The sequence below is a fragment of the Suncus etruscus genome, chromosome X, assembly GCF_024139225.1.
Source record: "Suncus etruscus isolate mSunEtr1 chromosome X, mSunEtr1.pri.cur, whole genome shotgun sequence".
NCBI classification, from domain to species: Eukaryota; Metazoa; Chordata; class Mammalia; order Eulipotyphla; family Soricidae; genus Suncus; species Suncus etruscus.
Genome location: NC_064868.1, coordinates 59,623,585 through 59,695,673, shown reverse-complemented (window position 1 = coordinate 59,695,673; position 72,089 = coordinate 59,623,585). Strand labels below are relative to the sequence as shown.

Sequence of the window (72,089 nt, the reverse complement as noted above, 5' to 3'; positions counted from 1 at the left end):
GGCCAGAGCGGTGGCTCAAGTGGTAAGACATCTGCCTTGCCTGCACTAGCCTAGGATGCATCATGGTTCGATCCCCTAGCATCCCATTTGGTCCCCCAAGCCAGAAGCTATTTCTGAGCACAGAGCCAGGAGTAACCCCTGAGCATCACCGGGTATGTGCTCCCCCCAAAAATTTGTTTTTTAAATTCCATAGCTTTCTTTCTTCTTTTCAAACTGTCTTTGGCATAATTCCTTAGTACTTCACTCACCTTCTAAGCATCCACTCACCTTTCAGATTCTAACCTAAACCCAGCTTTCCTATAAACCCAATTCTATAGTTATTTTTGCTAACATTAACATATGACTATCACTGGAATGTTTCTCATGGGCTGAGAAGAAAGTAAACCAGACTTTTCAGGGCCTCTTTACCTGCCTATTCAAAGTAAAGTTAGATCTCCCTGCTCCTTAATTCTGCACTGATTTGACCTTTCAATTTCCAAAGTATGTTTAGAAAGGCTGATCCTTTTCCCTGGAACCCTGGCTGTACTAGAAATTTCCTGTCAGCATTAGGTCATAATCATAGCAAGCCTCTATACCCCCAAAACATTATAAATTTATTGTAGACAGAAGTTTGTAAAAAGCATACTTGTGTCAGTTGCAGGTAATCTATGAGCCAGTGGGAAAGGATTTCCAGTGAGAGAAAGACAACCTCCAAAACTCCAATGCATAGATCAACCTCCAGCCAATCCACCAGGCGAAGCCGATCACCATTTTCTACCACACGTCGGAGATGGGATGACAACACAAGCTTGGGATGCAGCTTAAACGCTGGTGATGAGGACTATTCCAGGTACCTGCCAAGAGAGTACCATGCTTCAGGTAGCAGAAGAGGAATGGCTTATGGACATGTTGACTATTTGGGGGCAGATGGCTGTTTGGGGGCAGAGGCAGGGCCTGAGCGTGTACCAGTGAGAGGGAAAACTGGCATGTTTAAAGATGAAATGCTATATGATCAAGATAAAGGTATGAGGTCTTTGCCTAGTGTAAACACACCGTTTTCTGGTTTTAACCATGATATGGGAGAAGAAATTGATAAACTAGATCCATATCCTGGGTCAAGATGCTCTATTAGCAGGGCTGAGTTTCTACAACAGAATAGAATGGGGTCTCAGGCCCATACTGAAAGCAAGATGACCACAAATAGCAGCTACATCGAGACTGAGAGACAGGTACATAATGTATCCTTGTACCCCAACAGGGCTCCTGTGAGTATTTGTGGTGGTGGGGAAAAACCCCTTCTGAGTTCAGAAGAACCAGTAGTGAGACCCAAAGTCAGAAGTCTAGCCAGTTCAAATTGCATAAAGACAAAAGTATTTTTTGATACTGATGATGATGATGATATGACACAAATTACTTCTACGTGGGCCAGCATTGATGGCTTAGCAAGAAGCAGAGGAGAAAGTTCAGCTAGCTACTCTGGGGTTAAATACCGTGAAGACAAGATAGGTGGCAGGAATGAGCAAGCTAAACCAGAAAAAGTGCCAAGACAGCGTCGATCTATGGCTGACCCTGATTTCTGGACGCACAGTGATAACTACTATAGATTCTTTGAGGATGATGATGACGACGATGACTCTGACAGTGACAAAGAGTGGATTGAAGCTCTACGTCAGAAATATCGACGTCGGGGGCACACACTATCCTCCAGTTGTGAAAGCTGGGAGAATCTGCCAATTAGAGAAGAACGTGAACCCGAGCAAGCCAGAGTGAATACTAGTGCTGGGATCACCTCCGGTGGCACTGCTGCTTCTGAAAACAACATCAACAGTGAACTTGCAGATGTTCAAAGACCCATTCAGGAAGAGGAGCAGGCAGGGGAAGGTGAAGTCCCTTGGCTTCAATTCAATGCACATGAAAGCAATAGTGAGCGTGAAAATGATTCTGGCCATGAGCTTTTACAATCTGGAGTATTCATGCTCGATGGAAATAATAACCTTGAAGATGACTCCAGTGTCAGTGAAGACCTTGACGTAGATTGGAGCCTCTTCGATGGATTTGCAGATGGACTTGGGGTGGCTGAAGCCATTTCATACGTGGATCCTCAGTTCCTTACATATATGGCTCTTGAAGAACGCCTGGCCCAGGCTATGGAAACAGCACTTGCTCACTTGGAATCTCTGGCAGTGGATGTAGAGGTAGCCAATCCACCAGCAAGCATGGAGAGCATTAACACTCTCCCTGAAATTCTACTCACTGAAGATCACAGCACAGTGGGGCAGGAAATGTGCTGTCCAATATGTTGCAGTGAATATGTGAAGGGAGAGGTGGCAACGGAACTCCCCTGCCACCACTATTTTCATAAGGCATGTGTTTCTATATGGCTTCAGAAGTCAGGCACTTGTCCTGTTTGCCGCTGCATGTTTCCTCCCTCACTGTGAGAGCAAGGCTCTTTACTTTGATCTGATGATTTTTCCCACCTGAACAATCCACCATACTGCAGGAGCCCTTTAAAAATTAACAATTAAAATCAAACCAGCTAATTGATTAATACACACTATTGAGTCCATGAATTTATTTTCTCATGTTAAAGGAGCTGTGTGTATACAACTGTACTTTTAAATAATCATATGATCTTTTAGAGGTTAGACAGGGGGAGTTAAATTTCCTAAATACTACTTGAAACTTCAAAAAAAGAATACATTTTCTAACATGAAAAATTGAAATACATTTAGTTGTTTTCTTTAGTGGAATAAATTGCTGTTAACTGTAAAGTTGAATTTATATGTTAGAACTATGTCCAAATGGAATCATTCTGTTGCATGTTATGGGTTAATGTTCCTGTAATGGTCATGCCGTAAATGCTTATTAAAGATCTGATTTTACATTATGTAGTGGAATTGTTTGACTTTGTCTAAAGTGATACAACTAAGAGGTTTTATTATTGATCCTATGCATGTGCATCAAAAATAGGCACTTTGGTGTTCCCAATAGTAGAAAAAGTTTAGTTTTGATGGATATCCTGATTCAGTGACAAAAACTGAATTGCAATCATTTGAAAAGTAGAAATAAATTATGATTTTTAATCTACTGTAAGAAGGATGAAGAAACCTGTCACACTATGAGATGGAAAGGTACAGTAAGAAATTATGGTCAAAGAAAGTACAATTATAGAAATAAATCGAAACTGAGTGTCAAACTGAAGATATTAAAACTATTATGTGGAAAAAAGGAAAATATAAACTCAGAAGAAATGCTTTAAAACATAAATATGCATTATTATGTTCCTTAAAACAGTAATGCAACTGGGTTAAACAATGTATGCTAGACCTGTGCTTCAAAAAAAAAAAGATATATACTTCTTATATAGAGTGACCAGTTTTAATGCTTGGTCCTATTAGTCTCAGACCTTTTCCCTCTCCAACCAGTGAACTCTCAGGCACAGGTGAGGTTTTTCATTTGTCTTTACAGAAGAAATCACTGCTCAGATTGGCATGTTTAGTTCTTATTTGTTTTTGGCTTGTGTGTATATTTGTGTGTATATAATATAAATATATTAATGTGTTTATAATATAAAATACCCGTTTCTTATATAAAGGTTATAGCTAATAGAAAATATTTTATAGATATTATATTACATATATAGTATACTACATATTTAAAGCTTGCAGCTAATATATTAGCTTACAACTAATATAAATACTGGTTCCTTACATAGAATTGACAGAATGTACTTACTGTGTTGTAACATGAGTTATAACAATGTTCTTGAGATGTAGCTATTTACATGCAGTTTCACCTTGTTACTGCATTTTAATTGCTTAATATTAATATTTAATTTTGCAAGTTACCTTAACATACCCATTTTCAGTTGTGTAGCAGTTAACATGCTTACAAGATATCTCTTTGGAAATACAAAAAGTTTTTCTGAGGGTAAGTATATGGAGATGGAGTGTCTGGAAAATATCAGGGTAGAGCCTCTGTACACTTATTAGATACTGCCAAACTGATTTTCAAAGTAATCATTCTAATTTATGGTCTTAACAGAAGTTTATTGAGAGCTATTTTCCCACAGCTCTACAAACTGGATATTATTAATGTTCAAATTTATTGGCAGAGTTGTGTAAATTTACATAGCAATTAAATGTATTGCCCCCATAAGAAAGCAATAGATTATATTTTAGATAAAATCTAGTTTGAATGAGGAAGAAAAAAATGGGGCATATTATATTAGTATGATTTAGTTGATTGAAGACTTTCTGGAGAGGAGTTTGGGTAGGAGCTTTCTAGGAGTGACGTGAACTCAACTTTTGCTCAATTTAGATACTTGAGTCATGTAAATTAAAAATACTGTACAACAGTTGAAAACTATATACTGATACTAAAATATCTCTAAGATATAATGTTAAGTTTGAAAGAAAGCATTGTAGATAAAAAGCATTGTACCATGTACAGTCTTTAATGTAAGGTAAAAACTTATGAAAACAATCATGTGCAAAAAATGTTTAGAAGACTGCATATCTAACTGATGGCAGTTACATTTGGAGAGAATAAGGAGGTTGGAGGTAGGGACCAACAGGCTTTGCTTTTTTTTTCACATGAAATAATTTGTTTGACTTTTTCAGAGTTTGCAGTGACTCTTCAGGAGTATTAACAAGATAAGTTTTATATCCAGGAGTGGGAGATATAGTATAACAGTTAACACACACACATATCTCTGGTTTGATTCACAGGCACTGCATATTATTCCTGAACACCATTAGGAATGTTCTCTTGTGTACAAAGCCCAGAGTATACACTGAGTACAGCTTGGTATGGCCAAAAAACTGAAGTTAAAAAATCAATTAAAATTATGTTACTATAAGTACGAAAACATGGGTGGAAACTGCTGTCTTTTTCCCTCAACAGGTTAAATTGGTATTTACAGCTCCATTCCCCACATTCTTTGTGATCTTGGCTTTTAGACTCAGAAGTCAGCGATCTTGAAGAGCCCTTTGGGTGGTGCTATAGTCATTGGCTGAATACATTGATTTACTGTGCCCCTGTAGGCACTATATCAGGAAACTTAAGAGCAACTTTGATTCCTGTTCATTTTCTCCCTGCTCTTTTGAATAGAAATCCCTTCTAGTGCTGAAGAAACTGCCTGCTGTAAGAAGATCTTCCTGGTAGTAGGTGTCCTGATTGGGGGTTACCCCCAAGCCCTAAGATCTGACTCCCAGGAACTGAGCATCTCACACGAGTCTCTGACTCAGCTAAAACATAAAACATTCTTGTCCACCTAACCTTATGTCTGGAGGGAAAAAAGTCCTGAAGCTTTTAGGCTTACCTAAGCCACTGCTGAGGTAATGATAATGAAGGCAACAGTGACATTGGTAGTGATACAGGACTATGCTGAGGTACCAGTGTTTCCTGTCCTGTCTTAGCTGTCGCATTTGCTTGTTCCTGCCAATTTGATTTCCCAACCTCCATTACTAATTCTCATGCCCCCTAGCTTGCTAATAAAATCATTCTGTTTAAATTCATTCAGTTGGTTTCTGTTGACTGTAACTAAGAACCCTAAATGAAATAATTGCCAGTACCATTACCTGCATTTTGCTGGTTTTCTTAGTTATATTAAGATATCCCAAATGGCCAAAGGTTAAGTGATTTCTATTTAAAATGTAGTATACCTATTACGTACTTGAAGCCCTTTTTCTAGCACAGCAGGTTTCAAGACCTGAAGTAGCCATATCGAGATTAGATTACAAGACTCTTTAAGGTTTCACCCTCCATACTATATTTATTTCTTGGTTACTGGATTAATTTCCTGTCTCTAGAATAAATTGCCCCACATTTTTATCTTCATTTGTATTATAACTTACTGCCCTTTGCAAAAGAGCATTCTGAGGTGACTCTATCCATTCTCTTTAGGTTTTTTTTGACTCTAAGGTACCATCATCTCTTAGCCATGTAGCTCGCCAAAACTATTACATTGGTAACTGGACCCCTGACTTTAAATGCTTTCTAGACCTGTCAATTACTGTCGGCCTCTAAAAAGTCCTTTTCACATATCAGCTCATGAAAAAAAAATCTACTGTCTCTGCTTCTTCCCTCTCTATGTACTCAAGCTCTCTGATTCCTTGAAACCAGGATATATAGGTGCCTGAGTCATCTCAATACTCTTGGCACTTAGTATATTGTCTGTGTACTCAGTTCAACACTTGGTTAGAGGACAAATTCTCTCAATGTAGGGTCAAGCTGGAATTGTCCATGGAGAACCCAGAAAGAGTCATGGTGAAGGGTGGGAGTGGAACAACTGAGCACCTCCTGCCCCAGATTCTGCAGACCCTTGGTACCCCATCTTTGTATCCTATCTGTCCTATTTTCTTCTATCTGTTCTATCTTCAGTTTTACCAGTGGTTACTGTGTTCCGAGACTGTGGGTCATGAAGTATGTTTATCTTGTAGCTGGAGACCATGTGGGATTTGACCTCAATACATTCCTCTTTTACTGACTGAGTATCTGTTATAGAGCTGAGATTATCTATGCTTATATGCTACCATGAAGCAAGCCAAATTCTTGACCCTCTTTCAGTTTGTCTTTACATTTATATCTGTAGAATGGGATTTTATCAGCATGGTACATTGCTTCAGAATTTGGCTGATTTCTGTAGGACTCTCATCCTGTTTCCTCTCTTTAGACTTCACTGTCCCAACAAGGTAATGACAAAACTAGTAAGTCTTCATGATCCCTTAACTAGTTGTAGAATTTCTTCCATCCCTTTCACATTTGGGATATCACTGGATTTGTCCATCAATCCCACAATACGAATAACAAAGAAATTAAGGTTTCGGAAGGTGGTGGCAGTTCTGAGGAGAGAGAAAGACTCTTGGGGAGGGGACAATAGATAAGTGGGATGGGGTAGGGGAGAAAACAGCGGACAGTCCTCTCCACACTCTTCCAACCCTAGTGTGATGAAGAGTACTCATCACCATACATCAGCATAATGAAAAACAACCCAGAGCAGTTTGGGAGCACTAAAACAGGAGACAATTAACAGGAGGAAGAAAAAAAAAACCAAGATACAGAATCATAAATATCTTCCACAGGTTATCTAGGCAAGGAGTACCTAGGAGATAACATAGAGAGTTAGAAGAATATGGCTTGAGTCAGGCTTGGGATTTTGAGTGAAGAAAAGCAGACATTGGGCACAAAACACATGAGGAAAAATTTGTAAAGTCCTAGGTTAACCAAGTTAAAGTCATTGCTTTAATGACTTTAACAGTTAATGATTAATTAATGGTTAATGCTTGCTTTCATTCATCCAGTATATTTCTTCTCACTTAGTACTTGGACTGGACGCATCATAGACTTGGTTGTTTCAAAAATATTTATTGACTTACCTCTGGCATGTTCAACATGGGCTATTAGGAAACAAATATGACTTAGTTCTTCCTTCAAAGAACAGAGAGCTTAATGATACGAAACAAAATTATACAGAAAGGAATGCAGCCTTCTTTGGAAAGTACTAGGTAAGAGCTTACATGACATAATTTGGGGAGCTAATACCTTGACTATGTGAGGAGCAGGGCTGATCATTGTAGGCACTAGGAAACTGGCCACTCACAAATGTTTTAACAGGCTTTATACAGAACCAGAGGGAGAGTTATCCAAACATGGTAGTTTCATGGTAGGGTAATGTTAACTGGTTTGTTTCAGAGGACCTTTAATTAAATATATTAACATTTAATGCATATACTATTTATGCATTTATATTGTATTTAATATGGTATACTTTCACCCATCAATTCGAGTAGTAGGAATTTCACCTATAAGTGAAAAAGCACTTATATATGTAAAGGCATGTTTTAGACTATTTTTGCAGTTTATTGTAGCAAGAGACTGGAAAACTGGCTATCTAAATTATAATACAGCCATTAGATGCCTCACTAGAGAGCTAATAACAGCAGGAGGCAGAAATACAGCTTAAGTGTATCTAAAACTATGAACTTAAAAAAAATCTAGATCTAAAATAATGGGAAAAGACATGAGATATAGGATCAATATATATAATCTCTGGAAAGATCTGCAAGAAACATGATGATATAAGGGAGAAATTATACAACTTTTTACTGTGTGCCCTTTAATAACTTTAGATTTGTTTGTTTAAGGTTTTTGGCAAAATGTGTATATGAAGAGTGAAAGAAGGAAAGGGGAAGGCTGGGGAGGAGAGAGAAGGACAACAGAGGGAAAGGGAACTGAATGAATGTGAACAAGTGGCAGGTTAGAAGTGTGAAATATTACAGTGTGTAAGAGTGAAAATAGTAGAAAGCAAGAGAGAAATAGGGTTGCTAGTGAGAGCTAGTGCTAGTGAGATTGAAAGAACAAGTTTTAAGACAGGAACTCTTGAAGGTGACTTTTAATGATGTGGAGAGTTGATTGTTAGCTACAATATGGGAAATGTCAGACAGTCAGGACCCATGGCAACCAGAAACTTTGTCCCAAGAGTACCTGGTAAGGAGCAAAGTAGCTACAGTTCTATAGTCCAGCTGGCCTACACATATTGTGGATACAGTTATTTCTCACACAGCAGGTCCTCTACCATGTGGAAAGACGTATGTGAAGAGAAAGAGCTTATCAGAAAATCAGCCATTATTCTCGAAATGCTTTATTACATTATCAGAAAATAAGTCAGTGGTTCTCTCAATGTGATTACAGACAAATTTCATTTTCATTCCATTTGATGGGGGAGGCATTTCTTAAATTGTCTTCAACAAGCAGGTGATGGTGGAGGAATAAAAGAAAATGAGTATGTAATTAGAACCCTGACTCTAGACTTTTAAAGCTGATTCTTGCTTAGATAAATCAGCCCTTTTTACCCTAGTCCTCCTGCAATTGGGTTTTCTGAGAGAGTATAAAACATGGAGTCAGATCTGTGTCTGAATTTTTTCCTACTAATTAACTAGCGAGCAAGGTGATGGTCTCATAATGTTGATTCGTTCATCTATAAAATGGTTCAAAAGATTATCTCCTCTGGTAGTGGGAATGAGCATAATATATGCTATATAAACATAAGGGCACTGTTACTGTTTTTATTAGCATTTTTATGAGTTTTTTTCTGAGCTGGAACAGCAGGAACTGGGAACTCAGAAACTCCTCCTTAAATAAACATCATTCTTGCTCTTTACCTACTTAACAAATCCAACCTGGGATGCATGACCCTGGTCTGGAGAAAGAAATTAGCAGGTCAACAATCAAGATGGGAATCAAGATGGGAGATGTGAATGAAACAAAATGTTTGCATTTTTTCTGTACAATTGCCTCTTCTGGACAAGACCCTTTGATAACCACTGTCTGTGAGAACAGATGGTGGTGGCTGAGTCCATGGTAAAGTATTTGGCTTCCTCTTGAACATGTGGATCCCATCCAGGTCAGCTGAGGAATGCAGTTCGACCTAGATGATGGGAACACTGCCCCTCACCCATCCCTGACCTTAAGCCTGACCAATCTTTATGTCTAGATGAAAGAACTTCTGTGTCATGAAAACCCCACGTGATTACCCACAGCTTCCATGTTGACTCTTCCCTTACAGGCTGGACACTGCAGAAAGCAAAGCCCAAGTCTTGCTCAGAATGCTTCAGATCAAGAGAGTACCCTATATTTCATCTGGGTTTGTGCTAATAAGTCCAGAATTCTATGGGAAAGCCTAGAACATATATATGCATACCTAATGGAACTTTAATTTTAACCTGTTGTTGGTTATGTACATGTGGATTTTGTCTATTGCTTCAGGTGGGCAGTTAGGTCAATGGCTACAGTCTATCACCATAAAATATATATCTAACATTTTTATTATATAATATATATTTTATATAAAACTTTTAATATAAAGTTTGTTCTTTAGCCCACGAGGGTTTTTTTGGTGTCATTTCTAGTTTTGGGTTTTCACTTCTGTATCAGAATACTTCTTGCAACTGCAGTGTCCAAAAGAAAAAAACGTATCTGCCACAAAGGCAGGGTTCGGGGAGGAGAAAGCAGGAGATCAGTTGTGGATGGAAGTGGACACTGGTGAATGAATGGCTTCTGAACCACTGAAACTCAATTAAGAACAACTTTGCAGTTTTGTATCTCATTGTGATTGAATAATTTAAAACTTTTAAAACTTAAATCATTAAAAAACATTATATCCACAAAAACATAAAACAAAAATATATTGTTTGGCTACATATTGGCTCTGTACCTTAAATGTGTCATTTTCCCATTCTGAACCTCATTTTCTTATCTGTTAAATGTGAATGATAAGCTCATGGCACTAATCTTATGAGTACCCAGGGAATGAGTGCAGAGTTAGAATAAAGGAAACACTTTACATGTGGACTTTCTTCCTTATATTTAAGTGCTTCCTTTTCAGGGATACTGCAGAACCTAGAAATGGCCAAATGGTGACTTTCAAGTAAGCTCAGTAGTTTGAGTCCTTTTCACTTCTATCCCAAACTTAACTTTGAGCCATGTTTCTGACTAGGTTGAGTCTGGCAGGGTTCATGTCCTGTTAGGTCCTCAGGTTCCAATTTTCCTCTTGCTTGCCCAGATTCTGTAGCCTTCATCCAGTGGCCAGTACCCACAACCTGAAGACAAATCCTGCTGGGAAGCCAGCCAGCCAATGATTCAACACTTCTGGAAGTATATTGTAGTTTTCATAATATCTTTGCAAGGAATGTGCTTGACTGCTCAAAATTACTTGTTTTCAATTCCTAACTACATTTTATATGCTCTGTGACCTTAGAGAACTGCCTTAACCTCTCCATATCTCCGTTTTCTCACTAGAAAAATTGAGGTAAATAATAGTCCCTTTGCAGTGATCTATTAAAACACTCATCATGATGATTGATGTTTATGAAAAAAAAACATATATCTGTTGACTTCCACACTTAAAAAACGGAGACTCAAAAGGGGAACTGGAAAAACGACCTGCTCAAGAACACACAACGAGAAAATGGTAGAACTGCGACTGATACACTCATTTCTGTTTTAGCTTTGTTTTTATTGTTAGGACACCACAGCTATGTTCAGGTCTTATTCCTGGCTCTGCTCAAGAATTATTCCTGGAAGGTTTTAGAAGGCCATATGGGGTACTGGTGATCAAACCAAGGTTATCAAACCCACGTTGAATGCATGCAAAGCCAGTATACAGTAGTATCTTTCCAGCTCCTCTCTCCAGCTTTTTTGTCTTTTTTTAACCATACCCAGCGATGCTCAGGGGCTACTCATAGCTTTGCTCAGGACGCCTTCTTGGCATTGCTCAGGGGGTCATATGGGATGCTGGAGATTTAACTCAGGTCGAGCACGTGCAAGGCAAGCACCCTATCCACTGTTCTAATGCTCCGGCCCGTCGCTCCAGCTTTTATAAGAGTAATCATTATTCTACTACTTGTGTCTTACCCTTTGTGTTTCTGGATTATATCTCTGGATTTGTAATGATAGACCACTGCTATTTAATCAAGACTTGGATTTCCCCAGATTGACTGCTTGACATGCCTTATAAACCTCCAATGCCATATTCTTGTCTTCTGATTCATTGTTTCTCCATTGAACTCATTATTTCCTCCCTGCCTCAAATTCAAATGCTAAGTAATAAAATGAACAATGCTAATAAATAATGTGCCAGTAGTTTGAGATAGTAATATTTTCAGTCATCACCCCATTCTCTGAGAAAATTGAGGCACCAAGAGATGAACTTTCCCAAGGACACACAGCTATAAGTAGTTAAAGTCAAAATTCAAACCTAGGCAGACTGACTTTTGGGCACTGGTGGTGAGAATGCTGCACTGGTGAATATATCTGAAACCCAACTACAAACATGTTTGTAATCACGGTACTTAAATAAAGATATTAATTTAAAAATAGCATTAACCATTATTAGACTTTGAAGGGAATAATTTCCAAATTGGATCATTCATTCAGTCACATCAAATTGCAGTGAGCCCAGTCATTTCTGACATAAAATCCAAGTAATCACTGGTTGAATAGGTTTTATTTCTAGCTTTCTTTCCATTGGTTAAATAAATAATTGGTGAATGGGAAAGAAAGGAATAAATGAGGAGCTGGAGAGGTAGCGTGGAGGTAGGGCATTTGCTTTGAATACAGAAGGACGGTGGTTTGAATCCCAGCATTCCCAAGCCTGCCAGGAGCGATGTTGTCCTCCCTTCATCCCTGTTCCCAAGCATATATCCCTTATCTCCCTCCTTTATCCCCCGGAATGCTAGTGTAACTAGAAGCATATATGTTAACACTAATGTAAACCTTTTTTTGCAGTTCCAGATATTTTTACTAGTGGTTTCTTAAAGGTTTAGAGTCAACGGAGCACTGTAAAAACAGTGTTAGAGTGGCAGTTATCATTTGCATGGGCCCACCAAAGTATGGGGGACATAGAAAAACCTTGGCCTAAATACAAGGAGACCCTATCCCTGAAGTTTCCTGACATAAGACCAATTCTAGGCTCCAGGCCTAGTTTGTCCAATCCAGATCATTGTCTGTAGTGCCCATACTGTTTTATTTTTCAAACAGTCTCTGTTGTTGGTAACATGTTTCTGTATTGAAGATCTTGGAATCTGTATATACTACATTGAAGTCAGGATGGTGCAGAGCGGCATCTAATTTCAACTCACAATTAAAGGGCAATGCAGAAAGCCCTGTCCAGTACGCAGTTTGTTGTTGCTGTTTAAATCATCTCAGTGTTAAGGGAAGACTCTTTTGAGTAAATCGATGTCAGAGCAGCAGTAGGGTCTTCCCTGGTAGAGGATTGCTTCCAGGTGATGTCATAGACAACTTTGGATATTTCATAGATGGCTTCCCTGGTTCAGGGGTGAATGGAGAATGCCCAAATCTCTGAGGCCTGTGCCAAGTCATCATGTCAATGTTCAGGGTGTAAGGTTCCATTGCACCACAAGATTTGTGTGTTCCTATCTCTATTAGATAAGAACTTATTTGTATATATAGTATTTTCCATTTTAATGTGCCCATGCAAACAATGAGTAATGCCACCTGGCATTATCAGCGCATAAGGGGGCTGCAAGAGCAAGTCCAACAATCCCTGTAAACTAGCTCAAACATAAGCATTAAACTGAGGGACTCTTTCACCAAAATTCCTTATTGAACAGTTCACAAAGAGAAAAATATAAAAAGTAGGGAAAATAAACAATCTAACTTAAGACAGTGGACACAATTGTCACCGTTTAAGAAAACTTGTGTGTTCCCATCTCTATAAGATAAGAACGTGTTTGTATATAATTTCCCATTTTAATGTGCCTATGCAAAGGAAGAACAGTATCACATGGCGAGATTGTTGCCTATGGGGATGCTAGAACAAGTCCAACAATCCAATTGACTTGGTTCTTATATAAATGTTAAATGGAGGGACACTTCTACAAACTTCCTTATTTAACAAATAACAAAGGGAAGGAAAGATAGAGAGGGACTCTTTCACCAAAATACCTTATTGAACAGTTCACAAAGAGGAGAAAAGATAAAAAGTGGGGAAAATAAACAATCTAACTTAAGACAGTGGACTCAATTGTCACTGTTTATGGCAACTAATCAGAAACCTAGTATGGTAGCAACCATAGTTACACAACGAAAGAAGGAAGAGGCCTAGAGGCCGCTGAGAGTAAACAAGTAAGTAAAGAGTTCTGGCCTCTTTCCAGCCTGAGAGTCCATCCTCTCATTTTTATTTTGAAAATATATGGTACCCCCACCTGAACTGGTCTCTTCCCAGCCTGAGAGTCTATCCCCCCATATTTATTTTAAATATATATGGTACCCCGTGAAGTTTTTGAAATGGAGACCAATGAGAAAAAAAATACCAGTGAATGTCACGACATAATGTCCTGATATACACCAGTGCTGTATTGGCCCAACATCCACCCCATGTGTCCCCCCCTTAGTGTCAGGAGAGAAAGGAGGAAAGCCTGAGGACCATGATAGAGTCCACCTGGGCCAGGAACCAGGAAAGGTCTGGAGTAGAGGAGAAATAGGGGAATGGCTTGGGGCCTGCCAAGCCTCCCAGCACCCTCCAAGCTGGGGAGTAGGCCTCCAGAATGGGATGTCCCCTAACCCCATACCTGGGAAGAGCTGGCCTCCAGGATCAAGGCACCAGAAGCCAGCTATCTGCCCGGCCCCTCCCTCTGCTCCTCCCCCCTAGACTAGGGAGGGGGGAAGCCTGGGGACCCCTAATAGAGTCCACCTGGAACTCACAGCAGGCCACCTGAGGTGGCACTCAGGCCAGGCTTAGAGTCCAGGGGAGAAATAGGGGAATGGCTGGGGACCTACCAAGCCTCCCGGCACCCCCCAAGCTGGGGAGTAGGCCTCCGGAATGGGGTGTCTCCTAACCCCATACCTGGGAAGAGCTGGCCTCCAGGATCAAGGCACCGGAAGCCAGCTATCTGCCTGGCCCCTCTCTTTGGTCCTCCCCCCTAGAGTAGGGGTGGAGCCTGGGGACCCCTAATAGAGTCCACCTGGAACCCACAGCAGGCCACCCGAGGTGGCACTCAGGCCAGGCCTAGAAGGATCTGACTTTGATAACTACGACTGAGCAAAATTTCTGAACCATAATGAAAGACTTTTTCCTAGGCTTTTCCTAAGATCTGTGCAAAAACCAAGGCCACTACAGAAGACCGATTACAACAACAGTGATGGAACAGAACTTCTAGAACTGTAAAGGAAGACTCTATCCTAGGCCTTATCCTATGACTTGTGCAAATACCAAGATTGCTAGTTACAGAGGCTTGAATAGAAAGTTTCCTAGCACCATAAAAAGAACTTGGGGTGTGAAAATGAGCATGCATGAAGCCTATAGTTGTTCCCATGACTGTATGCTTCAAGGGCGGAGAAATCTCTATCTCTTAGGCCAAGGGATTTCCCTTTCTAATTTTCCCAAAACTTACTGTGCCTATTCAAAAATTAATAAATTAATAAACAAATAAATAAATAAATAATAAAAAGTTAAAGTAAAAAAGAAGCACAAGGGTTGGAGTGCTAAGGCGTTTGCCTTGCAAGCAGTCAATCCAGGATGGATGGTGCTTTGAATCCCAGCATCTCATTTGGTCCCCTAAGACTTCCAGGATCGATTTCTGAGCACAGAGCCAGGAGAAACCCCTGAGCGCCGCCAGGTGTGACCCAATAACCAAAAAACAAAAAACAAAAAAAAAGCACAAAATCTTGCCACACCAGTCCTCCTTCCTATTTTTTTTTCATTCTCGTGGTTATTATTTATTTGTTGTTTTTCTGTTGCTGTTGTGCTTTTATGTAGTTGCTGGTTTGGGTTTTGGGTTTGTTTATTTTGTTTTTTGCTTTTTCTGTATTGTTTTGTTTTTCTATTTTCTGTTGTTTTTCTTACCTTTCCCTTTCTTTTTTAAAATTAATATTTATAACCTCTAGACGGACTCAACCCAGTTTTTTCTTTTTTTTTTTTTCCAAACAGAGCCACATAACTTGAATCATCTTGTTCTGCCTCATATATTGAGGGGGTAAATTGATGGTACCAGGACCAAACAGTCGTATGAACATTGTATAAAAATAAAAAGGTATGACTTAAACACCAAACCCAACCCAAAGTCATTGATAACAAAATCAATACCCAAACTACAACAAGCTGTACATAGAGGAGACCAGTTACACTAGCAGTCTGGGTGATAAAGGAGGGAGATATAGGATAAATGCTGAGAACAGTGATGGAAGAAGGACAACACTGTTGGTGGTAATACTCCTGATTCATTGTCACTATGTACCTTAACTATTACTGTGAAAACAATACAAACTTAAACAAATCCAAAAAAGTAAATAAAATCATCAATAAGAGTTACCTCACGGCTTTTTCTGAGGAAACTGGGCACCGGAAGGGAGCCCTGTCCTACTCTTCTCTGTCTTTCCTGAACTCTAGAAGCTCTCCTCAGAGCCCTGGGAAGCGAACCCCAAAGAAATTACATTCGGGAGCTACCCAGCGAGCCAGTGAGTGAGTGAGAAATGGCTGCATGTGGGGGTTTCCAGGCAGAGTGCTGATTGCTCTACCTGCAGAGTCTCCACCGGGCTGTGCTTTTTCTGAGGAACTGAGCACCGGAAGGGAGCCCTGTCCTACCCTTCTCTGTCTTGCCTGAACTCTGGAAGCTCTCCTCAGAGCCCTGGGAAGCGAACCCCAAAGAAACTACATTCGGAAGCTACACAGCGAGCCAGTGAGTGAGTGAGAAATGGCTGCATGTGGGGGTTTCCAGGCAGAGTGCTGATTGCTCTACCTGCAGAGTCTCCACCCGGCTGTGCTTCTTCTGAGGAAACTGAGCACCGGAAGGGAGCCCTGTCCTACCCTTCTCTGTCTTTCCTGAACTCTGGAAGCTCTCCTCAGAGCCCTGGGAAGCGAACCCCAAAGAAACTACATTCGGGAGCTACCCAGCGAGCCAGTGAGTGAGTAAGAAATGGCTGGATGTGGGGGTTTCCAGGCAGAGTGCTGATTGCTCTACCTGCAGAGTCTCCACCCGGCTGTGCTTCTTCTGAGGAAACTGAGCACCGGAAGGGAGCCCTGTCCTACCCTTCTCTGTCTTGCCTGAACTCTGGAAGCTCTCCTCAGAGCCCTGGGAAGCGAACCCCAAAGATACTACATTAGGAAGCTACCCAGCGAGCCAGTGACTCTCCTCAGAGTCCTGGGAAGTGAACCCCAAAAATACAGCATTCTGAAGCTACCCAGCGAGCGAGTGAAAACTACGCCTGACCAGTGGGGCCCGACTGTGAAAAACTGTGAGTGCTGCCTGTGTGTGTCTCTCTGCTATCCTGTTGCGTGAACCTCCTGAGAGTGGGCTGAAAAGAGGCTCCAGAAGGCACTTAGCTCCACTTCGCTACGCAGCCGTGCGCTCTTTCTAAAAAAAGAACACCATCACAAGAAGAAAAAAACCACACTAAGAACTGTGCTGGATCACAGAAGCAAGAATTTCTCTCCAGACTGTCTTCTCTGCTGCGTGCTTGGGCCTAAGATTTGATCCTGTGTGAGGCTTCATCCACGGAGGACTCCCCTACCTTGGAGGCAAGTCGGCCCATCCAGAAAGGGCGGAGCCAGAGAAGTGTGTTGCCTGCATCATATAACCAATGAATACCACCACAACACGTAGAAAAACCCACAATACAAGTGTGACAATGGGGAAACAACGCAGGCCAGCATCAGACATAGAGAATGAAGATGACAATTCTGATGACCAGTTAACGACCAACGAACTAATCAATCTCTCAGATAAGGACTTTAGAGTAGCAATATGGAATATACTCAAAGAACTCAAAGAAACCATGAATAGAATAGAACAGAACACTAATAAGAATCAACAAAATATGAAGACAGAAATCACAAAACTCCAAACTGAAATAACATGTCTAATAACAGGCCTGAAAAAAATCAGTAAACGAAGTGAATGACAAAATGGATAAGCTCTGGGACAGGGTATCAGAAGCTGAGAATAGACTTGGTGCTGTGGAAGATGAGATACATAACAATTCCGTACAACAGGAGAGATTGGAAAAAAAAACTTAAAACAAATGAACACACAATGGAAAAATTAGTCAAAGAATGGGAACAGATGAAAATAGAGGTCTATGATAAGATCAACAGAAACAACTTAAGAATCATTGGAGTCCCAGAGACCCAGGAAGAAAATTTCCAGGAAGAATCAACGGTCAAGAACATCATTAAAGAGAAACTCCCAGAGCTAAAGATATATGTGATCAAATCCTGCATGCTCGAAGAGTACCAACCAAAAGAGACCCAAGAAAAACCACCCCAAGACACATCCTAGTCACAATGACAAATCCCACAGATAGAGACAGAATTCTGAAAACAGCAAGATCAAAAGGGGAAATTACATTCAAGGAAGCATCCTTGAGATTTACAGCAGACCTGTCACCAGAAACACTAAATGCCAGAAAGCAGTGGTGGGATATTGTGACAAGACTGAATGAAATGAATGCTTCACCTAGAATACTGTACCCAGCAAAACTCACTTTCTGGTTTGACGGAAGAATACATGGTTTCACAGACAAAAAACAGCTCAGAAACTTACAGACTCAAAACCAGTCTTAAGAGAAAAACTGAAAGACCTAATCTAAGACAAGACTGACCAAAAGACATAACAAATCTCGATATAAAGATGGCATTAAATCCCAGGACAATTCTTTCTCTCAACGTCAATGGACTAAATGCACCAGTTAAGAGACACAGAGTGGCTAAATGGATCAAAAAAACTCAATCCAACCTTCTGCTGCCTACAAGAAACACACCTGAATAGTCAGAACAAACATAGACTCAAAATAAAAGGCTAGAGAAAAGTTATCCAAGCAAACAACACCCATAAAAAAGCTGGAGTGGCCATACTAATATCAGATAATGCAAACTTTATACTCAGGAAGGTTGTAAGGGACAAAGATGGACATTTTATATTAATCAAGGGGTATGTAGAGCAGGAAGAAATAACTCTCCTAAACATATATGTACCAAATGAGGTGCCAGCAAAATATTTAAAACAACTGTTGACAAATCTGAAAAACAATATCAATAACAACACAATAATTGTGGGGGAACTCAACACTGCTTTGTCAACACTGGATAGGTCAACCAGACTGAAACCCAACAAGAATATACTAGACCTGAGGAGAGAAATGGAAGAAAAAGGCCTAGTGGATATATATAGGACACTCCATCCCCAGAAACCTGGGTACACATTCTTCTCCAATGTACATGGAACGTTCTCCAGGATAGACTACATGCTGGCACATAAAACATACCTCCATAATATCAAGAGGATAGAAATTTTGCAGACTACCTTTGCTGACCACAAGGCTCTGAAATTATTTGTGAATTCCAAAGGGACTCAGAAGAAAAACTTTAACCCCTGGAAATTAAACAGCCTCGTACTCAATAACCAGTGGGTCTGAGATGAAATCAAGAAGGAAATCAAAAGGTTCCTGGAAACAAATGACAATAAAGACACAAACTATCAGAACTTATGGGACACAGCAAAGGCAGTACTGAGAGGAAAATTTATAGCTTTACAAGCACACATCAGGAAGGAAGAAGGAGCTTACCTGAGTAGCTTAATGACACAGCTAATAGAACTAGAAAGTACTCAACAAAAGGACCCAAAAATAGGAAGACAGAAGGAAATAACAAAGCTGAGAGCAGAAATCAACGAAGTGGAAACCCAAAAAACAATCCGAAAGATCAACGAAAGCCGAAGTTGGTTCTTTGAAAAAATAAACAAGATTGATAGACCACTGGCAAACCTAACAAAGAAAGAGAGAGAGAGAAACTTGATAACTCGTATTAGGAATGAAAAAGGAGAGATCACTACTGATATGACAGAGATTCAAAGGGTAATCAGAAACTACTTTGAAAAAATCTATGCCACTAAAAATGAGAACCTGGAAGAAATGGATAAATTCTTGGACTCTTATAATCTTCCACGGTTGAAAGAAGAGGATGTAGCATATCTAAACACCCCCATCACCATTGGTGAAATAAAAATGGTAATCAAAAGTCTGCCCAAAAACAAAAGCCCAGGCCCAGATGGATTCACTAATGTATTCTATCAAACTTTCCAAGAGGAACTACTACCAATCCTGGCCAGACTCTTTCATGAAATTGAACAAGTGGAAACACTCCCAAATAGCTTTTATGAAGCCAACATCACCTTGATACCTAAACCAGACAGAGATGCTACGAAAAAAGAAAATTACAGACCAATATCGCTGATGAATGCAGATGCAAAGATCCTCCACAAAATCCTGGCAAATAGGATTCAATACCTCATTAAGAAGATCATCCACTACGATCAAGTAGGTTTCATCCCAGGAATGCAAGGATGGTTTAATATCCGTAATTCTATCAACATAATACACAACATCAACAACAAGAAAAATAAAAACCACATGATTATATCAATAGATGCAGAGAAAGCATTTGCTAATGTCCAACACCCATTCTTGATCAAAACTCTCAGCAAGATGGGAATGGAAGGAACCTTTCTCAATATAGTTAAGGCCATCTTCCACAAGCCAGGTGCATATATTATCCTCAATGGAGAAAAACTAAAAGCCTTCCCTCTAAATTCTGGCACAAGACAAGGCTGTCCTCTCTCACCACTCCTATTCAACATAGCACTGGAAGTACTTGCTATAGCGATTAGGCAAGATAAAGATATCAAGGGAATCCAGATAGGAAAGGAAGAAGTCAAGCTCTCACTGTTTGCAGATGACATGATGCTCTACTTAGAAAACCCTAAAGACTCTACCAAAAAGCTTCTAGAAACAATAGACTCATATAGCAAGGTGGCAGGCTACAAAATTAGCACACAAAAATCAATGGCCTTTCTATACACCAATAGTAATAAGGAAGAAATAGACATTAAGAAAACAACCCCATTCACAATAGTGCCACACAAACTCAAATATCTTGGAATCAACTTGACTAAAAATGTGAAAGACCCATACAAAGAAAACTATAAAACTCTGCTCCAAGAAATAAGAGAGGACACGCGGAAATGGAAACACATACCCTGCTCATGGATTGGCGGGATTAACATCATCAAAATGGCAATACTCCCCAAGGCGTTATACAGATTCAACGCTATCCCTCTAAAGATACCTATGACATTCTTCAAAGAGGTAGATCAGGCACTTTTGAAATTTGTTTGGAACAATAAACACCCTAGAATAGCTAAAGCAATCATTGGGAAAAAGAATATGGGAGGAATTACTTTGCCCAACTTTAAACTTTACTACAAAGCAATAGTTATCAAAACAGCATGGTATTGGAATAAGGACAGACCCTCAGATCAGTGGAATAGGCTTGAATACTCAGAAAATGTTCCCCAGACATACAATCACCTAATTTTTGATAAAGGAGCAGGAAATCCTAAATGGAGCAAGGAAAGCCTCTTCAACAAGTGGTGTTGGCACAACTGGCTAGCCACTTGCAAAAAATTGAACTTAGACCCCCAGCTAACATCATGTACGAAGTTAAAATCCAAATGGATTAAAGACCTCGATATCCGACCCCAAACCATAAGATATATAGAACAACACATAGGCAAAACTCTCCAGGACATTGAGACTTCAGGCATCTTCAAGGAAGAAACTGCACTCTCCAAGCAAGTGAAAACAGAGATTAACAGATGGGAATATATTAAGTTGAGAAGCTTCTGCACCTCAAAGGAAATAGTGCCCAGGATACAAGAGCCACCCAGTGAGTGGGAGAATCTATTCACCCAATACCCGTCAGACAAAGGGCTAATCTCCAAAATATACAAGGCACTGACAGAAATTTACAAGAAAAAAACATCTAATCCCATCAAAAAATGGGGAGAAGAAATGAACAGACACTTTGACAAAGAAGAAATACAAATGGCCAAAAGACACATGAAGAAATGCTCCACATCACTAATCATCAGAGAGATGCAAATCAAAACAACAATGAGATACCACCTCACACAACAGAGAATGGCACACATCACAAAGAATGAGAACAAACTGTGCTGGCGGGGATGTGGAGAGAAAGGAACCCTTAACCACTGCTGGTGGGAAAGCCGTCTAGTTCAACCTTTATGGAAAGCAATATGGAGATTCCTCCAAAAACTGGAAATCGAGCTCCCATACGATCCAGCTATACCACTCCTAGGAATATACCCTAAGAACACAAAAATGCAATACAAAAATCCCTTCCTTACACCTATATTCATTGCAGCACTATTTACCATAGCAAGACTCTGGAAACAACCAAGATGCCCTTCAACAGACGAATGGCTATAGAAACTGTGGTACATATACACAATGGAATATTATGCAGCTGTCAGGAGGGATGAAGTCATGAAATTTTCCTATACATGTATGTACACAGTATCTATTATGCTGAGTGAAATAAGTCAGAGAGAGAGAGAAAAATGCAGAATGGTCTCACTCATCTATGGGTTTTAAGAAAAATGAAAGACATTCTTGCAATAATAAATTTCAGACACAAAAGTGAAAAGAGCTGGAAGTTCCAGCTCACCTCTGGAAGCTCACCACAAAGAATGATGAGTTTAGTTAGAGAAATAACTACACTTTGAACTGTCGTAATATTGAGAATGTATGAGGGAAATGTAGAGCCCGTTTAGGGTACAGGCGGGGGTTGGGTGGGGAGGAGGGAGATTTGGGACTTGGGTGATGGGAATGTTGCACTGGTGATGGGTGGTGTTCCTTTTATGACTGAAACCCAAACACAATCATATATGTAATCAAGGTGTTTAAATAAAAAAAAGAGTTACCTCACATTAGAAGTGTGGGCTAAAATTGTTTACTGAATACAGAGCAAGGAGTAAGCAATGGGAATAGTCTGGTGTGTTTCCCAGAACCAAAACAAAACAATCTGAAAAGAAAAACCTTTGAAATTCAATGTACAGTGTTGAGTGGTACATACAGGGACATACAAGAAGCTGCTAAATATAGACTTGGAACATAGAAGCAGGAACTAGGCTTTTCTTCTCAGACCCTCCCTCCAAAAGCCCTTTCAATTATACTGTAAGCTGCTGGTCCATATGATCCCTTGTGCCTGCCAGAAGCAACCCATGAGCACAACCAATTTTGTCCCAAAAACAAACAAACAACAACAACAACAAGACTAAGCCCTGAGCATCATCAACTATGGTCATAAAATAAAATAATTTCGGGGCCGGAGAGATAGCATGGAGGTAAGGCGTTTGCCTCTCATGCAGGAGGTCATCGGTTCGAATCCCGGCGTCCCATATATGGTCCTCCCGTGCCTGCCAGGAGCAATTTCTGAGCCTGGAGCCAGGAATAACCCCTGAGCACTGCCGGGTGTGACCCAAAAACCACAAAAAAAATATAATAATTTCTTATAAAGATTTTTCTTTGCATAAGTGTTTATCAAAAGGCTGATTTCCATAGAAACTATGTGCTTTAAATTATATTAATAATTCTGTTAAAGATACTATTTAAGATTTATGAATTCTTCCTCTCTGGCTTTCTCTTCTATGGCTCAGGATGCTTTTCACCCAACATGGACTCTGTTTATTTGTGGTGTTGGATATATTGCCAGGTCACAGTTGACAAAATTTTTCCAGTTTATTCTTCACATGGAATTTCAGAAGATAGCAAAGGCATACAGAAATTACCTTATTTTCACCCCTGTTTTTCTCTGAGTGAGGAAATAATCCATTATATATCTGCACTACTTGAAAATCTACAAAGTCTCTTATCATTTTGTAATTTCCCATTTGGATCTCCTCCAAACATTCTAAGCCACAGTAAGACAATACAGTTTAGTAAATTGCACTTATAGGCAGGAAGCAAAGATGTAAAGCAGGAAAAATATTTCCCATATATACTAGACAAGAGGTATAAATTGATCTTAGAACAGTCACTCAGGTTGACCTACAGCAGTAACAGGAGCAGCTGAGAACTGTGGGTTGTGTTAGACAAAAAAGCACCATTTTTATCTGAACTCAGTACATAAAGAAGAGTCCAGCCTTTCTACTTCACTTTGCTGCCATGCATTTCTTCTGCTCAAGGAGCCCAAGGCCAACACATAAGAACACCACCACACTACAAAGGACACAATGAGAGAGCAATGTGTAAACAGACCACACAGTGAATGAAGATGGTTTCTGAGACCCAACTAACTGTAGCCACCTAATATAGCCTCTTTAAAAAGGACTGTAGAGAGAAAATGTTAAGGATGCTCAAAGTAACCATGGAAAGGACAACCAACAAGACTCAAGAGGATATAAGAGTATAAATAAGACAACTTCGAACAGAAATATTAAACAGAAATAACTTGGTAGATAAAATGAAAATGTCAATGGAAAGTTTCAATGCAAATTATCATCTGCTGAGGACAGACTCTGAGCTACAAGATGAGATGCATAACACCCCCATTCAACAGATGATGTTAGAAAAGAACTTTAAACTAACAGAAGATGGAAAAAATCCTCAAAATAAATAAACAGTAGAAAATAGAACTTTGTGATATATTTCACAGGAGCAATATAAGAAAGATTGGCTTCGTAAAGGGCCAGGAGGAAAGAAAGCACGTATGCACAGCAATAGTCAAACACATAATCACTGAGAAGTTCCCAGAACTGAACAATGATCACACCCACATTCTGGATTCCCAAACAACACTAGCTAAGAAAACCAAATAATAAGTACTTCAGGGCGAAAGGAATAGCACAGCGGTAGGGCATTTGCCTTGCAATCAGCCAACCCAGGACCAAAGGTGGTTCAAATCCTGGCATCCCCTATGGTCCCCGTGCCTGTCAGGAGTGATTTCTGAGCAGATAGTCAGGAGTAACCCCTGATCTCTGCCGGGTGTAGCCCAAAAACCAAAAAAAAAAAGTACTTCAGGAAAATTCTGGTCACAATGATGAACAACATAGATAGAGGCATAATACTTAAAGCAGCAAATCAAAAAAACAAATCATATACAAAAAAACAAACTTAAGTTGACAACAGTCTTATCAGAAGTAATCCTCTAGGCCCAAAGGCAATTGTAGTATTTAATAACAAAAAATACTCAATGAAATGAATGCCCAACCAGAATACTTTATGCAGCCAGACTTTCATTTAGAGTTGAAGAATAGTTACACAACTTAATTTATAAACATTTCTGGCATTATAAGACTCAAAATCAGCCTAAAACGAAATTTTGAAGTACTTACTTTAAGGCACTCCAGACCCCACAAAACACCAAATTTCTAAAAATGATGGCACAAAATCCTGTGACAATAATCCACCACAAAGTCAGTGGATGAAATGGACCAGTAAAGAGAAAAGTAGAGACAAACAAGATCAAAAAATGGAAACTAACGTTTTGCTGCCTGCAATAGTCAGAACAAAGATTCAATAGTCAAAGGTTGTAGGAATATTCTTCAAGAAAAAAACTCCCTTATAAAGGCTGGATTGGCCATACTAATAATAGAGAACATAGACTTCAGACTTGAAAATTTTATAAGATACAGATGATAATTTTTAATAATCAAGAAATATGTACTTCAGAAAGTAATCAAACTTCTAAACATATATGCACCCAATAAGGCAGTGGTCCTCAAACTATGGCCTGCGGGCCACATGTTGTATTTGTATCTGTTTTGTTTCTTCATTGCAAAATAAGATATATGCAGTGTGCATAGGAATTCGTTCATAAGTTTTGTTTTTACTATAGTCAGACTCTCCAATGGTCTGAGGGACCCCTGCTTAAAAAGTTTGAGGACCCCTGCAAGGGACACCAAGTACTTAAAACTACAGCTAATATATTTGAAAAAAGAAATTAATAGGAACATAATAGTTGTGGAAGAAGTCAACATCTCTGTGTCACTTTTTGATAGATTAATAAGGTTAAATATCAACAAGAATATTTGATTTTGAAAGAAGAAATGGGGGATAGGGGATTAGTATGTATATATGTTTTTATTGCATCCAGCTGCAGGAAAACCTGTCATGATATTCTCATAGATACTTTTAAGTTCTCTTTCATTTGAGCATACAGTTAGAATATCACCTATGTAATGGATACTGTAAGCATGAAGAAATTTCGCTTGAAAAGGATGTAGAGATATGTCCACAAAAGACTGACACATAGCAGGAGAGTTTTATTGGGGTAAAACAGCCCACTGAAATATGCACAAAGGTACCTTATAATTTAATGAAGAAACTGAGCATTCAAACCGTTTTTTATTATCATGGTAAATAGAAATGTTTTTTTTAAGTATTCAATGTCAATCACTACTAAAGGCCACTCTTTAGAAAGACTGGGTTGAAGGATTCCCATTAAAATTATTGTAGCTTTTATATTCTAGCTTTTATATATATATTTTTTTAATATAAATTTTTATTTTGATCATAATGGCTTACATATTGTTGACAATAATATTTTAGGTACATATTTACATAAAATCAGCGGGGATTCCCATCGCCAAATTGTCATCCCTACGCCTCCGTTTCTATCCTACCTCCCTTTTCCTTTTCCCTCACTCCAGGGCGGCTAGAATATGTGGTCCCCTCTGTATCTAACCCACTACTTAGTAGTCTTGCACCTGTTTGGTCCTGATGCCTCCCTTATTTCCCCCTCTATCTGGAGTCAGGACTAGCTAGTTCAAGTTGCGTGGTTTTGTTTGAAGGAGAAAAAAGCAATAAACTGGGGTAAGAGTCTAATACCCCGAAAATGGGCGGAGTCCTTCTAAAGGCTCTCATCATCACTCTGGGAGATGGAGAAAAAGTAGGTGAAACACTCCACTAGTACCAAAAGAAGTGTCAAATATCCAGTGAGGGCTCCAGCTATTTCGATAAGCACCACACAGAGCAGACAAAACAAACAAACAAACAAGTAGAAAAAAAATAAAACAAAAACAGACAAACAAAAATCACGCCATGGTCTTGAATTAAGAAACATGGCATAGCACATAACGAAAGAGAAGAAAGGAAGAGAAAAAAATAAAAAAAATAAGTATATTTGGGGACTACACTTTCAATAATCACACCCAAACAGAGAAATCGACCAAAATAGATTGGTAAATCAAAAATAATAATAACAATAATAAATGAAGGTACTATATATATTTATATCAAAAAAATAACCAAGGTTTTGTGCTTTTTGTATTTTTGTTTTTTTCCCTCCTGCACTGGCACAGTAAATATTGGGGTCATTCGAAAACGAATTCACTTGGCCTAAGAGATATGGGATTTCTCCGTCCTTGGAGCATACTGTCATGGGATCAACTCTAGACATTGCTCAGGATCCTTTACTTTCCCGGTGGTGTTTTTTTTTTTTTCTTTCTTTTTTTTTTTTTCCTTTGGTGTGTGGAAGACTTCTGCTCTGTGTTTAGAGGTCTCAGTATCTGTACAGATCCTGAGGTGGGACTTATGATGAAGTCAGTCTTTGTGGTTCTAGAGGTTCTGTTACCTCAGTGTCATTTTAACCCATCTTCTGTGGTTGATGATCTTGGTCTTTGCACTGAGCCTAGGGTGGCACCTAGGATAGCGTCTTTCTTTGTGCTCCCAAAAGCCCCATTCCGTTACAATTGTCTCTGCCGGATCTTTGGGGCTGGGGATCATGATTCTTGTGCAGGTCATAGTTCAAACCCTAAACTAGGGCTTATTTATTGGTCCCAAGATGTATACAGTCTGGTCGTGAATCAAGCAGCCAGTCATCTGTAAATCCCGATCTTGGGTTTTTGTCCTACCAAAGGGAGCCAAGACTTCTGGTTTTGTCTTTTCGTTAGTTGGTAAGGTAGGCTAATCTGCTCTAAGGTCAAAATGATCGCATTTTCCCCATTGTCAGGATATCATGTTAGAGGTGGGCCTTGTTGTTGGTCTCGTCGTATTAAGGCCGTCCTGGATGGAGTTTGTTTCCTGCAGCTGTTGTGGAGAGCTGTGCCATTTCTATGTCGGAGATCCAGGGTTCAAGGCTGGATGAATGGTATCTAATCACCTGAGGTCTAATTTGATTCCACATGACATATTTTCAAGGCAGGAGATATCCCTATATTTTAAATAACTATGAGTTCCTATCTCTAGTAGATAAGAGCTCTCTTTTATTTTTTTTTAAATGTAAAATTTCCCCTTTACTTAGTGTGCCTTTGTAGGGGGAAGTGGTGCTACATTATAGTGTCTGTGTATTCGTGGGTGGACTGATGGGATAACAGCCACAGGTCACCTACCAAAAAACGAAGAAAAAAAAAAGGGGGGGGGATTGAAACTGTATGTGCTCACAAATATATATGAAGGACAAACATTTAAAAAATAAAGATAAATAAATAAATTAAAAAAAAAGAAATAAAATGAGTTAGCGAAATTTTTATGGGACCAAAGTGGTGCAAAAGACTACCTTACATTTGGGGGAGGGCAGGTAAAGAGGTGGTGTATTACAGGTCTTATGCCTATGTTGGAAGTACAGTTTTTCCCATTGTCTTTTGGGTTATTCTTGTGGTGTGTGGGTTCCCAGGCATCTTCCTAACCCACCCCCTGACCTTCTTCAGATTGGTAAATATTTGCGGCAGGGGGGTCTTGGAAGAGTTCTTGCATTGGGGATACTTTTGGATCTAGGCCCGGTTTCAAGGAGCAGTTCGCGTTAGGGGGAGTTGGTCGGGAGGGCCTCGCAGCATGAGTCCATAGGGGAGTTGGCTGTCTTTTCTTTCAGGAGACGAGGTGTGGTTTTATCTGGGTGTCCTCTCGCCTGGGTGCTGGGTACTGGTTCATTGGGTAGGAGGTCGATCTTGATGCCTAATAGAATAAGGACTGGGGGTGAAGAGTTTTAATATGGTGGGAGATCTGGATGGGATTGAGGGGTGAGGGGATAGTTGGATTTCCGGAGGGGGGGAAGGGGAAGGTGTATGGGAAGGGTTTGAAGGGAGAGAAAAGAGAAAATACCTTAGAGAGAAAAGGGGGGGAGAAAGGGAGAAAAGTAATGAGCAGAATAGAAGAAGAAAAAGAAATAAAAAAAAAGTAGTGAGGAGAGGGGAGAGAATAGCAAGGGAATGCTGGTTTGATTGAATGTGTTCGAAGAATAGAGCCTGTAGTTTAAGTCTGTACGTCTCAGGTACTGCTTCAGTGGTCTGACTGGTCACGTGCTTCAATTCCTAAATGAAGGTATTACCTAAAGATAAAGTGTATGTTAAAGAGTTTTCTTGTGGCCATCTCGTAGTGCAAGCAAGGTATGGTATCCCGTGTGGTATCCCGAGTTGCCACCTTAGTTTGTCCGCCCTTTGTATCCAAGGGCACCTGAGGGCAGAAAAGCTGAGAGGTTATTTAAAGTATAGTAAGATAAAGGCATTAAAAGGTAGTGTTATGGTATGTTGCCATTGTAGTCCGTGATTTCCCTTGGTGTTCTATACTTGTGTTCCTGTATATGAACTCTCAGGGATTATTGTGGACCTTTGTTGTAGAAGTCTGATTACATACCTGTTCTCTCTATGCTGCCGTTTCTGTTGTTGCTGTTTTCTTTGTGGTATAATGTGTAGTCAAGAGTTTGCGTTGTTCCTTTTTCATGTATTTTGGACACTGCTCCCACGTCTATGCTGACTATTACAGTGTTCGGAGTTTCTACCCTGTTATTTGATAGGATTTAGTTGTGTATAAACTATGTGTTCTAGGTGTTTCAGAATAGTGCTACCATTCTGTGTTTATCTTTTGTCTTCTGACTTACTTCGTTTAACATAACATGATCTAGGTCCATCCATGCTGCTGCAAAGTCTGTGATTGTATCGTTTCTGACTGCCATGTAATATTCCATTGTGTATATGTACCACATCTTAATGATCCATTCATCTGTTGTTGGACATCGAGGTTGGTTCCAAGATTTGGCTATTATACTGAGTGCTGCAATAAATAGTGGGGTGCATATATATTTTGGAATGAATGTCCTTCCATCTTGTGGGTATATGCCTAGTAGAGCAATTGCTGGGTCAAATGGCAGATCAATTCTGAGTTCTTTGAGCACTCTCCAGACTTTTCTCCATAGATGTTGGACTAGGGGGCATTCCCACCAGCAGTGGATGAGAGTTCCTTTCATACCGCATCCTCGCCAACAAAGGTTGTTTCCATTATTTTTGATGTGAGCCAACCTCACTGGTGTAAGGTGGTATCTCATTGTTGTCTTGATTTGGATCTCCCTGATGATGAGTGAAGGTGAGCATGTTTTCATGTGTTTGTTGGCCATCCTTCTGTCTTCCTCAGAGAAGTGTCTATTCATTTCATCTCCCCATTTTTCTATGGCTTTATTTGGTTTTGAGGGGCTCAGCTTTCTGAGTGCTTTGTATGTTCTAGATATCAGCCCTTTATCTGATATGTCAAGTGAAAAGATTTTTCCCATTCTGTTAGCTGTCTTCTTGCATTAAGTAGGGTTTCTTTTGCCATGCAGAAGCTTTTTAGTTTGATGTAGTCCCATTTGTTTATATTTGATGCTAACGTTCTTGCCATTGGTGCTCCGTTCTCAAAGACCTTTTTGATATATAGGTCTTCGAATGTTCTGCCTATTTTATTCTCGATAAACTTTATAGATTCAGGTCTGATTTCAAGGTCTTTGATCCATTTTGAGTTGACTTTTGTATAAGGAGTGAGGTATGGGTCAATTTTCACTTTCGTACATGTGGTTTTCCAGTGGTACCAACACCATTTGTTGAATAGGCTTTCTTTGTTCCATTTCAGATTCTTGCCTCTTTTATCAAATTTTAGTTGGCTGTATATCTGGGGGTTTATGTATGGGAATTCTGTTCTGATCCACTGGTCTGAGCTCTTGTCTCTGTTCCAGTACCATGCTGTTTTAATTACTATGGCTTTATAGTATAGTTTCAAGTTAGGTAAGGAGATGCCTCCCAGCTTCTTGTTTTTCAGTATGTGTTTGGCTATCCTGGATATTTTGTGGTTCCAGATGAATTTTGTGATTGATTGTTCTATTTCTTTAAAGAATTGTGTCTAAATTTGGATAGGGATTGCATTAAATCTATATAGAAGTTTGGGTAAGATAGTCATTTTGACTATGTTAATTCTACCTATCCATGAGCATGGGATGTTCTTCCATTTCTTTAGATCTTCTTCAATTTCTTTCTGAAGTGTTTTGAAGTTTCCCTGGTAAAGGTCTTTCACTTCTCTTGTAAGGTTTATTCCTAGATACTTGATATTTTTTGATACTATCTTAAATGGGATTGTATTTTTAATCTCTCTCTCCTCAACTTCATTGTTTGTATATAGAAACGCTACTGTCTTTTGTGTATTGACTTTGTATCCAGCCACTTTGCTGTATTGGTTGATTGTTTCTAGGAGTTTTACTGTGGACTCTTTAGGGTTTTTGATGTATATCATCATATCGTCGGCAAATAGAGCTAGCTTGTGTTCATCTTTCCCTACTTGGATTCCTTTGATTCCCTTCTCTTGTCGAATTGCTATTGCTAGCACTTCTAAGGTTATATTGAATAAGAGTGGAGAGAGTGGACAGCCTTGCCTAGTTCCTGACCTTAGTGGGAATGCTTCTAGTTTCTCGCCATTAAGTATAATGTTGGCTGTAGGCTTTTCTTATATAGCTGTAACTATCTTGAGGAAGGTTCCTTCTAACCCTATTTTGCTGAGTGTCTTTAACATGAAAGGATGTTGGATTTTGTCAAATGCCTTCTCGGCATCAATTGATATGATCATGTGGTTTTTGTCTTTCATGTTGTTGATGTGATGTATCATGTTTATTGATTTGCGTATGTTGAACCAACCTTGCATTCCTGGTATGAAACCCACTTGGTCGTGATGTATGATCTTTTTGATGAAGTGTTGGATTCGGTTTGCTAGGATTTTGTTGAGTATCTTTGCATCTATGTTCATTAGTGAGATTGGTCTGTAGTTTTCTTTTTTGGTGGTGTCTTTGCCTTCTTTGGGAATGAGTGTGATATTAGCCTCATAAAAGGAGTTGGGGAGGATTCCTGTTTTTTCTATGGTTTGGAAAAGCCTTTGGAACAGTGGTAATAGGTCTTCTTTAAATGTTTGATAGAATTCACCTGTAAATCCATCTGGGCCTGGGCATTTGTTCTTAGGGAGTTTTTTAATTACCTCTTCAATTTCCTCTGAAGTGATTGGTCTGTTTAGACTTTCTAGATCTTCCTTTTCCAGTCTTGGAAGAGGGTGTTTGTCCAAGAATCTGTCGATTTCTACTGGGTTCTCTAGCCTACTTGAGTATAGTTGTTCATAATATGATCTCATGATATGTTGTATTTCTTGGGGTTCTGTTGTAATCTCTCCCCTTTCATTTGTGATCCTAGTGATTTGGGTGTTTTCCCTCTTTTTTTTGGTGAGTCTCGCCAATGGTTTGTCTATCTTGTTTATTTTTTCGAAAAACCAACTCCTGGTCTCATTGATTTTTTGTATTGTTTTCTTAGTTTCGATATTGTTTATTTCTGCTCTGGTTTTTATTATTTCTTGCCTTCTGTTTGTGGTTGGATTTCTCTGTTGCTGTTGTTCCAATTCTTTGAGGTGATCTTTTAAACTGTTGGTTTTGTTGTTTTCCTGTTTCTTGACATAGGCCTGTATTGCTATGAGTTTCCCCCTAATTACTGCTTTTGCTGTGTCCCATAGATTTTGACATGTTGTCTCTTCATTGTCATTTGTCTCAAGGAATCTTTTTATTTCTTCCTTGAGTTGTTCTTTGATCCAGCTGTTGTTAAGCAGCATGTTGTTTAGTCTCCAGGTATTAGTTTTCCTCCATTGCTTCTTCTTGACATCAATTTTAAGCTCTGTTGCATAGTGATCTGAAATGGTACTTCTAATTATCCTTACCTTTGTGATCTTACATAGGTTGGCTTTGTATCCTAAGACATGGTCTATTCTGGAGAAGGTTCCATGTGGGTTTGAGAAGAATGTGTATTCTGCTTTCTGGGGATGGAGGGCTCTATATAAGTCTGTTAGCCCTAAATCTTCTAATTTTTCATTTAGAGCTCTTATTTCTTTGCTATTTTTCTGCTTGGAGGATCTGTCCAGTGGTGATAGTGGAGTATTGAGGTCCCCTACTATTATCACAATTCCCTTCATGTGTTTCTCCAGGTTTGCCAGTAGTTGCCTCACATATTTTGGTGACTCTACATTAGGTGCATAGATATTGACCAGGGTTAGTGTTTCTTGATCTAATGTTCCCCTGACCAGTAAGTAGTGACCCTCTTTGTCTCTGATCACTTTCTTGAGGTTGAATACAATTTGGTCTGATATAAGAATGGCTGTCCCTGCTCTTTTTTGTTTTCCATTGGCCTGAATAATTACTTTCCATCCTTTTATTCTCAGCCTGTGCTTATCCTGTAGCTGTAGGTGTGTTTCTTGCAGACAGCAGAAGTCCGGTTTATTTTTCCTAACCCAGTTCTCTACTATGTGTCTTTTAATTGGAGAGTTTAGTCCGTTTACATTTAGGGAAATTATTGATAGAGAGGACTGTTGTGCATTTGTATTGTGTGGAGTGGTTGTTGTTACAATCGGGGGTTTGGATTGTGTAATTCTTCTCTGAGTAAGTCGCTTAGGATCGGCTTAGTTTGCACAAATAGTTCAAGTTCATTCATGTTTGAGAATGTTTTTAGTCTGCCCTCCCATATGAATGATAGTTTTGCTGGGTATTGGACCCTGGGTTGGAAATTTCTTTCATTCAGTCGTTTAAATATGTCATTCCACTGTCTTCTTGCTTGAATTATTTCAAATGGGAGATCTGGTTTGATTCTTATGTCCTTTCCTTTGTACTTGAGGTTTTTTTTCTCCCTTATTGCTTTCAGGAGTTCCTCTTTCTCTTTGTTTTTTGCCATTTGGATTATTATGTGTCTTGGTGTGGGTTTATTGGGGTCTACTTTATTAGGGACTCTCTTGACTTCTTGGATTTGTCCTGAATTGTCTTTCCAGAGGGTGGGAAAGTTCTCTGTTATTATCTCCCCGACTACCTGTTCTACCCCCTTCCCTATTTCCTCCCCTTCTGGTATACCCACAATTTTTAGATTGTTTCTTTTGTCCTTGTTGATTAGATATTGGATTTTTCCTTCCAGTGCTTTGCCTTTTATTTCTTTGTTGGTTTCTTGATCATTTTTTGATTGCAGTTTTCCTTCGAGTTCTTCTCTGTGCTTCTCCAACTCTGTGTTTCTGCTCGTAAGGCTTGTTACCTTGTCTTTTAATTCCTTCACTTCTTTTTGTATGGACTCTCTCATGTTCTTTGACATTTCTTCTTTAATTTGGCTGATTCGTTCGTCCATGGATTTTTTATATTCGGTTGTTAGGGTTTCTTTTAATTCTTTTAGTAATTCTTGCATTTCCTTCCTCATGACTGCTTTTAGGTCTTCTTCCCGTGGATCTGTGCGCTTTGGTGGACTTGGAAATTTGATAGGGTTTGTCATGGTGTCTCCAGTTATTAGCGATTTCCTTGCTTTACGCATTGTTCTTTGTATTTAACGGTGTATTTTGGAGTGCTGTGGCTTCTAATTTTGGCCTGCTTTGGTCCCCTTCCTGAAGGTGTTTCTAGAGGGGCCTGTTGGGTGAGTTTGTTGGGCCTAGCCCTTTCTCCTCCCCTTTGCTACCTAGAGTGCAGCCTTCCTGCTGTGGGTCTTGTCCCTTTCTGCTCCTTATTTCTGTCAGCGGTGCAGTTCCACTCCTGGCCACAATGGTTACTGGCGCTGTTGAGCCTAGCTCTCAGTCCCCCCTCCTTTCTCTGGGAGTCAATGGAGCTCCGCCCCCTCCACGCCTCCCTTGAAGGGTTCCCTCAGTTCAACCCTTCAGGCTCTGTCCTCACCCTTGGGGAGTCCCTGGTCCACTCCAGGGTCCAGGGAGGTGGACTGCTCTAGTTCCCCTGCGAGTCCAGATGGCTGGCCCTATCTCTCCCGTCTGTTCGGGTCGCTCAACTTGACTTTCTAGTCACCCACCTGGGGGAAGGGAGTCACTCAACCCTCTCTGGCTGGCACGCAGGGGTTCCTTGGGGAAGGGTCCGTCCCAAATGCCGCGCGCAAAGAGACAGAAATTCCCTCACTCACTCCTCCAGCCGGCCCGCCGGGGTCCCTGTATATATATTTTATATATTTTTTGTAAATCAATCAACAGTGGATATTTTGGCAAAAACAAAGATAGGCAAATTTCTATTAAAATGTGAGGTCTCCTGTCACCCTTTGGTAGATCCAAAAGCCAAGATCGCGATTTACAGATGACTGGCTGCTAGAACCATAACCAGACTGTATACACCGTGGGACCAATAAAAAAGCCCTAGTCTAGGGTTTGAACTACGACCTGCACAACAACCATGAACCCCACTTCCAAAGGTCTAGCAGAGACAATCGTAAAAGAATCTGGCTTCTGGAAGCACAAAGAAAGATGCTATCCTAAGTGCCATCCTAGGTACAGTGCAAAGACCAAGACCACCAACCACAGAAGATGGATTAAAAAGACAATGAGGGAACAGAACTACTCCTGAACTACAAAGACTGACGTCATCGTAAATCCCAATCCTGAACTTGTGCAGATACTGAGATCTCAAGACACAGAGGTCTGTTTGTACCACCCAGAACAGAACGGAAGTCTCCCAAACACGACAAAAGACCACCGGGAGAGTAAATGATCCTGAACAGAGTCTATAGTTGATCCCATAACAATATATTCCAAGGGCGGAGAAACCCATAACTCTTAGGCCAAGTGAATTCCTTTTCGAATGACCCCAACATTTACTGTGCCAGGGCAGGAGGAACAAAAAAGCACAAAGCATTGTTTACTTATTATATATTATTTTGTACCTTCATTTATTATTATTACTATTATTTTTACTTACATAACTATTTTTTGATCGATTTCTCTGTGTAGGTGTGGTTATTGAAGCTGTTGTCCCCAGATATTCCTAGTTTTTTTCTCCTCTTTTCTTTTCTTTCTTTATGGGCTAAGTCATGTTTCTTATATCAAGACCATGGTGTTTTTTTCTTTTTTTTTTCTTTTTTTTGTGTTTGTGTTGTTTTGCTTTGTTTTGTTTGTTTGTTTGTTTTTGTTTTTGTTTTTGTTTTGTGCGTGTGTGGTGCTTACCATTATTGTTGGAGTCCTCACTGGATAATGGACACTTTTGTTTTGTTTTGTTTTGTTTTGTACTGATGGAATGTTTCATTTTCTTTTTTTCTCCATCGCCCCCCAAATCGATGATGAGAACCTCTAGAAGGACTCTGCCCACTTTTGGAATATTAGACTTTTACCCCAGTTTACTACTTTTCTCTTCTTCAGACCAAACCACGCAAACTTAACTAGCTAGGCCTACCTCCCAGTTAGAGGGGGAAATTAGGGAGACACCTAGACCAATCAGATGCAAGACTACTAGGTGGTAGGATAGGTACATAGGGGACCACATATTCTAGCAGCCCTGGGGGTGAAGGAAGTGGATATGGGAGATACGACAAAAACAGAGGTGAAGGGAAGACAATTTGGTGATGGGAATCCCCCCTGATGTTATGTAAATATTTAACTAAAATATTATTGTCAACATGTAAACCACTATGATCAAAATAAAAAATTATATAAAAAATGTGAGGTCTCAATTCACCCTTGATACTTGGACCACATCTATGGAAGCAGCTCGGTTTTCTACACCAGCACCAGGAATAGTACTTTTACCAGGTAAAACCCTACTGCTGTCCTGGCATCGACTTACTCCAGAGTGGGTTCATATGACAGCTGGGTAACAACAACAACCTGCTTTCAGGGCAGGTATAAAAATGTGAGTCCCTTGAATTATGGGCTGGTAGGAAGCAGTTGAGAGGATGAATTACTGAAGGTGGAATAGTGAACTCAGCATGCCATCTGTTGAATAAATCCAGACCCCATAATTTCAGGAGCAAAGAGCCATATAAGGCTAAAATATAGATATAATCCCTTCATATTTTCAGCAACTTATAATTTTTTTATCACAGATAAAATAGGCATACTACCTATTCCTTGCAAACCATATCATATTTTTGGTAGGGTCCAATTATGAGGCCAGTATTGGGTACAAGCAATGGATACATTTGCACCTGTATCAATCATTCCTGTAAATATTTTTATCATTTACCTCGAAAGGCGTTAATAAGTTCACTTTCTTATGTAAACTATAGGTAAACACCACTAAAGGAACTTCAGAATTAGCCAAAGGACTAGTGCTGCCGAATTCTCCAATCTTTGAGTGATTGGATTGGCCAGTCATGACAAATGATAGAAGCAGTAGTTGTGCAATGGTCTATTTTTTAAAGTGTCCATATTGCAGGAACTTTTTTTCTATTATCAGTTCTCCTATATAATTCGTATCTATTATTCCCAAATTAACATTACTACTTTGATGGTTAGTCTACTTGTTCCTAATAGCAAGCTACTGTGCCTGGTGATTTCAGTCTTTTAATACATGAATGTAATTTATATGGACATTGTGCGGTTTATAGTGATATATGGGTATGGTATATGTAAGGCAGCACTTACTATGCTAGCACATTTCAATGAATTAATGGCTTATAGATTTTTATAATTTAGGGTCCCTGATTTTGTGGGGCCTGGGATAGGCCCTCTGCCAAGTTTCCTGACCTTTGCTGGTTGTTGGAATTGTCTCTTGCCTAATGATCCATTCCTCTGTTGTATTATAGGAATGGTCTGGGTGGTTGTTTCTAAAGGGTGGGAATATAGAGTGTCATAAAATCCCTTATATAATGGTCAAGCACCCAGCCATTGTAACATCTATTCCAGGTTTGTGAGATGTGGGGATGTCCTCTACTTATATACCTTAATACCCTTAGAGAGTGACAATATATTTCCCAATAATTACCTCTGCCACATTTAGGACAAGGTCCAGATGGTGGTCTTCAAAATGGCTAATTGTTCCCATAGTCTGCCTCTGGACTGAGTAGGCTTCAAGAGTGTTCACAAGTGCCTGGTGAGAAATGGTACCTACATTTTGGCAAGACTTCCTGTAGACTAGAATATCCTCATTTAACTCACTCTGATAGGCCATGGGATTGATTGACAGTCTCCATTTGCATTCTCAAAGGCCAGCTTCCTGGATATCCTTTATTTACACCTACCTCTGGACCAATTTAGTCATTTTGTCAATGAATAATCCCCTAACAGATTTTTGTAAATTTACTCTTAAACTCTGCATCTGCAACTATTTGTTCCAAAGCAGCCAACTCTAGTTCTTGTACATAAGCTAAGAAAGTATGAAGTAAAGTAAACTTTTTTTAGTTTTGTTTTTCAAATTCTTTTTCCAGCAATATGCTCAGCTTAATTAGGAACCCTGACTATTTCCTACCAGATCTGCCTAGATAGTGTTTGGGTACCAATTGTAAAGTATTTGTGTTCATCTGTTGCTGCACAGGAATGACTCCAGCCAGACTGGGGTATTTCTTAGAATAAGTTTAGTAAAGAAAACATGCAGAATGGTAGGTGCTGCAGGCTGCTTCTGCCTGCAGCGTCAGAGGATTTCAAATGAATCCGCTTCAGGGAAGTGGGACTGCATAGACTGGCGTATGGTAAAATATGAAGAAAATGAAGACCACACAATAAATGTATGGGAAAATATGTTCTGACAAGTGTGCTTCAAATTTAATCTCCAAATTAGACATTTTAAGGTATAAAATGTCAGTTATAGTATGAAAAGAATGCTGAAATTTTGTTTCTTTGCAGAGTACAGAAACTTATCTGTGTATATTGTTTGATCTTTAAGACAGTACACATGGCTCTATGTGGTTTGTAATTTTAGAATAGTATATAGGTCAGTTAGGAGCCCAGAGGATAAATGGAAGGTAAATTTTTACATTTCAAAGTAGTTTCTCTCTGACCTGATCCTAGGTATCATACTGATGTAAATTAAGAGATTAGCAAGAAGCCAGGTTTCCTATAACAAATTTCCTTTACCTACGGGAACAGGTTTCTATCTTAGGGGCTAAGACTAACTCCCTAAGGTCTGGTTTTGAAAGAGATAAAACTTGTATGAAAGAGGTACAGAATTTATACTTAGTAAAATTCAATAGTCCAATGCTATTCTGGTCAAACCTTTTTGGAGTGTAGATTAGTTAGCAGGTATTCAAAGTGTCTAGGGAAAGTCTCCGAAGCAAAGCAATCCTTTCTGTTACAAATTGCTATGGTCTTCAAAGACAAGGAGAAAATAATTTTTTTTTTGATGCTGAGTAATGCTGGTAAAGATAAATTTAATCAGGGCTATGTTGCATGTAAAAATCCTTATGGTAGGATGAGAAAGGTTTTACTATATAAACACAGCAGAAGGGAGTATATATATATATATATATATATATATATATATATATATATATATATACAAACATATATATAAGTATATATAATCAATTAAATGTAGTAAAGGAGACAGCATGTCAGTTTCATTAACAGAATGTCTCGTTCAATTATACACACTGAGAGAGAAGATTCAGTGGGCCTATTGGTGAGAGATATTTCAGGAATCTTCCAATCATCCATACTTGAGGAAATGATTTCTCAGTGGGCCTACGAGTAATATTTCCTAGGGAATTTTGTTTGTTTGTTTGTTTGTGTTTTTTGGCCACACCCAGTAACACACAGTGGTTACTCCTGGCTATGTGCTTAGAAATCTCTTCTGGCTTGGGGGACCATATGGGACTCCGGAGGATTGAACCAAGGTCTATCCTAGATCAGTCACATGCAAGGCAAACGCCCTACTGCGGCGCCACTGCTCCGCCCCTTCTTAGAAATTTTTTTATCAGCTACCTATGGTAAGGGCATGAACATTCTAGTGTATCTTCTGACTGACTTTTTCTAGAAATACTAAGATTTCTATTATGTTATTTCTGTGACAGGTAGGAAGGGTCCTTACAGCAAAGCCATTGAGAAAATCCAGCCAGCTTCCAATCAACCACCAACAACACAACTTCCAATATCAAATACAAGAACAACAAATTGGGGTTCTCATACACTGGACAGCTGTTTCTCATTTAGAAATAGGAGCAATATCCAAGAGAAAACAGAAGATAATTACAACAAAAATGGAGAAGTAACTTTCAAATCAGAAAGTTCAACAGTGCACTACTTAACAGTCAGTGGAGAAAAGAGTAAGTCAAAGTATTTCTAGAAACAAATAAGAATGAAGGTACAACTTATCAGAATTTGTTGGACAAAGCAAAAATGTTACTAAGAGGATAATTTATAGATTTATAAACATGTAGTCAATAAGAAAGGACCTATACAGCTTAAATAATTAAAAATTAAATAATTGAAAAATGAATAACAAAAGGAGCCAGAGTAGGCAGGATGGAGGAAAAAATAAAACTTACAACAGAAATTAACGAATTGGACACCCAAAATAAAAAATAGATCTCATATATAGCTATTTAAAAATGTAGATCAAGAAACAATTAACAAGAATCACAAATAAAAAGAGAGGAAAACTTAATAAATATTATCAAAAATAAATGGGAATGTCATTACAGCTACTAAACAAATTTCCAAGATAATCAGATATTAGTTTGAGAAACTAATTGAAAAAAAAAACAAAGAACCTCGAAGCAATGGATAATTTCTTGTACTCCTATAACCTATCGAGTTTGAACTAAGATAATATGAAAATTTTTAATAGATAAGTCACTACTGAATAAATTGACAAGGTAATCAAAACACTTTCTTTCCTGCAAAAATACTCAGGCCTAGATGGATTCACTAATGAATTTATCCATACATTTAAAGAGGACTAATGCCAATCCTCTTCAAGGCTTCCAGTAGAGTGAAGAAACATAAACACTCCCAAACTGTTCTTTTCTTTTTTCCCCAAACTGTTTATATAAAACTAACATCATAATGATACCAAAATCAGAGACACCACAAAAAAGTGAGTTATAGGCCCATATCCTTGATGATTACAGGTGCAAAGATCCTCAACAAAATACTAGCAAATTGATTTCAACAGCTCATGAATAACTTCATATACAAAGCCCAAATAGTATTAATTCCAGAAGTACAAGGATAGGCTTACATATGTAAATTATCAGTCTAATACACTGTATCAACACAAGAAAACATAAAAAATATAGGAATATAGCAGTGCATGCAGAAAAAAAGATGACAAGATCCAGAACTCATTCATGATAAAAAAAATCACTTCACAAGATGCAAATTGATGTAATTATCCTCAATATAGTCAATGCCATTTAAGACTAGTCCATGGTAAACAGTATGCTCAATGGAGAACAAATAACTCTTTTCTCTAGATCTGGCAAAAGACAAGTTTGCACTTTCTTACCACTTGTATTAAACATAATAATGGAAGTACTTGCATTGCATTTTGGCAAGGAAGAGATAGCAAGCACATGCAGAAAAGAAAGACGTCAAGTTCTCCACTGTAGATGATATGATATTTAGAAAATCCTAAAAATGACTAGTGACTAGAACCTTCTAAAAACAATAGTTTTTATAGTAGAAATGCAGTCTACAAAATTAATATACAAAACCCATGGCTTTTCTATATACAAATAATGAAGAGAAGAGTAGAAGGTATCCTTTTTATGACTGAAACCCAACTTAAAACATGTTTGTAATCATGGTGTTTAAATAAAGATACTAGTTTAAAAAAACAAAATGTAAAGTATCAAAAAAGCACTGTTCACAGAAAACAAAATAAAAAGTAAAACTATGTGATTTCTTTGGAAAAAAAATAAAATTTTGTGACAAAAATAATAATGATACCATTCACAAATATGTCTTAGAAATTTAAGTACCTTGTTAATTAAAGAAGTAAAAGTGTAATATAAAGAAAATTAAAAAGCACACATTCAGGAAATTAGAGTACACAGGATATGGAAACACATACCCTGCTAACGGATTGGGAGGATTAAAATCATTATACTGGAAATACTTTTCAAAGCACTGTACATATTCAATGCAACCACTATAAGGATGTCCATGATATTTTTCAAAGAAATATATTAAACAACTCTGAAATTAATATGGAATAATAAATGTACATTAATATCTAAAGCAATCTTTGGGAAAAATAAGATGGGAATCATCATTTCCCCCAAATTCATACTGCATGTTTAATGCAGTAGTCATTAAAACAGCATGGTATTGAAATAAAGACAAACTCACAGAACAATGGAACATATTTAAATATTCTGACACTTATATTTATGTATAAAATCAATAAATCTTTAATAAAGGGGCATGAAATACAAAATGGAGCAGGTAAACTTCTTCAATAGTGCTGATGGGAAAACTGGTCAACAACATGCAGGAAAATGTACTCAAAACTCTTTAACACTGTGCACAAAAGTCACAAAGACCTTCATATCAGAATTGTAACCATAAGATACAAAAAGGAAATGTATGCAGAAATTTCAATGACATTTAAGCTAAAGGAATCTTCAAGGGTGAAAAACCACTAACCAAGTAAATAGAAGCAATGATAAACAAATGGGACTACATTAAACTGAAATGTTTTTTCTCCTCAAAAAAATGGTGACTAGGATTCAAAGAGTGCCCACAGAATGGGAGAGAAATAATTCAATCATTACCCATCTGATAAAGTGTAAATATACAAGCTATAAAAGTTACTGGTAGAGTTTAGCAAGAAAAAATCTAACCCTGTAAAAGAAATGGATCCTTTAATGTTGTCAAGAGTGCAGGAAAGAGGATTTGGAGCAGGAATGCCAAACGTTACATTTAATGAGAGATAAAAAGAGAGACTCTTATCTAGACAGCAGAAGTTAAGCACAGTTCAGCAGAGAACTCAGCTAGCATTGAGGCAGATTCTCTCTGGACTTTTTCCTCCAGAGCATCTGACCCCTGGGCCCTCCAGAGAGGATGCTTTTTCCTAAATTCCCCTATAGGCTCCCCTTCCAAGCATGAGGAACTAGCTATAAATAGCTCAGTCCTAACTACACTTTTTGGAAGTTACAGTGATGCATTTTATAAATTACCTCCTAAATATACAGTCACATCACCCCTTAAAGATAAAATAACACAGTTATTGTCTGGATTTCTACATAATCTCATTTACTGTTCATTAAATAAAAATAAATAACTAAACAAAATAAGGATTATCTCAATGGTCAATGGGAGATTCTACAGGTCAAAAGATCATTTATCAAGACAGGGTAATTGCAAAGGGCATTGTACTTTTTCTGCAGTGAAAATATATAAGATTCATGTCCAGAATGGGAAGTGGAATGGAAAAAAGTATGCTTAGAAACTACATAAATAGAAAAATATTAAGCTATAAAGCTACACCTATTCTCGGAAAGTGAAAAACTGATCTTTTTAGGAATTGACCTTTTAGCAATAAGATCATCTAGCTACTTTTTTCTCTCTTTCACTTACTTTTATGGGGGAGGTAAGGGCTAGAGTCCAAGACAACTCTGGGTTCAAAGAAGCTCCCCCAAACCCTTCCATTAGGTCTCCCATGAGACCTAATGGACTCAGGTAAGTTAAAGATTCACGTAAGTTCCTGCACCTAAGATTCCAACTAGAAACAGGTGTGTCCACCCCAGCAGGGGTCGGGTGAGGATTATGTAAGAGCAGCATAATTGTAGGTCCTATTAGCCACTTAATGAACAGCCATGGCAGTGCCATGCTGAAATGACTCTTTAAGCCAGTGCTTGGCTTTGGCAAAGATATTGCTCAGCTCCCACCAAAACTCAGGTCAGAAATGGAATCAAACAGGCTGGGTGGGATATCAAACACTTTGGTATAGCCAACAAGCCTGCCTCCTTGTCTACTTCCTCTTATAGCCTCTGTGATTTGGAAAACCAAAAAAAAAAACCTCATAGTTGCCTGGAACAGTGAGCTTCTGCCCTTTCCCTGCTGGGGACACCTATCTACCTTGTTTCTTTCTTGTAGCCACCTCCTGTCCTGTCAGTTGGGTCCCTCGTCTTGTACCATGGTCCGTAGCTACTGCTATCATTTTCAACTGCAATCCCCTCGGAATCTTGCAGTTGAAGAACATTAGCCTGGAGGACCCAGGCAAGGACCAATGTTTATCTTCTCTCTCATTTGTATATAATATCATTATTTAAGCACCATGATTACAAACATGCTTATAGTTGGGTTTCAGTCATAATAGGTACACTCCCCTTCACCAGTGCAACTTTCCCACCACCAGTGCTCCAAATCTTCCTGCTCCCCCACTGCTTGCCTGTCTTCTAGACATGAATTCTATTTCTCTCATTCACTACCATTGACATGATAACTGTTAATTCAGTAATTTCTCTAACTGCACTCTCTACCCTTTGTTGTAAGCTTAATACAGAGGCTGGTTCTTAAATTCCTCGTTTCAATTGTCTATGGGTATTATTACCATACAGTCTTTTATTTTTACTAAATCCACAGAGTATTCTGTGTTTATCTCTCTCTCTGACTTATTTCACTTGGCATACTAGTTTCCATGTCCATACATGTGTAAGAAAATTTTACTACTTCCTTTTTCCTGACAGCTGCATCATATTCCACTGTGTTATGTACCACATTTCTTTAACCACTCACCTGTTGTAGGAAATCTGAGTTGTTTCCAGATTCTGGCTATTATAAATTAAGTTGCAATGACAAAAAAGTGCAGAGGGTATTTTTGTATTGTTTTGTTATGTTCCTAGGTGTGGTATTGCTGGATCATATGGGAGCTCAGTTTCCTTTTTTTTTTTTTAGAAATTTCCATATTTTCCACTAAAGCTGTACTAGATGGCATTACCACTAGCAGTGAAATAGAATTCCTTTCCACATCCCCTCAAGCATTACTTTGTCTTGTTATTTATGATGCGTGCTAGTCTCAGGTGTGAGATGGTACTTCATTTTCTGTTACTTTGCATCTACCTCATGATTAATGATGTGGAGCATTTTTTCATGTACCTTTTGGCAATCTTTATATCTTCATTGAGAAAGTGTCTGTTCATTTATTCTCCCCATTTTTATGAATTTAGATATTTTTCTAGTTAAGTTCTGTCAGTACTGTGTATATGTTAAATATCAGCCCCTTATCTAATGGGGTATTGGATAAATAGTTTTTCCCATTCTGTTGATGGTCTTTGTATCCTAGTCACTATTTGCTTTCCTTTGAGGTGCAGAAGCTTCTCAGTTTAATGTAGTCAAATTTGTTTATCTCTGATTCTAATTGTTTGCACAGTGGTGTTTCCTCCTTGATGTCTTTGGTTTCAATATCATGGAGTGTTTTTCCTACATTTTATTCTATGTACCTTACGGTTCCGGGTATGATATTGAGGTCGTTAATTTATTTGGATTTGACATTTTTCATGGTGTTAGATGGAGTTTTGAGTTATGTTTCTTGCATGTGGCCAGTTCTCCCAACACTAATTGTTGAAGAGGTTTTCCTTTCTCCATTTTAGGTTTCTTGCTCCACTATCAAAGATTAGTTGGTTGTATGTCTGGGGAACATTGTCTGAATACTCAAGTTTAATAGACTAATTGGAAGGTATGTCTTTATTTAAATATCATAATGTTTTAATGACTATTGCTTTGTAATAAAATTTAAAGTTAGGAAAGTGATGCTTTTCATATTCTATTCCTAAAGGTTACTTTAGCTATTTGTGGGTATTTATTGTTCCAAGTGAATTTCAGGAGTGCTTGATACAGTTCTTTGAAGAATGTTATAGGTAACCTTAGAGGAATTGCATTAAATATATTCAGTGCTTTTGGGAGTATAGCCATTTAAATTATGTTAATCCTCCCAATCCATGAACAGGATACGTGTCTCATTTTCTTGTGTCCTCTTTTATTTCTTGAATTTATTTCTCTGTAGTTTTATTTGTATATATCCTTTAACTCTTTATTTAAGTTGATACCAAAGTATTTGAGTTTCTGTGGCACTATTGTGAATGGGATTTTTAATGTTTACTTCTTCTTTATTATTATTTGTGTATAAGAAGACCATTGATTTTTGCATGTAAATTTTGTAGATTCCAAGTTTGCTATATGAATCTATTGTTTCTTGAAGGTTTTGGTAGTGTCTTTAGGGTTTTCTAAATATAGTAGCATCTAATCTGCAAATAGTGAGAGCTGACTTTATTGTTTTCTTTCTGGATGCCCTTGATAACTTTTTCTTACCTAATTGCCTATGGCAAGTACTTCCAGTGCTATGTTAAATAGGAATGAAGAGAGAGGGTAGCCTTGTCTGGTACCATATTTTAGAGGAAAAGATTTTAGTTTATCTGCATTGAGTATAATATTTGTCATGGGCTTGTGGTAAATGACCTGACTATACTGAGAAAAGTTTCTTTTATTTCCATTTGTTGAGAGTTTTATGTTTCTTTTTGTTTTTGAGCCACATCCAGTGATGCTCAGGAGTTACTTCTGGCTATGCACTCAAAAATCCCTCCTGGCTTGGGGGACCATATGAGGGGCTAAGTATTGAACCAAGGTTCATCCTGGATTAGCCGTGTGAAAGGCAAACACCCTACCACTGCACTATCGCTCCAGCCCTTATTGAGAGTTTTATTTTTTTTTATCATGAACGGGTGTTGGACCTTATCAAATGTTTTCTCTGCATCATATCATATCAAAATTTATTTTTTCCTTTTGTTGATATGATGTATTATGATGATTAATTTGCATATGTTAAACTATCCTTGCATCTCTGGTATGAAGCCTATTTGGTCATGGTGTATGACCTTCTTGATGAGGCTTTGGATCCTATTTGCTAAGACTTTTTGAGGATATTTGCATCTGTGTTCACCAGGAATATTGGTCTGTAGCAGTCTATGAAGGGAGTAATTAGGACTGATCTGTATATTAGGCTGAATTTTAGTTCTTTTGCACATTGACTGTGTGATCTTAGATGTTATTTAAATTTTCTTGCTTTGGATGTCTTTTAAAACGACATCAATGGCAATAGGTTTTTATTTTTTCCCTTTTTTTGGCGGGGGTCACACCCGGCAGCACTCAGGGGTTAATCCTAGCTCTGAGCTCAGAAATTGCTCCTGGCAGGCTCGGGGAATCATATGGAATGCTGGGATTCGAATCACCTTCTGTCTTGTATTGCCTGTGTGCAAGGCAAAAGCCCTACTTTGGTGCTATCTCTCCAGCCCATTGACAATCATTTTTCTCTGTTTCAGGATATTTATAAAATTATCAGAACAGTGCCTATTATACAGTATCTACTTCAAAAAATTGGATATCATTGTTGCCATTCTTTGTTAGAGAAATTTTCAGGAACTGAGCTCTATGGGTGTTGGAGTGTTACTCAAGCTTATTTATTAGGGACTATAGTGTATTATAGTTGAAGGCAGAGTCACAGGAAGCTCCTTCAGAGTTGTAATTCTATCCAAGGACTTGGATGGTGATAAATAATGTCATTGCTCTGAATATTAGACATTTTAGGCTAAGGAAAGCAGGAAGTTTAGTCCTATTTGAACCTCTGTCACTAGTTTGTTCTTAAACAAGTGATTCTTGGTTCTGAACCTGCCCCTGATACTAGACCTTGATTCTATGAAGGAAAATCTCGAGAGTCTATACCTCAATAAGACTCAGATTTTTGTGGTAAGCAACATACAGCATTGACTGCTTCAATATTTGCCTTTTCATTTGAGCCTAAGACCTTGTACTGACAGATATAGAAGTTGATTGATACTCTCAGGCATCTCCAGTAGTTGAGCTCCCTCCACAATTATAACACATTTGCAGCCTGGATCCAACCGTACAAACAGCTGGATCCTAGAAATCATGTTTTGCTTCTCTTCCTTTTCTATACTGCAGTTTTTCAGAATAAAGATCAAGCGTCAATATTAGACTTGGAACATAAAAGCAATTAGGAAATGTTTTTTAATATCTTGCTTAATCCAATGGAGCATAAAACACTGTAATAGGAGACCCAGCAAGGTTGGGATGATCCAATCTGAGAAAAGTAATAATTTCACATTTCCCTGTGGCTGATATTCAGAAGTGTGTGTTGGAGTGTGGTGTGGGGAAGATTGCCAATAATGTCTGGAATTTACTGAAAGAAAAAAGATAGATGGGGATGTGTAAAATAAAAGTATCCACAAGTTGGTGAGCTCACCCCACATGCCTTGTTTCTACCCTTCAGGTGGACAGATCTGATGAAGTAGGGTAGTGGCAGAGAAATAATACCAAGTCAGTGAGTTAAAGATTCTTTGGATTTAGTCTGTTTTTGCCTCATGGCCTCTCTCTGCCATGTGTTCTCTCTTTTCAAGCCCCAAACCAGCACTGCTCTCTCTTTATTATCAAGAACCAAAATCTCCAGGGTGGGGATGGTCCTTTAATGCAGGTGAGTATGTAAAATACAAAAAGAAGTGGAAAGAAGGAAAAAGGAAGAGGGTAAGATGGTAGAAGGACAAGAGAGGGTGGGATGGGAGAGAGAAAGAAACAGTGTGTACATGAGAGAAAGATAGCAAGAAGAAAGAAAATTTATTCTTGGTCCCTTGAACTGAAAATCTGTATCATAACACTGATACTTTTCAGTGCTGAAATAGACATCAACATAATCTGGAATTTTCAGAATATCTGGAGGCAATGGCTTTAAGGAGGATGTCCCATTGGTTACTGGCATACTGGCAGGCTTAAATGTCAAGGGTCAGGGTTGGTCAGTTCAGAAGGGCCAAATAGCAGAAACACCGTCACTAGGTACTTATGGAAAATGGAATTATTTGTGAAATTATATGAACTGTGAAAGATATTAATAGAAAAAAACTCTGCCGGGAATCCAGAACATACCCAAAGACACAGCTATGTTTCTGGTATTCCTGGGCAGAGAATAGGAATAGCACAGACTTTGTAAGTTGATAGACCTCTTTAAGAAGAGGTGGTATGAAAATCCTTAATTATTTGAGCAGGATTAGCTAGTGACGTGCTAGAAGGTCTATTGCTAGAAACATGGCCACTGACTTGTAAGGGTCACACCACTAAGAGTATCTATAGAAATTTGAATTTCTCTGCCCAGGTTGCTCCCAGGACTGGACTGGAAGCAGGACACTTGTAGACATCTCTAGAAAGTTGTGGTTGTTAAGCTATTTCAGAGATGTTTTGTTCAGGGCAATCCTGTGAAAGAAAATGCTTAGATCATGTGGGTGAGCTGCATGAGAACCAGAAGAGATTTTACTTTCTACAACATTAGAAATAAAAGGTATACAGAAGTGGGAGTAAAGAGCTGCTATATGATTTATTTTACTTAGTGCCACTGATAAAACTCACACTCTCTGGGCCTCAGATACTCTGTCTCTGAGTGAAGGGGTTAGGTTTCATGATTGTGAATGCCAGCCCTCAATAAATCAGGCCCCAGAGACTCAAGATATATAGATTTTCATGCCTGCAGGTATATTTGAATCATTTACATCTTATACTCAGTGGGACCATCTAGTTCAATCATACTTCCAAGATTCTTGCTCTACACCCATTGTCTGACCAGCCTCAGACAGAAATATTTCTAAACATGTCATTAAAGGAAAGAGTAAGCTGACCTCCACATTTCCCTTTTCACCAGTACCTAGGGAATTCCTTCCTGTTTATCCCTTTCTAGGGTTCTCTAGAAAGTGGTGCCTGTAGGGTGCCATTTTTAAAATTTTCTTGTTTCCCCAAATAAGGAGAGTAATTATTAGCATAAAATCTGTTTGAAATTTTGGGTAGGGTAGGGGAATGAGATAGTTTGAGTCTCCTGAACTCCATGAGTTCTAAAGTGAGGAGGCAAGGAGAGCCAGGCCTTCCTTGCCATTTCCAGCAGTCTTGCCACCCAATGTTACTTTATAGCTGCCTTCTTAGTTATTCTCAAATCTGAGGCAAATATATAAGTAGGAGGCAGGCCTTGAAACCTTTCATGAAATGAGAAACAGTGATGCCAGGCTCCAGCTTTAATAGGCCCTAAGCCTTGCAAGCCTGATCCTGCCTGGCCTGCCTACCTGCCTCTAATATTTTTCAGATTTGTACTGAGCTGGCAGCTCTGCTATGTTGAATGTGGCAGATGATTCAACCCCATCTCTAGAAGACCCGGGGTGAGATGTTTGAGCAAAGCCAGCTTGATGTGGTGTGGCAGTATCTTCTGAGACATATGCACAGACATGGTCTGGGGAGAGGGATAGGGGTAAAGATACATTTAATCTAGTTATAGAAAAACATACTTCTCACTTAGGTGTCCAAAGTTGCCAGTGACAAAATCTACCTTACCTATTTTCCAGGGGGCAGGCAGAGAAGAAATACAAATGGTGATACTTGGGGACTAAAATGAGCTTTTCTCAAGGAGTCCTACTCTCAGAAAATGTTGGAAAATTTAAGAGGTTGTAAAGGCATGAGAAAAGTGAACATACAGAAAATCTAGATTCCAAAGTAAATTTCTGGAATTTAGATAACTGAGACAGTACAAGAGTATCAATGTTTCTAATCCTGAACACCCAAAATCCTAGAATAGGGGAAATTTTGGGTGCTCATGGAATTTTTATTGTACAATCTGTTTACTACAGGAAGTAAGTATATTTAAGGAAGGTTGTCTATGGAGCAAGAATGCTAGAAGAGTGGGCAGGATGCTTTCCTTGTAAGAGCAGGCCAGGGCTCAATCCCTAGAAAAACATATGGTCCACTGAGCACCACTATGAGATATCAGATCACTGAACACAGAGCTTTAAGCACTGAGGATAAACTACCCTTACCAAAAAAGAAGGTTATCTTACACTGAGAAGATACTTTAGGGTTTATGGGTATATGTTTTGCCTGTTTGAGACCTCAGTATTAATTTTGCAACAGAACATTCTCTAACAGCACTGCCAGTACCCCAGAACAGCAAAGCAATCTATGTCCTTGGTGACTTAAAACCTTATAGAATGCAGCCCTGGAAGCCCCCAAAGTCTATGATGGTAGCCTAGATAATATTTAGTAGGATGTGAGTAGCAGAGCAACCCTCACATTACTCTAACAGTCAGGTTGGCTGAAAATGATAAGCAATGGCCTTGGATCCCTTGAACACTGCTTGGGAAGCACTCCCGAAAGCAAGCAATCCCTGTAGTTTAATAGACTGGATTGGAATCACCAGTTATGGTGTGTCAGGTCATCTTTGCTTGTTTGTCTTGCATACCTACTTTAGCATTAGCATAGGTAACTTCTTGCACTCAGGTTGAATATCTGCTACATTTTTCTGTCATTTCATTTTGTACCTCAATTTAAAGATAATGCTTTATTGTAATGCCAAATATACCAGTGAGGAATAAATGCGTTGACAGCTGTTGGGTGAAATAATCTCTACGAATTACCTTATACAAATGTGTTTTTAAGTTATTATTCAATGTCTTTATGTGTTTTGAAATTTTTGTGGTATACGTCTTGTACCACTCTTGTTAGGTTGATTCCTAGGTACTTGATAGTTTTGTACACTATTTTAAGTGAGAAATACCCTTTGATCTCTTTATTCTCTGAGTTATTATTTGTATAAAGGAATGCAACTATATTTTCATATTGACTTTGCAGCTGGCCACTTTGCCTTATTAATTTATTATTTCTAGGAACTTTTTTATGAACTCTTTAGGATCTTCTATGTATATCATCATGTAATCTGCAAATAGACTTTCTCATTTTCAATTTGGATTCCCTTGATTTCCAACTCTTGTCTGATTGCTATTGCTAATTCTATGTTGAATAAGAGTGGAGACACTGGATAGTCTTGCCTAGTGCTTGAATTTAGTGTAAACGCTTTCATTTTTTCACCATTAAGAATAATGTTGGTTGTGGGATTTATTATTTATTTATTTATATATTTATTTATTTATTTATTTATTTATTTTGCTTTTTGTGTCACACTTGGCAACTTTCAGGGATTTTACTCCTGGCTCTACGCTGTACTTCTCTATCCTAGAAAAGTTTCCATTTGCACTTCAGAAGAATGTGTATTCAGCTTCTTGAGGATGAAAGGCCTTGTATAGATCCAATTGCCTCAGTACTTCTAGTTTCTCATTTAGTGGTCTTTAGTCTTTTAGTACATTTAATCTTTGCTAGTGTTCTGACTCATAGATATGTCTAGAGGTGGGTGTGCCTTGTTAAAATCTCCCATTAATATCACTTTTTCATTCACATGTTTGTCTAGGTATGTGGACAAAAACCTTACATATTTTGCTGACTATATTTGGTGTGTATATGTTTATCAATGTTAGTACTTCTTGTCCTATTGTTTCTCTCTTCCATAAGCAGTGTCAATCCTTGCCTCTAATTACTTTATTAAGGTTAAATGCAATTTAGTCTGATATAAATATGGCTGTCCCAGGTTTTTTTTTCAGTAGCTTGTATAATTGTTTTCATCCTTTTACTCTGAGCCTGTGTCTATGCTGAAATTTTAAGTGCGTTTCCTGAAGGTAGCAGATAACTGGATTTTGGTTTCTGATCAAACCCTATTAATGGGAGAATTTAGTCCATTGACATTGAAGGAAACTATTGACATAAAAGACTCTCTTACCATTATATTGTGTAGTGTTCTTGCTTTTACAATTGGGGGTTTGTTTTATATAATTGATCTCTGAGTAGTTCATTGACAGTTGGTTTGTTTAGTGAAAATGTAACTAGTTCTTTTTTGACTGAGAATGGTTTTATCTCACCCTTTCATATAAATGAGAATTTTTTTAGTTAGTGGACTTTAGGTTAAAAGTTTCTTTTATTTAGTAGTTTGAATATGCCATTCCATTCTTTTCTTGCCTGATTGTTTCAAATGGGATATCTGGTTTCATTTTTGTGTTCTATCCTTTTATACTTAAGGTTTTTCTTCTCCATTGCTGTTTTGCAGTGTCCACCTATTTCTTTGTGTCTTTTTTCTCTTTCTGCCATTTGAATTACTATATGTCTTTGTGTCATTCTGTTAGGGCTTATTTTGTTTGGCACTTTTTTTTTACCTCAGATTTGTAGAGCATTTTCTTTTTAGAATATGAGAATGTTGTCTGCTACTATCTCCTTCACTAATTTTTCTTCCCCCTTTTCTTTTTTCTCATCTTCTATTATCCCTGTAATTCAGATGTCACTTCTCTTGTCTTCATTCATTAAGGTCCTTATATTTTATTTTACTGTTTACCTCTCCTTTATTTTTGACCTCTTTATCTATGCTGACTTGAAATTTGTCTTCAACTTTGTCTATGCAACTCTCCATTTGTGTAATTCTGCAACTATTGCTTGCCAACATGTTTTTGTTTCTTCAGTTCTATTTGAAAAGAGTTCTTTGGGTTCATTGAATTGTTCATCTAAAGATTACTAAATTTTGTAGGCTAGTCTCCATACTGGGTAGAAGATGGCCAGACTATCCATGTTTTACCTTCAGTCTGGTCTGGATTATTTCTTCAGCGACTCTGATTCAGACTGATTCACCTGTTGGTGGAGATACAGTGTATGGGGGTGACTTTACAACTCTTTAGAAATCTAATCCAACTCCAATGGTGTCAGAGCCCCCATATCCAAAGGATAGGAGCAACTACGTGGATTTGGACCACAGAGCAGGAATGCCATAGCCAAAACTCTGCTAGCATCAGGAGAATAAAATATAAATATTAAAAAATTATAAAAACTGCTTTTCTACGTGAGGTAGCCAAGAAGTCTCCAGCCAACATAATCTCTTCAGGGCCCAAACCCAGTAAGCTATACCCACCCTATATATGGATGGAGCCAGAGGAGCATGGCCAATCTGCTTAGCTCCACAGCCACCCAAATCTTCTAACACATGAACCCCACCACAGCACATATTAAAAAACACACTAGAAGCTTGGCAATGGGGAAACAATGCAGGAAACCCCTATGTATAGAGAATGAATATGGCAGCTCAGATGACCCAAAAAGTACCAACCAACCAGGTATCCTCTCAGATAAAATGCTTAGAGAAGAAATATGGAGGATGTTCATGGAGTTCAAAGAAAGCATAGATAAATTTGAATGGAACACAAATAAAAATAAAGAGGATATGAAGATAGAAATAATAAGACTTCATACTGAAATAACAGATCTGAAAAACTTGGTAGATGAAATGAAAGACTCAACAGAAAGCCTCTCCAACAAAAGACGGTGTCAGTGAGCCAGAGGATGAGATGCAGAACAACTCTATACAGCAGAACAGATTGGAAAAGAAACTTAAAGCCAATGATTAGACAATGAATAAACTACTCAAAGAATGTGAAGAGATGAAAAGAGAAGTCTTTGATAAACTCAACAGAGACAATAGGAATCATTGGAGTCCCAAGGACCTAGGAAGAGATAATAATAATAATAATAATAATAGAGGAGTTGGAGGAAGAGTGAGAAGAGGAGGAGGAGGAAGAGGAAGGGGAAGAAGAAGACGAATGGATCATTAAAAAGTGGTATCTATACACAATGGAATATTACATGGCAGTCAGAAATGATACAATCACAGATTTTGCAGCAACGTGGATGGACCTAGAACATGTTATGTTGAACGAAGTAAGTCAGAAGACAAAAGATAAACACAGAATGATAGCACTATTCTGAAGCACCTAGAACATACATCTTATATACAACTAACACTCAACAATCAAATAATAGGGTTTAACAGGGTAGAAACTCTAAACACTGTAATAGTCAACATATACTCGAGAGCAGTGTCCAAAATACATGAAAAAGGAACAACTCAAACTCTTGACCGCATTATACCACAAAGAAAACAGCAACACCAGAAACAGCAGCATAGAGAGAACAGGTATGTAATCAGCCTTCTATGACAAAGGCCCACAATAATCCCTTGGAGATCATATACAGGATCACAGGTAAAGAATACCACGGGAAATCACTGACTCCAATGGAAACATCCCATAACATCATGTTTTAATGCCTTATCTTACTATATTTAAAATAACCTCTCAGCTTTTCTGTCCACAGGCATTCTTGGATACAAAGGGTGGACAAACCAAGATGGCAGCTCGGGATACCACACGAGATACCATACCTAGCTGGCACTATGAGATGGTCCCAAGAAAACTCTTTAACATACACTTTATTTCAAGGTTATACCTTCTTTTAGGAATCGAAGCACGTGGCCAGTCAGACCACCGAAGCAGTAACCGTGACATACAGACTTAAACTACAGACTCTACTCATCGAACACATTCAAGCAAACTAACATTCCCTTGCTATTCTCTCCTCTCTTCTCACTACTTTCTTTTTTATCATTTCTTTTCTACTCTTCTCTCTACTTTTTTCTCTTTTCTCTTTTCCCTTTCTTTCTAATGTATTTTTCTCGTTTCTCCCTTCCTACCCCTACCATATACCTTCCCCTTTCCCCCCTTTGGAAACCCAACTACCCCGTCACCCCTCATTCCCATCCAGACTTCCCACTGTATTAAACCTCTTCACCCTCAGTCCTTAATCTATTAGGCATCAAGATTGACCTCCTACCCCAATGAACCAGTACCCGGTACCCAAACGAAGAGACACCCAGTCAAACCCACATTTCGTCTCCTGCAAGAAAAGGCAGCTAACTCCCCTGCAGACCCATGCTGCGCGGCCCTCCCTACCATCTTCCCCTAATGTGGACTGTTACTTGAAACCGGACTTAGTTCCAAAAGTAGCCCCAATACAAGAACTCTTCCAAGACCTCCCTGCCGCAAATCTTTTGCCAATCTGAAGGTCAGGGGGTGTGATGGGAAGGTGCCTGGGAACCCACACACTACAAGAAAAACCCAAAAGACAATGGGAAAACCTGTACTCCCAACATAAACATAAGACCTGTATTACACCTCCTCTTTACCTGCCTTTCCCCAAATGTAAGGTAGTCTTTTGCATCACTTTGGTCCTTTAAATACTTCGTTAATTCATTTTTAATTCTCTGTTCTACATATACATATGTGAGCACATACATTTTATTTTATTTTTTTGGGTTTTTGGGCCACACCCCGTGGTGCTCAGGGGTTACTCCTGGCTGTCTGCTCAGAAACAGCTTCTGGCAGGCACGGGGGACCATATGGGACACCGGGATTCGAACCAACCACCTTTGGTCCTGCATCAGCTGCTTGCAAGACAAATGCCGCTGGATCACATACATTTTTAATCCTATTTTTTAAAATCTTTTTTGGGTATGTGACCTGTTTGTTTTCCTCTCTGCCCACCCCCAAATGCACCAACAATATAACGTAGCACCATTTCTCTCTGCAAAGGCACACTAAAAAAAGGGGAAATCTTACACATAAAAAGAGCTCTTATCTACTAGAGATAGGAACTCATAGTTGTTTACAATACAGGGATAACTCCTACCTTGAAAATATGTCATGTGGAATCAACTTAGACCTCAGGAGATTAGATCCCATCCGTCCAGCCTTGAACCCTGGATCCCAGTCACAGAAACGGCACAGTTCTTCACAACAGCTGCAGGAAACAAACCCCATCCAGGACAACCTTAATACTGCTGGAACACCAACGAGTGCCAGCTCTAATATGATATCCTGACAATGAGGAAAATGGAAACAACTTGACCTAAGAGCAGGTTATCCTACCTTACCAGCCATCGATAAGACAAAATCAAACGATTTGTCACCCATTGGTAGGCCCAAAATCCAAGATCGCGATTTACAGATGACTGGCTGCTAGAAACATGACCAGACTGTATATATCTTGGGACCAATAAAAAAAGCCCTAGTCTAGGGTTTGAACTACCACCTGCACAACAATCATGATCTCCAGTTCCAAAGGTCTGGCAGAGACAACTGTAACGGAATGGGGCTTCTTGTAACACAAGGAAAGGCGTTATCCTAGGTGCCATCCCAGGTTTAGTGCCAAGACCAAGACCACCAACCACAGAAGATGGATTAAAATGACACTGAGGGAACAGAACTTCTACAACCACAAAGACTGACTTCATCATAATTCCCACCCCTGTAACTGTGCAGATACTGAGATCTCTAGATACAGAGGTCTGACTGTATCACCCAGGACGGAGCAGAAGTCTTCCAAACACCACAAAAGCACCACCGGGAGAGTAAAGGATCATGAACAGAGTCTATAGTTGATCCCATGACAATATACTCCAAGGGCGGAGAAACCCCATATCTCTTAGGCCATGTGAATCCCTTTTCGAATGACCCCAATGTTTACTGTGCCTGGGCAGGAGGGAAAAAAAAACACAAAACATTGTTTATTTTTCATATATTATTTTTTATCTTCATGTACTATTATTATTATTTTTATTTACCTATCTATATTTTGTTGATTTCTTTGTTTTGGTGTGGTTACTGAAGTTGTTGCCCCCACTTATACTTATCTTTTTTTCTCCTCTTTTTTTTGTGTTTTTTTGGGTAACACCCGGCATTGCTCAGGGGTTATTCCTGGCTCCAGGCTCAGAGATTGCTCCTGGCAGGCACGAGGGACCGTATGGGGCGCAGAGATTCGAACCGATGACCTCCTGCATAAAAGGCAAACGCCTCACCTCCAAGCTATCTCTCCGGCCCCTTCTTTTCTCTCTTTATGTGCTCTGCCATGTTTCTTATCTCAAGACCATGGCATTTTTTGTTTGTTTGTTTGTTTGTTTTGTTTTGTTTTTGTGGTGCTTAGCGTTATTGTTGGAATCCTTAATAGATATTTGACACTTCTTTTTGTATTGTATTTGTATGGAGTGTTTCACCTTCTTTTTCTCCTTCATCTCTCAAACCGATGACGAGAACCTCTAGAAGAATTCCGCTTATTTTCGGTGTATTAGACTTTTATCCCAGTTTATTACTTTTCTCCTCTTCAAACAAAACCACATAACTTGAACTACCTAGCCCTGCCTCCCAATTAGAGAGGGAAATAAGGGAGGTTCAGAACCAAACAGGTGCAAGACTACTAAGTAATAGGATAGGTACAGATGGGACCACATATTCTAACAGCCCTGGGGGTGAGGGAAGAGAATTTGGGAGGTAGGACAAAAACGGAGGATTAGGGAGGACAAACTGGTGATGGGAATCCTCCCTGATTTTATGTAAATATGTACCTAAAATATTTTGTCAACAATATGTAAGCCACTATGATCAAAATAAAAATTATGTTAATAAAAATAAAAAAGAAAGTGATGTATTGAATTGATTATATAAGAGTTGAGTAGATGTATATTTGACTTAGAGTTTATTTTCCTAAATACATGAAGTTATTTGAGTATGATAAAAAAAAGCATTGCCAACTAATTCATTAGTTTGTTCAACTGAGTTTTAAGCTTTGTATTTTCTAAGAGATAGAAGTGTTAGGTCCAATCTACCTGGAAATATCTGATATAAATTAAAATGTCTTTGTGTGAACATGCTAGTCTAAGCAAAATTTGGAACTAGAAGGGCTAATAGGAGGGACAAGGAAGTCCCTTTTTCAGTAAACAAATCTAAGATGAAGTGAGAGATGGCAGGTTGGTCAGAACCAGCAGAGAAATGTGGAAGAAGCTTGAGGGAAGACTTTGGGAGTGGCACTGGCTGAGTGGCTGTGTTTGATTGAAGGGACCAGAAGGTGCCTCTCTTGATAGAAGAAACTGAGATGGGACAAGAGACAGCAGGGATGTTAGTATCAGCAGTGAAATACAGACGCAGCTTGGTGGAAGACTTCTTGTCTCCTTTTATTTTTAAGAAAAAGAAAAATGTTCAGGAAGGTCCTGCTTTCTTCTCAAGCCCTAAACAGTTATCACAGTGTCAGAGCAGTTTCAGCTATGCAAACAAAATTGTATGCTAACAAAAAATATTCATTTACAGTTTGTGGAATTCAAGGAACTTTGTATCCCAAGCCACCCAGTACTTTTCTCTAGCTTTCTTGTCAGGCCCTGCTGTGTTATTGGAGGAGGAGAAATGAACTTTCTTCATAGCCATCATATCAATTACACAATTAGAGAATTTGGGCTTTTATGCAAGAGATCTGGTGCTTGCAGTGATTTGCGGTGAGTGCACTACATTTCATCTAGACCAGGGAGAAAGGGGTTCATGGTCTGATCTCAGCTATGACAGAGTGTATAGAGTTGTATAGAGTGTATAGAGTGTATAGAGTGACAGATGTGTTCCGCTTGGCATGGCCTGGTGATCTTTCGCTACTCTGAAGACCTTCATATCTCCTTTCTATTGTTTTACCCTTCTTGTTTCCCTCTGACTGCTCCAGTCTCAGAAAGAAGTCTTTAAACCAGGCCTAAGAATGTCATGGGGACATGTGCTGCTAAGGAAAACACTGTATAAGAAGCATGCTCTTGGGAAAGCTAGGCCAGCAATTTCATCTTGGAAATGTTACTTTCTATTCTTAATCTCTTTCCCTATGTTAAATGTAGGAGCAGGGAAGAGATTGTATTAGACAGTTGTTAGGGATACTGTTAACATTGGCAGTTGCATCCATACCTCAACTGCTGTGAAAATCCTCTCTTGAGCCTCCAAATTTTGCTAGCATTGCTTAATAGACCCAGTTCTTTTCTACAAGTTGCATCCCTTTAGAAAGTCCTCACAAAACCAGGCTTCCCAAAATAGCCCAAGATAGAGACTTCCATTCTCTTTTATTTTTCATTCATTCTGGTAATCAATTGTCACAGTATGTTAGCCACTATCTAATGCAGGGGTCTTCAAACTACGGCCCGCGGGCCACATGCGGCCCGCAGAGGAGTCTGATCTGGCCCGCCAGCAGTGAGCGCTGTTTGGTTGCCAAGTTACCTGCCAGCATATACATTCAGTGTATATCCAAATATCAGGAACCATGCACTCAAAATGGTAACCATCGTTGGTAGTACTTATGCCTGTGAACAGACTTTTTCAAGAATGAAACAACTGAAATCTCCAACCAGATCAAGATTAACTGATGCCCATTTGCATCACTTGTTACAGCTGGCAGTGACAAATATGGAACCAGACATTGACCATCTCATTAGCCAAAAGCAAGCCCACAGTTCCCATTGAAATACTGGTGCGTGATCTGTTTATTTATAAATGGTTTTCATTTTATTTATAAAAAGATATGTGCAGTGTGAGTAGCAATTAGTAGCTCATATAGTCCGACTCTCCAGCTCTCAAATGGGCCATAATCTGGCCCCCACTTTAAAAAGTTTGAAGACCCCTGGTCTAATGTCACACACAATCTGAGAGACCCCTAACCCTCAGACATCTATGGCTAAAGCCTCTGATTTTCTCTTGACCCCCGAATTTTCTCTCTAGAGATGTTGTTCCCTACTTTCACCTACCCCAGCAAGGTACTCTTCAGTGGTTCCTGAGCTCACATTTTGGAATACTTTCTTGCAGCTTTTCCAAGACCATGTCCTATTTCTGCCAGAATACGCTTCCAGATTTTCATTCCTGAGCATTTTCCTCATAGATTAATAGTATCATCTCCTCTTATTTGTTCTCTTTCAAATATTAAATATTCCTTCACTTCTTTTGCTTTATTTGAAGGTGTGGCTGCACCCCAGACATAGAAGAGGAGCCTTCTGGATCTATGTTGAACTTATACTAACATGGCACACATATCCCAGTTCTGTGACATGGAGATAATATCCACCACTACCCCAACATCAGAGTCCTCTTTCCTGCACAACTGTTGGTAGACATAATAAAAAAATATAAAAAAAGGGCCTGGAGATATAGCACAGCGGTGTTTGCCTTGCAAGCAGCCGATCCAGGACCAAAGGTGGTTGGTTCGAATTCCGGTGTCCCATATGGTCCCCTGTGCCTACCAGGAGCTATTTCTGAGCAGACAGCCAGGAGTAACCCCTGAGCATCGCCGGGTGTGGCCCAAAAACCTATATATATATATATAGGTTTTATATATATATGCATATATATGCGAAGACATGGGACTCAATGAGGGTCTGACTGTCTACTTGGAAAAGAACAGTGGGAAATATGTGAGGTGCTTTGAGTGCTGGAGGATCAGGTATGGAGGAAGGTGTTTCAGGGAGTAACATACTGGCATATATACATATACATATATATGTACATATACATATATATACATATGCATATATATCAGAGAGAACTAGAGCATAGTTCCATGTGTAACCCTGACTGCAGCTGTCAGCCTGCATTAATGAAGACCCAGATAATCCTGCACCTGTGTTCAGGCAGCATCAGGATTTATGGAAGGGCAAAAAGCCTTGGTTGTGGGTACAGAGGAGGCTACTGATCACTGTTGCCAGTTTTAACAACCCTTTTTCCTTTGCTGGATCTCAGTTTCTCTCTCTGCAGCACAAGAGTTAAATTGGAGGTCCTTAAATGTTCTTACAGCTTGTATATGTTCCAATTCTTGATTTTCTGTATATTGAGGTAGGATTAGAAACTCTGCCTTTGTGCAAAAGGTGGACACTAGGAGTAACCACAGAGTCAATTATGAGATACTGAGAAAATTGCCCTCACTGGTATACCCTGTTTTCTCTCTAATACAACTGTCTTCCTAGAGCCAATGCAGTGGTGGTGAAGCATGGGACCTAGTATGAGAAACCACCTCTAATGAAGGAAGGCTATGGGCCCAGAGTCCCAGGACCAAGAGATGATTAAAAGGAGGTATTCAAGGCAGCCATGCAGTCACAGATTAACCTAGGAGGCTGGTGGAAGGAGAAAAAAATGAACAAATACTTGCCCCATTACTTTATTTCTTCAGGAGACACTTAAGAGCCTTATTGCCTTAGTGAGGCCTGCAAGCACTGCATTTTTGTTAGAGACTATTTGATAGTATAGAAAAATGTTAATGTTTTTGGCAGATCTTTGCACTGACATTTGGCATAAGAGTTTTAATACTCCAGGGGAAGTGTAAAGCGACTGTAGGGGGCTTAGGGGCGCTCGAGGTTTGCAGTTTTGAAATTTCTGGCAGGGAAGCAGCTGCGGCTGCGTTGAGTTAAATAGGGAGGTGGGAGCCGTGGTGATGCCCCTCCCAGGGCCACTAGCCTTTGCTGCTGCTGCGGACCCGAGGCTGAGATGGTGCAGGTGTGAGTGCCCCCTGAAAATAAAAGTGACCAGCGTTCGATCAGGTGTTGAGGGCTGTGCGGACTGGAGAAAGGTCCTGTTCACAGACTTGTGTTGGGGGCCTCTGCCCCTCTCCAGAGCGATGCTGTGAAGCTGGAACTGCTCTGGAGTTGGCTGCCGCTTGCAGTCTCACCTCGCTTCTGCATCAGAACCGCAGTGCTGCAGCTGGCACTGAACCATCTGGGGGAGGGGGGATACACGCTGGCCTCCCAGAACCTGTCGGTGCTGCTCCCCCGACTGTCCTGAGCGCCACCACCGGGACTGTGAGCATGGCCCTGGCGTACCGCTGCCCGTGCGGGTGGAGGGCACACCCGTGGCCCTGGGCGCCATGACTAAGGCTCCTACCAGTTTCTTTGCGGAGTGTGCGCTGTCCCAGCATGTGGATCCCCGTGGGGACCCTAGGGACCCAGGTAGCTCCTGGTAGTGCTCTTTTAAACTCAGCAGTAGCCCTCAAAAAGTCACCGTGAAAGCTCCCAACACCACAATCTAGTTGCCTGCTAGTTTGCCGCTTCCTCCAGGAACAGTTTTGATAAAAAGCAACAGAGGTCAATTGATCTTGGTATCTCCTCGGATACCAACTGTACAGAAGCTGTAACAAGAGCTGAGACAAGTAACATAACTTCAAGGCCAGCTGTACCAAATACTCAAGCAGTCAAAATCTGTACAGAGCCGAATTCTAGCTCACAAGTAATTAAGAAAGTAGAGGTGGGGCCGGGCGGTGGCGCTGGAGGTAAGGTGCCTGCCTTACCTGCGCTAGCCTAGGAGACGGACCGCGGTTCGATCCCCCGGCGTCCCATATGGTCCCCCAAGCCAGGAGCGACCTCTGAGCGCATAGCCAGGAGTAACCCCTGAGCGTTACCGGGTGTGGCCCAAAAACCAAAAAAAAAAAAAAAAAATAAAAAAAAAAAAAAAAAAAAAAAAAAAGAAAGTAGAGGTGGCACCTGTTAACAAATTGGCACAAATAGGAACTACCATGGTAACTACTATTCCAAAGTCTTCCTCAGTACAAATGATGACAGTGCCAACCTATGTTGTCACAGTTATACCTATAAAACAATTGACTACTGTAACAAACTTGAATTCTTCAAGTTTGGGAGTATCATCCATGCCTGCAAATGAGCCCAAGGTCAAAACAATTGCTCAGAGAAATCTTTCTCCAACAATGCTAGAAAATGTGAAGAAATGTAAGAGCTTTCTTGCAATGTTAATAAAACAGGCATGTAGTGGGTCACAGTCTCCAGAAATGAGGAAGAATGTAAAGAAACTTGTAGAACAACTTCTGGATGCAAAAATGGAAGCAGAAGAATTTACTAGACCACTGTATGTTGAACTCAAGTTTTCACCTCAGCCTCATCTAGTTCCTTTTCTTAAGAAAAGTGTGACAGCTTTACAACAACCCATGCCTAATGCCCAAAGCTTTATTCAACAGTGTGTTCAGCAGACATCTAGTGAGACTCTTATTGCTACGTGTACAACACCTCCTCCTTTGGTGACAACAATTTCATCAGTCCAGTCTGAAAAGTCCTTGGTTGTTTCTGGAACAGCACCACCCAGAACTTTGTCAATACAAACTCTGAATCCAGTTGCCTGTCCAGGTGGAACAAAAACTGAAGTTGTGACACTTGATTCTCTAGGGCCAGCTACTCTATCAGCAGGAACTATGGAACTACGGAATTATTGGAACTATGTTGGTTCAGACGCCAAAGTCAAATATGACATTGCTCCAAAATACTGTTAAAGCAGTCACAATTCAGCCTGAAAAACCATTTTTCTCTGGGGCACCAGTAACACTGACCCTTCAGTAACCTTTGAAGAAACTTCAGAAACAGCAATTTGTCTTCCATCTATGAAACCTGTTGTTTCTTCTCCTGGAACCACATTTGACAAGCGTGTCATTGGTGCTCCAGTCCAGATCAAACTGTCCCACCTAGGCCCCATCTTTTCACAACCAGATTGCATTTCACAGACAGTTAAAGTCAAACAACTAGTAGTCCAGCAGCCTTCAGGAAGCATTGCAAAACATGTGACCACGCTTTTCTATTCCTCAACATTGACTGTTCAGAAACCTGGACAGAAGATGCAAGTTAGCACTGCAATACCTACCAATCAGTTTCCTCCAATTTCCATTTTAAAGCAAATTACCCCGCCAGGATATAAAATTCTGTCATTTCAAGCATCTCCTATTCAGAAAAATAAAATATAAAAGAATGGAACAGTGTTCTTCAGAGATGAAGATGACAGCAATGATGTGACTTCTATGGCCTAGACTTAATGAGGAAAATGCCTGTATCTTAGCAACAAGCTCTGAATTGGTTGGCCGACTTGTTCCGTCATGTTAAAGCTGAACCATTCTCCTTTATATTGGTTTACAAAAGAGGATTTTAGACATTGGTAAAAATATAACATTACAGAACTTAATTCTGATGCTGTAAACTTGATCTCCCATGCAACACAGGAGTGATAACGAGACCTAGAAAAGCTGATTGCAATTGCTCAGCATCCAATGACAATTTACAAGGCAAGTGAAAATCACAAACTGTCAAATGATACCAAATCAGCTAAAAATTCTTGAAAAGCTTGGCCAATTGGAGAAGAAAGGAAATGATTTAGAAGAAAGAGAAATGTTACAGAAAGCAGCCCAAAGTTTTTCTAATAAATAAGATCCAAAAGAGCTGAGATTAAAGCAGAATGCCAAAGAGTTACAACAGTTGGAGCTTGCTCAGATACAACACAGAGATGCTAATCTCACAGCTTTTGCAGTTATTGGACCATGGACAAATAGACCGCTGGAATTTGGATCTGAAAGTGAGGGCTTAAAAGACAATCTTGCTTCAGGGACATCCAGTCTGACAGCCACCAAACAGTTGCTTCGATCAAGAATCACAAGAATCTGCCTCAGGGATTTGATATTCTGTATGGAACAAGAAAGGGAAATGAAGTATTCACGAGTGCTGAAGTTTGGATCTTGCTATTTAATTAATGAATTAATTTGATATGACAAAGGAGTGTTGTTTTTACTGTCCTGTAATTTTCATTCCTAGAAAAATAACATTCAATTTGGGAAGACATTGTTTACAGTTCTAAGCATTTATTATATAACTATCTACCAAAGAGTTCTTGAAGACTTTCAACTTTGCCATTTGAAAATTGTTTATGATACAGTTCACACAGAAACAGGCAACTTCCTATCTATGCATTTAATTATGGCACATCACAGCCATACTTATTACTCCCTGCTTTATTCGCCAGACTTATAAGGTGAGACCTCTTTTTCTAATACAGCCTGCATTGAAACATAGAAGAGAGTGAATGTCATTCTTTATCCTTGAGACACAGAGGAAAGTTAGTTTCATCTCTTTCCAGAGGAAATATTTCATCTATTTTGAACCAATCTCAAAGTGTTAGGCTTTCTGGACTGAATCCCAAGTTGCTTCCTAGTTATGACAGCTGAAGGTGACACAGCCCACAGCATAAGGTTTGAGGTGATTAAGCCCCAGTGATATCAACACTGAATGGGGATCATTTGTGTCTAAGGTTGCTATTCTCTATATTATCTGCTCCTTTATTTCTTCTATTACCAAATACGGGATATTCTTGTCAAGGAGATCTAAAAATTGAACCTGTTGGTCTACCTCACTGAAAAATGGAAGAGGCGAGAAGTGTTAGATGTGATGGGGCAATTTTTTTTCAGGCTTAGGAAGGTAAAGTAAAAAATCATAAGAAAGAAATGATGCTGATACACTCAAGGATGCAGTAGTAGACTAGGAAGTCCAAAACATTTGGCATGTGTTTTCTTGTTCTTCCTTCCTTCTTTTCTCTCTCCCTTCCTCTCTCCTTCCTTCCTTCCTTCCTTCCTTCCTTCCTCCCTCCCTCCTTCCCTCCCTCCCTCCTTCCCTCCCTCCCTTCCTTTCTTTCTCATTCCCTCCCTTCCGCCCTCCCTCCCTCCTTCCCTTCCTCCCTCTCTCCCTCCGTCCCTTCCTTCCCTCCCTGCTTCCTTCCTTCCTTCCTTTCTTCCTTCTCTTCCTCCCTTTGTCCCTCCCTCCCTTCCTTCCTTCCCTCCCTCCCTTCTTCCTTCCTTCCTTTCTTCCTTCCTTCCTCTGTCCCTCACTCCCTCTCTCCCTCCCTTCTTCCCTCCCTCCTTCCTCCCTTCCCTCCCTCCTTCCTTCCTTCCTTCCTTCCTTCTTTTCTTCCTTCCTTCCTTCCTTCCTCCCTCTCTTCCTCCCTTCCTTTCTTCCTCCCCTTCCTCCTTCCTTCCTTTTTTTCTTCCTTCCTTCTTTCCTTCCTTCCTCCCTCCATCCCTTTCTTTCCTCCCTCCCTTCCTTTCTTCCTTTGTTCCTTTCCCCCTCCTTCCTTTCTTCCTTCCTTCCTTCCTCCCTCCCTTCCTTCCTCCCTCCTTTCTTCCTTCCTTCCTCCATCCCTTCCTTTCTTCCTTTCTTCCTACCTCCCTTCCTTCCTTCCTCCCTCCCTCCCTTCCTCCCTCCCTCCTTCATTCCTTCCTTCCTACTTTCTTCCTTCCTTCTCTCCTTCCTTCCTTCTTTCCTTCCTCCTTCCCTCCTTCATTCCTTCCTTCCTCCCTCCCTCCCTTTCTCCCTCTCTCCCTCTCTCCTTCCTTCTTTTCTTCCTCCCTGCCTTTCTCCCTCCCTTCCTTCCTTCCTTCCCCCTCACTCCCTCCCCCTCCCTCCCTTCCTTCCCCCTCTCTCCCTCCCTCCCTCCCTCCCTTCCTTCCTTCCTTCCAAATTTCCTTCCTTTTTTCTTCCCTCCCTTCCTTCCTTCGTTCCTTCGTTCCTTCCTTACTTTTTAAGATTCCATTTGAGCCACACCCAGTAATGCTCAGTAGTTACTTCTGGGTCTACACTAGCAATCCTGTGGGACATAGGAGTTGCTGGATATCAAACCCAGCCTGGCCACATGGAAGGCAAACACCCTACATACTGTACTATCACTCCAGCCCTAGTTCATGTTTCTTGACAGCAAAAAAAAAAGCTGTAGCCCAGCAACAATGTAAAATATAGCAACATTTTCAAATTATAGTATTTCAAGAGAAAAATAAGTTTCTTTTTCTTAAGTATTATTTTAAATTTCTTACAGTTTTGTAAAACCTTTTATTTACCATAAGTTCTAAGCACCTTCTTTTAAAAAATCATACTTGGAGTTAAGTTATATTTAACTATAGGAATTCATTTTGGATTTTATACTCAAAAGAAGGCAACAGCACCTGACTCTTGCAAATCTTGGTTCTAAATATTTTATGAAAAGCATGTTATGCATATATGTACTTATATACTTATCTGAAGATGAAGCATATGATTGCAAAGCAAACCATTTTTTCTTTCACCTGTGTGGCATGTAGCTGGTGAAAATTAAATCTGTAATTCAAATCACAAAATAATGCAAATCCTCCAAGATTTTTTAATGGAAAGCTGTTCTCAGAAAAAAAAATCAGGAGAGACAGCTCAAGTATGTTACATACACTTCATTCTGTTTTTCCTGTTAAAATTGCTAAGGCCATATTTTGTAAGTTTTAAATTTGCCACAGATTTGTTTCACAAAGTTTATTTTGCTATAAATTATATATATTATATATATATAAATTATATATATATAATAAGATTAAGAAATTCTGAGCCCGGAGAGATAGCACAGCGGTGTTTGCCTTGCAAGCAGCCGATCCAGGACCAAAGGTGGTTGGTTCGATTCCCATATGGTCCCCCGTGCCTGCCAGGAGCTATTTCTGAGCAGACAGCCAGGAGTAGCCCCTGAGCACTGCCGGGTGTGACCCAAAAACAAACAAAAAAAAAGATTAAGAAATTCTTGATTTTGATATTTAAATGCTTAGCTTTATATTTGTAAAGTACAGCTATGCTCATATTTGTGTATAATTTTATTGATCAGATGTTTAAAATTATTTCAAATACTTTATTAAAATAATTATCTTACTATAAAACTATTTTTGGCCACACCCAGTAACATTCAGGGGTTACTCCTAGCTATGTGCTCAGAAATCGCTCCTGGTTTGGGGGACCATATGGGATGCCGGTGATCGAACTACGGTCCGTTCTAGGCTAGTGTTGACAAGGCAGACGCCTTACCTCTCTGTGCCACCACTCCAGCCTCTATTATAAAAACATTTTTAATATTTCTTTATTGTTATAATGAATTTACTGGGAATTGCTTACAAGGAGTGTTGGGAAATTATGTGAAGTAATATCCCATTCATTTTACACCATAGTGTGCTGGATTTTAATACTTATCACTATTTTCCCATAATTTTTTCGGCAAGGCATTCTTTTTTTTCAGTATTTTAGTTGTACATTTGCATGACGACAGGGTACCCAAGGTTCACCGGAGTTAGTCTCATGTTTATTCTAGGATTTTGGACTGGAAAAAAGTACAGGATAGGAGATAATTTCTGTTCACATACTTTTAAATCACAATGTTATTTATTAAAATTTGTGATTTACAAAGTCCTTCATAATTGAGTTTCAGAGTCATAATTGAGTTTCAGGGCCAATCCCACCACCAGTGTCGATTTCACTGCACTAATATTACCCAGGTGCATTCATACCACCCAACTTGACCCCAGTCTTACATTATAACAGGCCTATTATATGTTTAGATTGCTAGAGTTTGTTTTTTTTTTTTTTTTTTTGTTTTTTTTTTTTTTTTTTTTTGCAATAGACTACTTTACATTTGGGGAAAAGCAAGTAAAGGGGTGGTGTAATACAGATCTTATGCTTATGTTGGAAGTACAATTTTTCTCATTGTCTTTTGGGTTTTTCTTGTGGTGTGTGGGTTCTCCGGCACTTTTCCATCACGCCTCCTGACCTTCTTCAGATTGGCAAATGGTTTGCGGCAGGGAGGTCCTGGAAGAGATCTTGCCTTGGGGCTACTTTTGGGAGTAAGACCAGTTTCAAGTAGCAGTCCACATTAGGGGGAGTTGATAGGGAGGGCCGCGCAGCATGAGTCCGCAGGGGAGTTGGCTGCCTTTTCTTGCAGGAGACATGTTGCTGCGAATCTGTGATTGTATGGTTTCTGACTGCCATGTAGTATTCCATTGTGTATAGATACCACATCTTAATGATCCATTCATCTGTTGTTGGACATCGCGGTTGGTTCCAAGATTTGGCTATTATACTGAGTGCTGCGATAAATAGTGGGGTGCACACGTATTTTGGGATGTATGTTCTTCCCACTTGGGGGTATATACCTAGGAGTGCAATTGCCGGGTCAAATGGGAGCTCAATTCTGAGTTCTTTGAGCACTCTCCAGACTGTTCTCCATAGGTGTTGGACTAGGGGGCATTCCCACCAGCAGTGGATGAGAGTTCCCTTCATACCGCATCCCCGCCAACAAAGATTGTTCTCAGTATTTTTGATGTGAGCCATCCTCACTGGTGTAAGGTGGTATCTTATTGTTGTCTTGATTTGGATCTCTCTGATGATGAGAGAAGGTGAGCATGTTTTCATGTGTTTGTTGGCCATCCTTCTGTCTTCCTCAGATATTTAATTTATTTATTTATTTAAAGATATTTAATTCTGTCATTTTTTTAACACCAACAAAGCACATGAAGAACACTTGGCACCTGGCTCCCAAACCTTTTATATTTGTTTTTCTCCTCTTCCTCAGTTTCTTTCTTTATCACTATACTATGGGGCCAAGGGTGTTCAAGACAACTCTCATTTAAACCATTGCATTCATTATTATTATTATTATTATTATTATTATTTAGAAATGGATATCCCTTCTCTTTTTTAAAATTTTATTTTATTGAAACCATTGTAATCTACAAAGTCATTCATTGTTGAATTTCAGACATACATGAGTCAGGGCCATTCCAACCACCAGTGTCAAACTCCTTCCATCAGTGAACCCAGACTTTATTTTATACCACCACCTTTTGCCCCCTAACCTGCAAGTATTACATGCCCATTTAAGTTTAGATTGTTAACATTTGCAGATCTTCATTCTATTTTTGTTGACTTTGACTAGGATATTTAGTTCTGATCTTACTTTTTTCTCCACCAATGTTCTGAGGCCACTTCATCCCTGACCCCAGCCTTTCTTTCTCCCTTTCTTCTTAGTTTTCTAGAGAAATTCATGAATATGTGGTAAAACAAAGTAATCCATGTCCTATGGTTCAATGAAAAGGACAGGAGGAGCCCCTATTTAAAAGTTAAGAAATACAAAAATTAAAAAGGAAAGAAAAAAGGAGTGTGTGTGGTGTGTGGAGGCAAGATTTTTCTCTCTTTTCTCTCTCTCTCTCTTTTTTGCATAGGCACAGTAAAAGTTGGGGAAAATAGAAAGGAAAAACCTTTCACCTAAAAACAAGGAGACTCCACCCATGTAGCAATCTTTCATATAGCCAACTTGAGACTCTGGACATACTAAGTTTTCTAACCCTATGGTCTTTCTTTGTAGTCCCAAGAAAAGTTCCTCTCAATCATGGTTGTCGCAGTCAGGTTTTTATAGTTAGACATTCTGGTTTTTGCACAAATCCTTTGCAAAGTCAGAGTGTCACAAAGCATTTTCTGATTTCATCTCACTGTTGGTTGGCAATGCAGGGAACCCTGCCCTAAAAACTATTTGTTGCTGTTCCCAGGTCGTCAGGGTGTCATATGATTGTCCTGGTGCTGGTACAGAAAATGTGTTTTTTCCATATATGGGATCCAAAGTTCAGGGGTGAATGGTCATTGTCAAATAGTCTGAAGCCTGAGCCAAGGCACTATGACAAATTTTCATTGTGAAAAGCCTCTCTGCAATATAAAATTTATGAGTTCCTATCCCAATTAGATAAGAACTTGTTTTCACACATAAAGTTTCGCCATTTTAATGTGCCTATGCAAAAAGGAACAGTGCCACATCGTTCATGACGTATGATCTTTTTGATGTGTTGTTGGATTTGGTTTGCTAAGATTTTGTTAAGGATTTTTGCATCCATGTTCACTAATGATATTGGTCTGTGATTTTCTTTCTTTGTAGTATCTTGGTCACTTTGGGAATGAGTGTGATATTACCTTCATAAAAGGTATTAGGAAAAGTTCCCATCTTTTCAATGTTTTGGAACTGTTTAAGGATCAGTGGTAGTAACTCTTCTCCGAATGCTTGATAAAATTAACCTGTAAACTCATCTGATCTTGGAATTTTATTATTGGGGAGATTCTTAATTAGTGTCTTAATTTCCTTACTTGAAATTGGCCTTTTTAGTCTTTCTACTAACTCCTCATTTAGTATTGGGAGATGTGATTTTTTTAGAGAATCTGTCCATTTCTTCTATGTTCTCTAGCTTAACTGAGGTCAGTTTTTCATAAGAAGTTCTCATAATGTGGTGGATTTCTTGGGGTTCTCTTATCATCTCTCCACTTTAATTTCTATCCTATTTTTTAGTATTTTCTTATTTTATCTTATGAGTCTTGTCAGTGTTTTTTCTATCTTCTTTATTCATTCAACAAAATAGCTACTGTTCTCATTAATTCTTTATATTGTTTTCTTTGTTCTTATATTGTTTATTTCTGCACTGTTTTTTTATTATTTCTTTTCTTCTGCTTGTGTTTACTTTCCTTTGCTGTTGACTTTCCAGATGCTTACAGTGTTCCTTTAGGTTGTTGATTTTTGTCATTTTTTTCTTTCTTTAAGTATTTATATTAGTTTCCCTCTAATGAATGTTTTTGCTGTGTCCCATATATTTTTGCAATTTGTCTCTTAATTATAATTAGTCTCAAGGAATCACTTTATTTCATCCTTTATTTCCTTTTTTATACAGGTGTTGTTGAGCAGCATGTTGTTTAGCCTCTAAGTGTTAGATTTTCTCCATGTCTTCTTTTGCAGTCACTCTAGATCTCTGATAGGGTGGTTGGTATAATTCTTATATTTGTGACTTTATGTAGGTTATATTTGTGTCCTAGAATGTGGCTTATCCTGGAAAAAGTTACATGTGCACTTGAGAAGTATATTTATTTAGCTTTTTGAGGATTAAGGGCCCTGTATAGATACATTAATCCTAATTCTTCTAGTTTCCAATTTAGAGCTGTTATGGCTTTGCTAGTGTTTCACCTAGTTGGTCTGTCTAGTGGTGACAATGAGGTGTTAAAATCTCCCATTACTATCATGTTTCTATCTATATGTTTCTCTAAGTTTGTGAGTAAACACCTTACATATTTTGCTCAGTCTAAATTTGGTGCATAGATGTTGATCATAGTTAATACTTCTTGGTCTAATTTTTTCCCTGATTAATAAATAGTGTCCACCTTGGTTTCTAAGTACTCCTTGATGTTGAATGCAGTTTGGTCTCATCTGAGTATGCCTATCCCAGCCTTTTTTGTTCTCCAGAGGCTTGTATAATTGTTTTACATCCTTTTACTCTAAGCCTGTTTTAATCCTGAAATTTTAAGTGTGTTCCCGAAGGCAGCAAATGTCTGGGTTTTGTTTCCTGATCTAACCCATTACTCTGTGCCTTTTGATGGAGGTTATTCCATTGACATTTAAGGAAATTGTTGACATAAATGGCTATTGTGCCACTATTTTGTGTAGGATTGTCAATGTTACAATTGAGTATTTGGTTTATGTAACTGCTCTATGAGTAGTTCATTTAGTGTCAGTTTAGTTAGCTCCAATATTGTGGGTCCCTTTTTGTCAAAGAATATTTTTATTTTCCCTCCTCTGTAAATGAGAATTTTGCTGAGTAGTGGGCTCTAGGTTGAATGTTTCTTTCATTCATTAGTTTTAATATGTCATATCACTCTTTTCTTG

At 39.1% G+C, this 72,089-nt stretch overlaps 1 protein-coding gene and 1 pseudogene across 2 annotated transcripts in view; both read left to right on the top strand.

Moving 5' to 3' along the window:
* Window positions 1-2,866, top strand: part of PJA1 (praja ring finger ubiquitin ligase 1) — a 6,334-nt gene extending 3,468 nt beyond the window's left edge. The window contains exon 2 of one of the 2 annotated variants that reach the window (XM_049767244.1): window positions 635-2,866. In XM_049767244.1, the coding sequence (XP_049623201.1) occupies window positions 648-2,417 (1,770 nt within the window). In that variant the 5' untranslated portion in view covers window positions 635-647 and the 3' untranslated portion in view covers window positions 2,418-2,866. The remainder of the gene's footprint in view (window positions 1-634) is intronic. The other variant, XM_049767245.1, reaches the window with a different exon arrangement.
* Window positions 2,867-37,889: 35,023 nt separating this feature from the next.
* LOC125998865 (transcription initiation factor TFIID subunit 4B-like) lies at window positions 37,890-64,336 on the top strand (annotated as a pseudogene).
* Window positions 64,337-72,089: the final 7,753 nt, after the last annotated feature.